The 72089-nt window shown below is 45.5% G+C and overlaps 2 protein-coding genes and 1 pseudogene across 4 annotated transcripts; 2 read left to right on the top strand and 1 right to left on the bottom strand.

Annotated features, from left to right (window-relative positions):
* Window positions 1-14127: 14127 nt before the first annotated feature.
* On the top strand, window positions 14128-17076 carry LOC109767241 (cysteine synthase). 3 transcript variants are annotated; one of them, XM_073504790.1, is made up of 8 exons: window positions 14214-14437; window positions 14505-14768; window positions 15077-15181; window positions 15449-15651; window positions 15816-15941; window positions 16072-16230; window positions 16377-16570; window positions 16656-17076. In XM_073504790.1, exons 4-8 carry the CDS (start codon window positions 15450-15452, stop codon window positions 16779-16781), a joined length of 807 nt encoding a protein of 268 aa, XP_073360891.1. In that variant the 5' UTR covers window positions 14214-14437; window positions 14505-14768; window positions 15077-15181; window position 15449; the 3' UTR covers window positions 16782-17076. The 3 variants fall into 3 exon arrangements, with proteins under 3 accessions (XP_020181595.1, XP_040250114.1, XP_073360891.1); XM_020326006.4 differs by having other exon boundaries at window positions 14128-14768; XM_040394180.3 differs by having other exon boundaries at window positions 14130-14768; window positions 15077-15204.
* Window positions 14195-14332, top strand: LOC120970042 (U2 spliceosomal RNA; annotated as a pseudogene).
* Window positions 17077-17161: 85 nt separating the features above from the next.
* On the bottom strand, window positions 17162-21865 carry LOC109767240 (beta-glucosidase 34). The gene is made up of 13 exons (XM_020326003.3): window positions 21578-21865; window positions 19968-20034; window positions 19773-19831; window positions 19564-19639; window positions 19356-19427; window positions 19140-19227; window positions 18789-19044; window positions 18573-18688; window positions 18231-18454; window positions 18114-18145; window positions 17887-17989; window positions 17610-17718; window positions 17162-17519 (listed from the first exon to the last, which is right to left on the bottom strand). The coding sequence occupies exons 1-13, from the start codon at window positions 21830-21832 to the stop codon at window positions 17345-17347; spliced, it is 1632 nt and encodes a 543-aa protein (XP_020181592.1). The 5' UTR covers window positions 21833-21865; the 3' UTR covers window positions 17162-17344.
* Between the last annotated feature and the right edge of the window lie 50224 nt (window positions 21866-72089).

Raw genomic sequence — 72089 nt, forward strand, 5'->3', positions numbered from 1 at the left:
CCTCCAGCCTCCACGGGCTCCTGTTCATCCAGCCTCCACCGCGCGCTACTCCATCGGCTACTGTTCAACCACCCCTCCACGGGCACCCCTCCACCGTCTACTGTTCATCCAGCCCTCCACACCACGGGGTCCTGTTCAACCACCCCTCCACGGGCACCCCTCCACCGTCTACTGTTCATCCAGCCCTCCACCACACCACGGCGTCCTGTTCATCCAGAGGCAATGCCACCGCTCACTGTTCATCCAAACCCCCCCGCAACGCTCACTGTTCATCCCAGAGGCAGCATCGATCGGCTTCAGTTAGCAGCAGTAGCGAAGGAATCGCTCGATCGGGTTCAGTTAACAGCCATCGATCGATCGCTCGGGTTCAGTAACGCGTAGGCTGCAGTGCAATCGCTCGGGTTCAGTTAGAGCCCAACGCCTCGCTCGGGTTCAGTTAGAGCCAATGCCTCGCACACACGCGCGTACGTGTACAAGAGAAATGCGCATCGCTCGACCCCCGACCTCCCACCGTAACCGGGAACTCCCCGAAATTTTCCTCGCCCTCGCTTCTACCACGGTTTTTTCCGTCATGGACGGCCCAAAGAATGTCATGCAGCTGCGTCTCCGGCCCGCCCAGGACGAAAAGCCCATTTTCTGTCATGATTTTTTGTCATAGAAGTAGGAGCCCACCACATCTATGATGATACCGGGTTTTGTCACAATTATCTTCATAGAAGTGTCATATGTATGACAGAAAAAAATTTCGTTCAGCCCAAAATGTCACAGATGTGTCTTTTTTTGTAGTGACTATTACTCCACACATCAACCGCTATCCAGCATGCATCTAGAGTATTAAGTTCATAAGAACAGAGTAACGCATTAGGCAAGATGACATGATGTAGAGGGATAAACTCAAGCAATATGATATAAAACCCATCTTTTTATCCTCGATGGCAACAATACAATACATGCCTTACTGCCCCTGCTGTCACTGGGAAAGGACACCGCAAGATTGAACCCAAAGCTAAGCACTTCTCCCATTGCAAGAAAGATCAATCTAGTAGGCCAAACTAAACCGATAATTCGAAGAGACTCTTGCAAAGATATCAAATCATGCATATAGGAATTCAGAGAAGAACCAAAAATTGTTCATAGATAATCTTGATCATAAACCCAAAATTCATCGGATCTTGGCAAACACACCACAAAAAGTATTACATCAAATAGATCTCCAAGAACATCGAGGAGAACTTTGTATTGAGAACCAAAGAGAGAGAAGAAGCCATCTAGCTAATAACTATGGACCCGAAGGTCTGTGGTAAACTACTCACACATCATCGGAGAGGCTATGGTGTTGATGTAGAAGCCCTCCATGATCGAACCCCCCTCTGGCAGATCGCCGAAAAAGGCCCCAAGATGGGATCTCACGGGTACAGAAGGTTGCGGCGGTGGAAAAGTGGTTTCGTGGCTCCCCTTGATGTTTTCAGGGTATAAGAGTATGTATAGGTGAAAGAAGTAGGCCGGTGGAGCTATGAGGGGCCCACGAGGGTGGGGGCGCGCCCTCCTCCCTCATGGCTGCCTCGTTGCGTCTCAGACTTCCACTCCAAGTCTCCTGGATTGCATTTGTTCCAAGAAAGATCCTCGCGAAGGTTTCATTCCATTTGGATTCCGTTTGATATTCCTTTTCTGCAAAACAATGAAATAGGCAAAAAACAGCAACTGGCACTGGGCCTCCGGTTAATAGGTTAGTCCCAAAAATAATATAAAAGAGCATATTATAGCCCATTAAACATCCAAAATAGATAATATAATAGCATGGAACGATAAAAAATTATAGATACGTTGGAGACGTATCATGTACCGAGGGAACTCGCTGAGCACACACTTAATACTGATCTGAAGTTTAAGCTGGTCAAGCAATTTCTTCGTCGTTTCAATGAAGAGAGGCGTAAGGCCATTGGTGAAGAAGTGGCCCGGCTCTTGGCGGCTGGGTTTATTGTTGAAGTTTTTCATCCTGAGTGGTTGGCTAACCCTGTGTTGGTGCTTAAGAAGAACGACACTTGGTATATGTGTGTGGATTACACAGACTTAAACAAAGCTTGTCCGGCTGATCCTTTTGCTCTCCCTCGTATTGATCAAATTATTGATGCTACGGCGGGTTGTGAGCGTTTGAGCTTTTTGGATGCTTATTCTGGTTATCATCAGATCAAGATGACAGTTAAGGACCAGGAGAAGACAGCTTTCATCACTCCGTTTGGAGCCTTTTGTTATGTGTCTATGCCTTTTGGGCTCAAGAGCGCCCAGGCGACTTACCAACGGTGTGTGCAAAATTGCCTTCATGATCAGATCGGGCGTAATGTTCATGCCTATGTGGATGACATTGTGGTGAAATCCAGGAAGAAGGAGACCCTGATTGATGATTTGAAGGAGACTTTTCACAATCTCTGGGTTTATAAGATGATGCTTAACCCGGCCAAGTGTGTTTTTGGTGTACCAGCTGGTAAGCTTTTGGATTTCTTGGTTTCAGAACGGGGTATTGAAGCTAACTCGGAGAAGATAAAGGCTATCACCTCTCTGGCTAAGCCGGCGTGTATCAATGATGTTCAGCGGTTGGCGGGTCGTATTGCAGCCTTAAGCCGGTTCATAAGCCGGTTGGGTGAGAAGGCTATCCCTCTGTACCAGATGATGAAGAAGACAGATCAGTTTGTTTGGAGTGATGCTGCTAATCAAGCGTTTGAGGACTTGAAGAAACAGTTGGTTGAGCCGCCCGTTCTTGCTGCTCCCATTGATAAAGATCCTTTGTTGTTATATGTGGCTGCCAATAGCCAAGCTGTCAGTGTAGCCATTGTGGTAGAAAGGAAGGAGCCAGGCAAGGAGTATCCGGTTCAACGAGCGGTTTACTACAACAGTGAGGTACTTATTGAGTCCAAGCAGAGGTATCCGCATTGGCAGAAGCTCGTATATGGGGTATTCATGGCTAGTCAAAAGCTCAAGCAATATTTTCTGGGTCATCCCATCACTGTGGTGAGTTCTGCCCCTTTAGGGGATATCATTCAAAACAGAGAAGCCACAGGTCGGGTAGCCAAGTGGGCCATTGAGCTTGGACCCCATGGTTTGAAGTATGTGCCTCGCACAGCTATCAAGTCGCAAGCACTTGTGGATTTTATCAATGATTAGACAGAGTTGCAGATGCCTGAAGAAAAGCAGAATAACACATATTGGGCTATTCACTTTGATGGGTCCAGACAGTTGGAAGGCTCGGGGGCTGGAGTTGTCTTGACTTCCCCATGAGGTGATAAATTTTCTTATGTCCTCAGGTTGATGTTCCCTTGTACTAACAATGCAGCTGAGTATGAGGCCTTCCTCCACGGTCTTCGGATGGCTAAGGAGATGAACTTAAGCTGGGTGAGGTGCTTCGGCGACTCAGATCTGGTAGCTCAGCAAGTTTCTGGCACTTGGGATTCTAAGGATCCACTCATGGCGGCTTATTGTCGAGAGGTTGATGCTATTGCTGGGCACTTCAAGGGTTATCAAGTTGAACATGTTGATCGCAGGAAAAATGAGGCGGCTGATGCTTTAAGCCGGTTAGGGTCTTAGCGTAAGCCGGTGCCACCTAACACTTTCCTGGATATTTTGCATAACCCTTCTATCAAATTGCCTACAGAGGAGGATCTTGCTATTCCTGACCCGGAAGCACAACTGGTGGCGGCTCATCATGCTATTCCTGATTGGACAGTTCCATATTTGGCTTATATGACCCGGGGCGAGTTACCTGAGGATGAAACTTTGGCCAGGAAGATAACCCGGCGGTCTAGGTCATTGACTATTGTCAATGGAGAGTTGCATCATCGCAGTGTCACGGGGGCGTTTCAACGTTGTGTTTCTCCTCAAGAAGGCTGTGAGATTCTGTGAGAGATTCATGAAGGAGATTGTGGTCATCACGCCGGTTCTAAGTCTCTCGTAGCCAAATCTTTCCGTCATGGATTTTATTGGCTGACGGCTCACGCTGATGCTGAGGATCTAGTCAGTAAATGTGATGGCTATCAGAAGTTTTCACGTCGAGCTCATGTGCCAGCTCAAGAATTCAGGATGATTCCAATTGCTTGGCCGTTTGCAGTCTGGGGGCTTGGTATGGTTGGGCCTTTCAAAAGGTCCAAAGATAAAAAAGACTCACCTTTTGGTGGTAGTTGACAAGTTTACAAAATGGGTTGAAGCAGAGCTGGTCAGTAAGTGTGACGCGGCGACGGTGGTTCAGTTCATCAAAAAGGTGATTTTTCTTTTGGCTTCCCTCATAGCATTATTAGTGATAATGGCACTAATTTATCCAAAGGTGCTATGAAAGAATTTTGTCAACGTGAGCATATCCGGCTTGACGTATCGTCAGTGGCTCACCCTCAGTCTAATGGTTGAGCTGAGAGAGCCAATCAAGAGATCCTGAGGGGCATCAAGCCCCGGCTTATGGTTCCTTTGCAGAGGACGTCGGGTTGTTGGGTGGAGGAGTTACCCTCAGTGTTATGGAGTATCAATACTACCCCCAACAGATCTACGGGTTACACGCCTTTCTTCATGGTTTACGAAGCGGAGGCGGTTCTCCCTAGTGACATCCGTCACGACTCGCCCCATGTGGCGGCTTATGTTGAAGCTGACAATGAAAAAGCACGTCGGGATGCACTTGACCTGTTAGATGAGGAGCGTGACCTTGCGGCGGCTCATTCAACGATTTACCAACAAGATCTGCGCCATTATCACAGCCGCCGGGTTAAGACCAGAACCTTTCAAGAAGGTGACTTGGTGCTCCGGCTTATCTAGGATCAGACTGATATGCACAAGCTATCCCCACCTTGGGAAGGGCCCTTCGTGGTCAGCAAGAATCTGAACAATGGGTCATAATATCTTATCGATGTTCGAGACCACAAGGACTCACGCACGTCGGAGGAGGAGACCCGCCGACCATGGAATATTGCTCATCTTCAGCCTTATTACACCTGAGCTACTGGCTCTTGAGATGTACATATTTATATCAGTGTATCTACTATGAGAAATATAATAAAATCAACACCCCTGATAATTCAGGGCCTCAGTTGTCTTCAAATCTCAGAATCTGAGTCTTTATTGTCATGTCATATGATTGCTTCCATGGCTTGACGCCCGGTTTACCGGGACCAAAGAGAGTTTTGTTGCACAGCACGACTCAAATATAGGTACCCGGCGAGCACAGCTCACAAATATGTCACTTGGGGGCTTCCTGTTCAAACATAGGTGTATTCACCAAAGAGAACATAGCGTTACTACCCTCTTGACTGGGTTATCCTGTTCAAACATAGGTGTATTCACCAAAGAGGACTTAACCCTTCCGGGTCATCATGCCTATATGCCAGATGCTTCTCCATTAGGTAATCCTGATTGACCTGCCGAACTCTTAACAGTCAATCTTTTAAACAAGACCCTGAACTCGTCAAGGTTAAAACGTCGGTTTGTCATGTGAGGGCATGGCTTACGGATAGCGAGGATGAATCCAGGCTATTAAGCCACCTTCATTGGAACTTGGTTAAACCTGCATGTTTGCATGATGCTACTCCGACCTCGTGTACTCTCGATAAGTCAATCTTTAAACAAGACCCTGAACTTATCCAGGTTAAAACATCGATTGGGTCATGTGAGAGATGGCTTACGGAAAGCGAGGATACTCCAGTGGCTATCATGCTAGTTTCATTGAAGTTTTATGTTGAGTTTTGCTTTTGGAGATTTATAACAGCCTCATTTTTTATGGGTTTTATTTATCTTGGATTTATATCACTCCTTTTTCTCACCATATGGCCGGTTTTCACAAATCTGGCCTAGCAGCCCTGACTGTCTCATATTTGAGCATCTTTGGGTTTTTTATAACCCGCCATGATGGCAGACTATAAGTCGCCAGTATATGATGATATTAAATATTTGGAAGCATTGTATTCTAAGTCCTGGGATATTACCCCTTGCCGTATAAGGCGTTGTATGCCGGCAGTATATGACAATTAAACAGGGCATTATGTGTTCAATCTTTGGGTTGTCACCCTTACTGCACTGGTATGATAAGCCGGCAGTGTGATCAAGTACCACAGGTATGATATTCTGTTAACAATTGTATAAAGATTGCGGTTCTACTGGCCCTGGTTATGGACTATTTGTCCCCAGTGGTTCAATACGGGGTATTGTGACCCGCCCCGCGGTAAACCGCCAGGGCACTTGTGATATGTTTGTGTGCAGGGTATTGCTAAATCTGATCTGCATAAATCGACGCTATCATAAGCATAAAGTGGTAGTTTTTCAACTGGCGGATCAGCAGTTTGCGCAAAACAAAACGTGCACGATGGCACGGCAGATCAAAGTTTCACTAGCCTATTACATGACTCAGTGAGCCAAAAAGATCAAGTGTTTTTCAGAAGATCAAATATTTGAACCGCCTAGCGGATCAATCTTCTTGGCCTTGACGACTTGAAGCTTCTAGATCATCCTTCTCCGGTTCTTCGTCCTCCTCCGTCGTCTGGAAGTTTGGTGATGACCAATCAATGCCACACAAGGCTTGGAATTCAGCTTCATCATCTATAAGGTCGGACGGACAACTTCAGGGGCGAAAGTATGCTTACGTATTGGGGGGATCAGATCCATCAATTTATAAGCCGGCATGGGCATCTTCTGATTCGCCATATCATAAGCCAGTTGGTATCTTGAAAGATCCGTTTCATCAGCAATCAGACTGGCCAGGGGACGTATTTCTTTCACGCAGGCAGAGAAGTCTTTCTTATCAAAGGGAGTGCCATCTTCTTTCAAGCTTGGATACCCAGTCGCTAACTCAGCCGGGTCTAGCTCTGCTTGCCATGCCTTAGCCCGGCTTAAAGCCGTAACGGCACCGACTCTTGCAGATGACCGCCTCATCTCTTCAATCCTAGCAGGCAGAGCAGAAAGTTTTTTCAAGACATCACTCAAAAGAGTGGGTGCTTGATTTGTTGGAGAAATCATGGCCAACGCACGCTGAGTTCCAGTATATAGCTGTTCACAAGTGTATATACGGCCTTGAGCTTCACAAGCATTTGTTGACCAAGATTGCTACTCCTGGGACCTGTATAATAATTATGGATTGATCAGAGATGGTTTGTAACATTAAAGATAAGACTCAATTGTGACGCTGGCAAAGTTACTCACCAAAGATAGCAGAAACCATCTAGGATATACGATGTTTTAAACCAGTAAGCTCAGTGGTCACCTCTTGAAGAGCAGCTTCTGCTTTTTCCGCTAGCTGCGTCAGAGCAGTTTTCTCTTCAGCCCAGGCGGTTCTTTCAGCATCAAAACTGGTCTTTAGTTTTTCCGTTTCAGCCAAGGTAAATTGGAATTTTGAGTCGGCTTTCCGGGTCTCAGATTCTTGATTCTCCAGCCGGGTCTTTGCATCAGCCAATTACGCTTGAAGTTGAGCAGTGGCATCCTGTACATGCACAGATTTGCAACCATATTCATATTTGGGTGGCAGTAATAAAAGTCTCAAGCCTTTTGCAAGCAACAACACTTGGCACTTGGGGGCTAATGCGTACCGAAAAAATTCTTCATACAACGGCTCATATGACTAAGTCCCAAGTACTTTGCAAGCAAGAGTACTTGGCACTTGAGGGCTAATGCATATTGTTCCCGTTTCATTACTACTTTATGATGACCCAGTTGTGCTGCAAATTACCACAGCCAACTCATGGGGGCTATACGAGTAAGTTTTGATTTAAAAACAATGTTGAACAAGTACTGGTTCATTCATGCTGATTAAACCGGCCCTTGGGGGCTACGGTTGCAATGTTAATCATTAAAGATCCGGTTTAACTCTGAAGGGGAAAGCCGGCCTTTGAAGGATTCTACCAAAGATGCTTTTTTATACTCATGGCTATTCTAAGTCTACAACATATTCAATCTTATCATACGCAGTACACTTGGGGGCTGACAGGATATGCATAATGTATCAAGCCGGAGATCATACCTCATATTTCTGATGCATCTGCTCCACCATGTCAATTTCAAGATCACGGCTGGTATGCACTTGGTTGAGATAACCAGAGAGTACTTCACTGATGTTTAATTGAGAATAATTGGCGATATCAAATCTCACTTTCCGCCTTTCAATGAACTCCTCTTTGGCGGAGTGCTTGGCCAAGACAGTAGGTTGTCCCGGTTCTTTGAAGCCGGCGTCAGTGATCATAACATCATCGGCATGTGTTCCTGACGGTTTAATTGGGCTTGATGATTCAGTGCTCAAAGGATTGAGGTGTCACTGGAGAGGTCAGGAATTTCTGGTGGAACATCATGGACAGGCTCTTTGGGTTGTGGCACGGAGGTGTCAGATGCTGGATTTGTTGTTCCGGTTCATGGACTTTGGGGTCTTCAGCTGGCTTGATCACCTATGCCTTCTTGCTAGGCTTTGCTTGTCCACTGCATGGGTTATGAGAGGTCAGTACAAGTATAAGAGCATAAGGAGGTAGAGAATAAAAGTAATTGTTGTTACCCAGGGGCAGTTTTGAAAGCCGGTAGCTGGGTCTGTGATGAGTCGCCGAAAGAAGAGCGAGAAGCCTCCTGATAGTTTGAATCGAAAGAATTAAGTGGCTGACGAATGAGACCCGCCAATGGATAAAAAGAGTTTAAATTTGGAAGGACCTTGTTTCGACGTTTCCATGGAGCTGGAGTATTTGGTAAGCCGGAGGATAACTCTTCACCTCCGCTGGTCCGAGTTTGTCGTCGGTTCTCGTGCTGTCATTGCTTCAAAAGAAAGTGAGGATCCAAATGAGATAAGGGGTGTGAAAAGCTTACTTTCCGGGTTACCCGTCGAATTTTCTGTCTTGGCAAAGGCTCTGAGTCGGAGAAAATAATTGTTACCTCTTCTTCGACCGCTTGACTGGCCCCCGTGTCATCCTGATGTTAATCAGTGTCAATAAGATAGTTGAAAACGGAGCCAAGGGAATCAAGGGCTACCTCCGACTCAGAACTGTCGTCCAGTTCAAGCATCTCGGAAGCAGTTAATTTCTTCTTATTCTTCTTGGCGGCTTTCTTGACGGCTTTCGTTTTGGCCCTGGCTTTCTTGGCAGCTTCATGGTCATATTCCTTGTTCCCAAAATCGGATTCAGCATGTGAAAATCATCAAAGTTGAGTTAATGGAACATTTGAGTAATAAGGTGAAGTAAGTGATTTAGAGACTCACATCTGGTGGCGGTTTAAGTTTGCAGAAAGGGTTCAGCCCCACTTTGATGCAGCTTCCTAGGCTCTCATTCAGAAGGGTCTTTGTCATTTCATTGACTGCAACATCAGTGAGGCACACAGAGCTGCGGCGCAGTGGATCTTTTGCACCGCCCGTGTAAGTGCACATTAAGCCGGATCGGCGGCTCAAGGGTATGATTCGCCAAGAAACCCAGCACCGAACCAAGTCAATACCGGTTAACCCATTTCCCAGCAGGGCCTTGACCTTTGGAATAGTGGGAGCAAGCTTTGCACGTTCAGCAGTGGTAAGCTTTTTGGGAAGATGATGCTTTGGGTCGAGCCGCTGGACACGATAACCCGGTAGTGGATTTTCATCAGCCGGAGAAGTATCTTTACAATAGAACCATGTTTGGTTCCAATCTTTGGGGTGACTCGGTAGGCGAGCATAGGGGAAGACATCATTTCTTCTTCGTTGAATTGAGACCCCGCCAAATTCTAAGCTGGGTCCATTAGTAAACTCGTTTTGCCGGTTCAGATAAAAATATTCCCTGAAGAGTTCAACACTGGGTTCTTCTTGAAGGTACACTTCATAGAAAACTTGAAAATTGCAGATGTTGGACACGGAATTGGGTCCGATGTCTTGGGGATGGAGTTGGAAGAAGTGCAGAACGTCTCGGAAAATTTTGGAACCGGGCGGTGAGAAGCCCCGATTCATGTGATCAGTAAAAACAATGACCTCACCATCCTTTGGCTGAGGTCTTTCTTCGCCTGATTTGGGGGCGCGCCAATGCATGACATTTTTTGTTGGTAAATAGCCGATTTTGACAACATCTTTGAGCGTGTCTTCAGTAACAATAGAGGAAACCCAATTACACAAAGTGTCTGTCTTCGGCATGGTGAAGGAAGAAGCCTAAAAGAAAGAAAATATGCCGGTTTAAGTTGATTTGTTAAGTCGGAGGTAAACGCTGAGGCATATGTTCACATTGACGGCTTAAATGGGGCGTAATGATATATGACTAGTTATCACTAGTGATGTAAGCCGCCATGACCATAATGGTATTTGAGATCTATCAAGAGTGAAATCTGCTAAGTGTTGGACAAACAGGTTTTACAGACTGGAGCAGCTAATTTGGATCTAACGCTGTGTGGAAAAAGAAAGTAAATCAACACCTGAATATCGCAGCAGCAGAGGAACTAGCATATTGGCAAGATTTATGCATCTAGGAAGTGTATTCAGTGATTAAGAGAAGGTACAAAAACAGTTTCCGCATATTTCAAAGGTTATTTTGGATTGAAGAAAGGATCAAACCGAGGTATGATGAAGAACGACGACGAACTCCGAAGAACTTCAGAAAACCCTAATGGAGATTTACAGAGGAGAAAGGAGAGGTACTTACTGGATCCACTGAGCAATGGAGAGGTGCCGCAGTTTCTCTGGTCTCGTTCAGGTCGATGCAGCGGCCGGGGTCGAGGAAGCTGACGAGCTCGGCGGCGGCAGTGCTCAGGCATGCAGATGCGATACGAAGAGAGAGAGGGGGAAGACGAGAAGGAAAAGGGGAAAATGAAAAGGCTGCCTGGACCTATTTATAAGGAAAGGGGTAACAGGCGGGCGCGAAAATCGAGGAGGCCAAAGAATGATTATCTAGCTGCTCGGACGCCTCGATTTTCGGGATGGTTATTAAAGATAAAGGATTTATTAAGATATGCTGGATATTGTGCGAAAATAATGACATATGATGTCATGGCGGGTTTCCGTAATTCTAGGAGATGACGTCATGGCGGGTTACAATATCTTGCAGGAACAAATGAAGAAGGATTTTTTCTAAGTGTTGAAGATTGACATGAACAAGTTCGAATCAATCTGGGGCCTAATGTTGGGGATATGACTAGGGTTATCCCAATGGCGATTCATCAAGACGAAGCCCATGAAGATGTTGAAGATGGCGTTTCATGAAGCAGACTTGTTAAAGGGCCCGAAGCCCAAAGGCGGCTTAAAGCCCATAAGTGTAAACCGCCATATATGTATAACTTGTATTGTAAGGCAAGTGTAATTAGTCACCAGGCCGGACACGTTGTTTATGAGCCGGCTGGGACTCTGTAAGCCGCTGGGCGTCAACCTGTGTATATAAAGGGACGACCCGGCGGCAGCTTAGGGCAAGAAACAGCAGATCAAAAGCTAGGTCAAGCGTATTCGCTCCCTGGTAATCGAGACATAAGCAATACCACCTCAAACTAGATTAGGCCTTTACCTTCACCGCAAGGGGCCGAACCAGTATAAAGTCCTTGTGTCCTTTGTCCTGTTTAACCCCTTTAAGCTAACCCTATTGTGATGGCTCCACGACTAAGTCCTTCTGCTAGGACAACTGCCGTGACAATTCCATGACACTAACCTTAAACGATAGGAGCCGTATTTAGATAGATATCCTATAAATCTATTGATTTTCATTAGCTTGTAAATTCCTTGTGTGAAATAACTCAGAAATTCATTGTGCTAAACTTGTATCTACGCAGTACTGTTTAATGTGGAAGAAGTGTTTTTGTTACTAACAACATAGAAACCATGATACTAGTGCATAAGCATGAAAAACTCACTTTGTGATCAGATTGATCAAGGTTGTAGTCATTCGAATTTACTACTTCGTTAAATGATGGTTGTTTAAAGGTGTCTACCATAGTTTGTTTGGAGAATGTCCTTAGTAATCAGGTATGTGACCTTCTTATAACCCACGACATCGGCATGATAGGTGTTAAATACATCCAGTGATGGTGGAGCTAAATCAGCAGGTTTTATATATGGATCCCAAGGTATATACTTATATCAGACAGTACAAAATAACCCTGCGTATACTAGAAAAGCAAAATAACCGTACACATACGACTTAGAATTCTCATCAGAAAATGGTATTACTACCTCAACCAACTTGTTTATGATTTCACGTTTCAAAAGGGTTTTCATACCAAGACCGCTATGTGAGAATCGCTAAATAACGTCAAAAGTATCCCTTAAGTAAATATTATCGATAAAAAACAAACCTAGCGAATCATTTATTTCTTTAAACTTATCAAATATATACATTTATATTGTCGCCACTTGAGCGTGGAACAAATATTTTATATATACATATTCCATAACTAGAGTTCCATAATTGTGAAACGTGGTATATGGTCGTACGCTAACTCCTATTTGAAAGTCATGTGGCTCTCTAACAAACATGGAAAACAAACCTATCCTCGGCATCCAACTGTTATAAAAGAATGGAAGCAAATTGTTGTTGGACCTATAAACCCTATTATTTTGGCAATAAAACCATTTAGACCTCTTTGATCTAAATTGGTAAGTGTTTTCCGACTTTTCACAAATCTATCAATAGGTGATTTCAAGTAGGAAGTCCAACCACTGTTGGAACTATCTCCACCGTTTGAACTACCACCACCGCATATAAAATGGTGGATTATACCATGATCGTCGTGCTTAGGTGCACTAGTTTTCACATTTGGATTTGTTCCATCATTAGTGGAACAAATACCATCATTAGGGTTAGGGGAAGTAGAAGTAGATGCATCATTACTGCCACCAGATGCATCATTATTGATAGGTTCTTTAGCTCCTTCCTCATCCGTTATATCTTTTTTCTTGGATTTCTTATTATTGTGGAGTTTTTTATCATCATCTTTTTCCCCGTATCTATTGTATAAAGAATTAAGTATCTTCTTAATGGATTGAAAGAATTTCTTCATGATAACAGTATTTTCTATTACTCTCTTATTGGTGGATTTCTTCCACTTAATTTCGAAATTTACCCAGCCTTTTGAGTACTAGGATCTCCCCCTTATCCTAGCAGATCGGTACCCAGACCATATCCTTGGGCAGTTCGGATGTACCTATCTTTTCGTTCAGATCACATCATCTCGAGCGCGGAATCTTATTAGTGGATCAGAAGACTATGGTGACCTGTAGATCTTCAGATGTTGATTTGCAAAGCAGGCCCGGAATGCGGGGATTGCATTCTCCAAAAAGTATCATATCTTCTTTCCCTAGGGAGAAAGCAGAAACCAGAAACGAGTGAAGGTTCGATCTCTCACCCAAAGCAATTGGGGCTGGTGGAATCTTCCCCTATAGACTCCGAAAAATCATCGTGTACCTTTCCCCTATAGACTCTGAAAAAGCAGCGTGTACCTTTCCCTAAATCCTTCTCCCGTGCATGCTATTCTCGTGTTCCGTGATTAGAAAAGACATGTTTCTTGTTTTCTTTGAGGTAATAAACGAGCTGTATCCCGCTTTGCCTATCTTGATGTGGAATCTATCGTTGAGCACCCATGAATGTAGGTTATATACCTGGGTTTGGCATACATCTAATCTAGCTGCTCATGTTTTAGCTAAGAGGGGGTTAGCAATGATTTAGAGATAGTTTGGCCTGATGTGCCACCAGACTGCATTTTACATATTGCAGCGAACGAGATTCCTGATGTTGATTAAGTAATAAAGTTGCAAGTATCCCTAAAAAATGCTGGTGTATATACTTGGGTAAGGCACACGAATAGCAACTGAGTTTGTTACTAGATTATTAATGGCAGAGGCAAGCTGGAAATTTACAACATTTAGTCATATGCACCTCACGCAGTGATAGGAAATTGTTTCTCAAAAGAAGGGACAGACCCTGCAAAAAAAAAAGAAGAAGGGACAGGAAATTGGCCGACATACTCGTATTTCTCTCAGCCATGCATTTCAAACTGTTTTTTTTTTATTTATGCATTTCAAACTGTTATAGAAGGCCTGGTATGGGCTTTCAGTTTGGGCCCAAACTGCTACAGAAAAGAAGGGAAGGCACAAGACCTGGTATGGGCTCTCAGTCTGGGCCCAAACTAGCAGCGCTAACGTGTGCCTGCTGGTGGCATCGCGCGACAGTAGAAGAGGAAAGGCTCTCAGTTTAGTACCACATCGCGCACGGAGGAGGAGCGCAGAGGAACGGATGGCTATAAAAGGAGACCTGCCTCAGCGTTCCACCTCATACCTTTCTCGGCCTTTTGGCTAAGATCAAGTGTAGTATATGTTCTTATCAATTTAATATCTGATATGTGGGCCATGTGTTTACAATGATATTAAATTTATTTTTTATAGCCCTGGCCCGGCGCGCCCTAACCAAATCAAGAATTAAACTTTTTAGTTCTCTAAAATGTAAACCTGTTGGGTTTGTCTCCAGTTCATAGAAAAAGATCTTCATCTTCATGTATTCAGAGTTTGCAACTAGAGGTGAAGTAATCCGTCATTTCATTATAATTTTTCCATCTTAAATTCCCTGCATTGAAATCTCCACTAGAGGTTGTTGGGACAATGGAGCGACAGCGAAGACCGGTACAATAATACAAAAGGGATGGTTCCGAGTTAAACCTAACTCGCCAGTTCATCCTGTACGGCGCTGCAAGGTGATTTGGGAGCCACCCTATCCATCTGGCACGCAACGTCCACATAGAAAGAGGGGAGAAAGAGGGAGGGAGCTATGGCAGTGGAGGAAGAGGGAAGGAAAGGGATCCCATCTCTCCTCTCCTCCGGGGAGGAGAACATCGCCTCCAACATCACCCAGGTGACAGATTTTCTCCCCTCCAACTCATCTTTTGCTTCGGAGCAAGGCTTATAGGCGTCTCAGTTTTGGGCTGCTTCTTGGATGTGGATGTGCGTGGAGCCGTGGACTCCATTTATCAGCTTCGGTTAAGATTAGCTTGTCCCACTGTTTTTAGGCACAAGAGGCTTATATTTCTTGGATAAGTAGAGGATTTGGGGGGAGTTCTTGACAGGGAAGAGCTAGTTAAGCACAGGTCTTGCTTGGTATGGATCAGCAGGCCTGCATTTAAATCATTTACTAATGGTGGCCTACTTTATATTTTTGTTCAGCTCATAGGCTGGACTCCACTAATAGAAATGAAGAACATTGCTAAGAAAGACGGCGTCGAAGCGCGGTTGGTTGGAAAGATGGAGGCGTACCAACCCCTTTGCTCAGTTAAGGACAGGAGCGCTCTCCGGTGCGCGCCAATGCAATCCTCTATTGATTTTATGACTCACTTGGTTCATTTCTTGAATTTATAAGTCAAAAGTGTGCAGTTCCTAGATGCATATATCATCTAAGCATAGCTACAGGCTACCCGTGTCTCTGGAATTTAGCCACCTAAATGACTGTGATAATGCTCCTATTTTTGAAGTGAACAGAAAATAGGTAACGAACTGTAAACTATTTCTTTACCAGAGTGCGTGCAATTTTATCTGCAGGATGATTGAAGATGCAGAGGAGAAGGGCTTGATTTCACCTGGTGTTACCACACTAATCGAGCCAACAAGCGGCAATCAAGGAATTGGAATGGTGTTCATCGCTGTTCAGAAAGGCTACCGGTTTATTGCTGTTATGCCTGCAAAATATTCACTTGACAAACAGATGCTACTGAGATTTTTGGGTGCTGAACTGATCTTAACAGGTGAGAACCAGGATTTTTTTGCCTTTTGCCCCTAGAAATGGTTACGAACTCAACAGATACTTTGAGTGTCCCTCTTGTACCGGCGGGGGAATTACTCTTCCGTCATCTAACCAAATAGTAGTATTTAAAGTGTCTTAATATTTTTCGATGAATATTTACTGCAGATCCTGCAAATGGGTTTAAAGGAATGATTGGCAAGGTGGAGGAGCTGATGAAGACTATACCAAATTCTTATTGTCTTAATCAAGTCACCAATCCAGCAAACCCAGATGCACACTTCAAATGGACTGGTACTTATATCTGAAATGTCATCTTTTACAAATTACAACTGTCTTTAGTTACCGGCTATGACTCTTTTATATTTTCAATATACTCTTGGGCAACAGTTTACTCGATTATTATTTTCTGGAACAAATTTAGGACCGGAGATATGGAAGGACACCGCAGGCAAAGTTGATATGTTTGTGGCCGCGGTTGGCTCAGGAGGCACACTGACAGGCGTAGGAAAGTACCTGAAGATGAAAAATCCATCCATAAAACTAGTGTGCGTGGAACCTTCAGAAAGCGCTGTAATTTCAGGTATCCCATAACCATACCATGTGGTGCTAGTTTCAAGTCATGAACTTCCAACCAATCAGAACCATCAATGAATAAGTGCACATGAACAAAAACATTCGGGATGTGCAATAGTAACCAGAGACATTGTTGTTTGATCCTGTGTTCAGGAGGTTCACCGGGGTCACACAAGATTCAGGGCACGGGGCCGGGGTTCATACCGGAGGTTCTCGACACGTCTGTCATCGACGAGGTCGTGACGGTGAGCACAGAGGAGGCCATGACGATGGCAAGGAGGCTAGCGAGGGAGGAGGGCCTGCTGGTCGGCATATCCTCCGGTGCAAACGTAGCTGCTTGCATCAAGGTAACTTTACTGCTGATGTTAGAAGGTTACATGGATTAGCATATTTGCTGGGTATGTCAGTTCTGATTTCGTGAGTCTCTGGCAGATTGCGATGAGAGAAGAGAACCAGGGCAAGATGATCGTTACCATATTCCCCAGCGCCGGCGAGAGATACATGAACTCTGGTCTGTTTGCAGTTGTTAGGGGGGAATGCGAAAATATGACCTTTTGATGTCATGGGAAGCTCTCATTAAGTAGAATGGGTGCTATTTTTCATGTGTTCGTAAGTGTCAGCACAAGGTACAGTGGATCCTCTGTTCTTGCTTTTCGCAAAACAGAGCATGCCTTTGCTTGTTGAATGGAAGAAATTCTATACTGATCTTCATGGGAAGCTCTCATTAAGTAGAATGGGTGCTATTTTTCATGTGTTTGTAAGTGTCAGCACAAGGTACAGTGGATCCTCTGTTCTTGCTTTTCGCAAAACAGAGCATGCCTTTGCTTGTTGAATGGAAGAGATTCTATACTGATCTTCATAAGGGTACTCCTATCTTATCAACGAGGGTCCAGACAGGCCTATTTAATCTAGGGTTTTTTATTTTTGAGAGAACATCATCAATAGTAACTAAGCTCATTTAATCTAGGGAATATGGTATGTCTAAAAAGTCGATTCTCACTATATACAATTAATGTATACATGAGAAGTCACAAATTGCTATTGAACCCTCTGTACAAGTCATAGAAAAGTATTGAAGTGTGTCTGTAATCATGACCTCTACATTAGCTATCAAATTTTGATCAGGAAGATGCCAACAAATTCTTGAACCACTGGACTGAGTTCTTGGGGTATCTCTTGAGGTTATCCTTGTAGTCCACGAAGTACAACCCGAATCTCGAGGTGTATCCAGCAGTCCACTCCCAATTGTCGAGAAGAGACCACACAAAATACCCGCGAACATCGCAACCGTCCTCCCTGCATAAATTGCAGTACCAAAGATTAACCAATCTATGAATAGCAAAAGAAGTTTCGACTGATCAAGGGAAGGTAAAATAGTGTTAGCACCTTATAGAATCAGCTAGATTTGTGAGGTAGTCATTGTGGTAGTTGATCCTTTTTGAGTCCTTGAGGGCCTTCTTGAGGGAGATGAAGGGGCTGTTGCTGTCATCCATCCCTGAAACAACAGAGTTCATTTAATGTTATGTCGAAGGCACATCAATTACACTTGATTGAGAATATGCACATCCTTGTTAAGTTCATAAAACTCTGAAGCGGTTTCTGTTCCATCTCTTTCAGTGTTTTGCTAATCAAATGGAAAAATTCATATTGTGCATGTACTTGCCATTTTCAGTGATGTAGACAGTTGGAGTGTTGTATCTATCTTTGACATAGTTCATGAGCCTCCTCATGCTGCCAGGCACAATGTACAACCATATTGAATTGGCCTGCACGTACGGAGGCGAACAAGAGAAATATTCAGTCATGATGCCTACAGTTAATTTTCAAAAATTCAAATGCAACATTACAACACAAAAATTTCAGTCTGCATGTTGCCAATGTGATGGTTACCTTATCTCCAATTGCCTTCCCATTTCTGAAGGCTGACAATGTACACAAGATGCACACATGAGTATGAAGTTAGATAAAAAAAAGTAAAGATACAAGAGGGGTAGGAACTGAACTTACGGAGGCTGACGGATCCGCTGTCTGCCAAGGTATCATTCAGCAAGTATTTGATGACAGTGGAATGGTCTTCCTTAGTGTAGAATGTGGTGTAGTGATTGATCCCCACGAAGTCCAGCGACCCCTTCACCAGATGGGCCTCTTTGGTCATGAACCTCGGCAGCCTTTCTCCAACCCTCGATCTCATTGTCGCCGGGTAATCGCCGAAGAAGAAGGGGTCGGCAAACCTTTTTTACATATCCATCCATGATTAGATTAATTAGTACTTAGTTCAAAAGTGCGACACTTTTTATGGATCGGAGAGAGTGGAAAATAGTTAATGAAGTTAGCGAGTGAGGCTCTGACCATCCTAGCTGGAACTCTTGTGCTCTCTTCGCGGCCTCAACATTAGCTGTGGAGTTTGAGACAGGCTCGTACCATATCACATCCAACGACATCCCCACCTCTCCATTCTGCTCTGCCTGCATAATATTAATGCATAGAAACTCAATCTTCTATTGTTCATTTCAAACTGTATTGCAACTTCAGGCCCAAGGGGAAATCACATCAAGGGTGGCCGACCTTGTACTTCTTCCTATAGATGTCTGAAACCGTGGCGTGAGCGAGGATGATGTTGTGAGCGACAATGTAGGGCTCGGTGCCGGAGCTCCCTTGTTTGCAGCAGAGGTGGCGGAGCACGGAGCAGCGGCCCGGCGCGTGGATCCCGCTGTCGTAGCCCTGCACCGCCACCGTGTGTGGCTCGTTGAAGGTGATCCAGCGCTTCACCCTGTCCCCAAACGCCTTGAAACACGTCTCCGCATACGCCGCGTAGTCGTTGCTGCATTGGAAATTTGCATGGTTTGGTTGTTAGACCACCATTGCAGCTAGACCCAAGAAAAAGTTGCTCCAAATCAAGGTGCCTACGGTACACACATTATCTGCCTGTCAAGCAACCCATTGTACTTGTCTTCCAGGGCCAGGGGAAGGTCCCAGTGGTAGAGGGTAACATACGGCTCAATCTCTGGAAAAAATTAATTGTAGTTCACCTTGTTAGTGAGCTCATAACTAATTTGGATTCAACAGTTATTTTCGATAAAACTTCAACACTGGTCAATAATGTTTTGATCTTCAGAGTGTACAAAAGTTCACCTTTTGCCAGGAGTGCATCAATGACCTTGTTGTAGTGGACAATGCCTGCCTGGTTGACCTCACCGGTGCCATCTGGACATCAAACAAAACACACAAGGCTATTACTATTAGTGTTCTGATATGTTAATTAATTTCTCAATAGTTTGGCAAGCCTGTTTATCAGTCAAATTATTAAGGGGCGCACAAAATTTGTACTAATAATGCATACTTGGGAGAATCCGAGACCATGCAATTGAGAATCTGTAGGCATCCAATCCCATATCTGCCATGAGCTGAATGTCCTCCTGAAATAGTTAGTTGTTTCAAGGGCCATGAGTATATTTTACAACGAATGCATAATTAAACGCTCATGTTCATATTTGATATGTATCATCTTGATGCGTTAATCTAGTGCCTATATTTCCAAAAAGGAGAAACCTCAAAACGGTGGTAGTGGTCAACAGCAACATCGGCATTGCTGAAGTCAAGGATCTTCCCTACATAGGAGAAAAAGGTATTTGTAAGAAGATTGTATCACTATCTTGAATCATATACTTTCATGTGCCAACAATGTTTCTCTTCCACTGAAAAAACAAATGTTTTATCACAAAACAAAATAATTGTTTATGTTACCAAACGTGTGTGCGAATTTGTCCCAAATTGTAGGGCCTCTTCCATCCACATTGACGGCCCCCTCGTACTACCAACAGAAAAAACATGATTTCAGAAAAAAAAACACATACCATAATATATATGCTTATTACTCTAAGAATATTTACACAAAATTTACTCATAGTTGGATTAATACATTGCGTAAGAAAACTAGAGAAGATCCTGGTGCACACCACAGGTCCCCACCTTTTCGACTATACAAAAGTCATCTTCCCAAAACTGAGAGAGAACCCCCGCCTCTCCATCGAGTGATGCACATCGACCATGTTTAGTCTTTTTTTCTTCAGAATACAATGTTTAGTGTGTTATGTTATTTCTTCTTCGACTGGAGGGAGTAATCCGGCCTCTTCATCATGCAATGCACACAACCATGTTTAGTGTGTTATGTAGTGTACATGTATTGTTGCTGAGTCCATATTGGGTTCAAGACGGATCGATCAAGCTATTATTCAAGTTTTATGGTAGACTGCTTTGTCGAAGCATAAAAAGAAATATGTACTCTAAAATATAAAGATGAGGAGTCAGTGAGTCATGAGTCAGCTTCTTCCAGTTTGTTCATACAAGACAACTTAGCTATGATTTTACCTCAAAGGGGTCACTTTGCAATCAAGTCGCACTCGGGGCCATATGTGGCTTCCAACCTTTTCTTCTATTCTTCTGGAGAACATTCCTTTTCAGTGCACCACGTCAATTATACTATTTGATGGGTACGTTTGGCTAATTATTTTATAGTATTATCAAAGTTTAATTCCTAGGTTCCTGCAAAACATTTGGTCATTTGCGCAAGAGTAATTTACTATGCCTCATAAAGAAATTGCAAATGTTATCTGAGTTCCTGCTTGCTTTGAGCATATAATTCTTGTTTCTAGTCCATGTCGTTAATTAGTGTGTGCAAAATTCTAACTCCTGTTTATGCATTGCCTACAACACTAGTCCTTGCGCGCATGTGACAACGTAGTGACACTGGGAGGTTACTTGCAAAGTAGTGCTAACAATCATGTGTTGCTTATGCACAATCTTCAAATCCAACTCCTATGAGCTTTTATAGAAGTTATCCAGCCTCGGGTGTCAACATCCAAACGGGGTGCAAGTGTAACTACCATTCTTGACACTTGAGGGCGTGCATGGACAATGGAGATTTTGTTTGTTGAGAAGTCATAATGTCTTATTTTTCAAAGGAGGCATCGACTGTAAACTTTACTAAAAAGACAAATATGAGCACGGGCATATACAAGAGGAGGAGAGAAGGGTGCATGAACAGTAGCACATGACCCACAAGTCCACAACAAAAAGATAAAAAAGATCATATGCACCAAAATAGGAACGGATCAACTAGCATGGTAAATAAGATAAACCATATTACAATCGGAGAAGATCAATCGATTTATAACAGATCCGATACCACAGAGAAGACGAGGGAAGCTCCATCGATTATGTGAAAGGAACACACTAGCCAATTAAGTGAAAATATTTTACATATATAGCTTTATTTAGAATCAAGATCAATGCAAGAACTTCACAAAAAATAGAGTTAATCATGCAGAAGTAAATGAATTGAAAATTGTTACTACCTGGTAGGCGGATGCTGCGGTGCCGAAGACGAAGCCCTTGGGGAAGCTCCCTCTGGTCAGATTATCCTTCCCACTCCCCCTCGTCTGCGCGTTGCATTCCTGTTGCGCCGCCGACACGGCCAACCACACCACAAGCACCAGCGTCGGCACACATTGCCGCTTGCATGCCATCCTCTTCTCCGTGAGCGCTCGCTCGCTCGAGAGCGCGCGTGCGACGTAGAGACTTATATATGCATACTGTGAGCTAGATGGCATGTGTGTTGCTTACAGGCAGAGAAGTCTCGTGTTGTTTAGAAGGAGAGAAGAGTCCCCAAGAGTCCGATGTTTGATATAAGCGTGTGTAAAGTTGGTTAGGAGGGCCAAAGCAGCTAGCAAACCGATTAAGCAAAGTGTGGGGGCAACAAACACTCTCCTAATCAAGAGGAATGTTCAGAGAGGATGGGTTGCTGTTGCTGAAATGCATACGATCTAGTTAATGCCAGTTGGTGTAGTTGGACGAGTAGATGGATAGATATATACGTGTTGATATGCACATGTATTTATCCGTTAGTGTACCGTTGGCATCCCTTGCAAGGAAGGATCGCGCTTGAAAGCACGGCGGAGGAACGTACAGTACTGTGTGTGTGTTGCCTCAGCTTGTGCTTTGTTGTTGCTTTCTGAGCTGGTTGGTGGCCAGACAAGAAGAGAACCCAAGAGGATGCATGGAAGTTTAGAGCAACTCTAGCAGACCCCGCATCCCGCCGGCCCGCAAAACGCGTTTGCAGTTCACGCAAAACGGCCTTTATGGGCCGGCGCGGACGGCCACAGATACAAACCCCTCAAACGGACCCGTAAAAAAGCATATTCGCGGAATATGTTTTTTTATGGGTCGACTTTGCGGAGTCTGCTCTTTGCGCTGTTGCATCCCGCATCTCATCGGCCCCTAAATATCAAGTCTAACATAATACAACAATTCAAATCAAACATAATACAAAATCATCCACATTACAAATAATTATTCAAATCACCGTAGCAAACTTAAAGAATGCAATACAAAACTTGTCATGAATACAAATACAAATGAATACAAAAATGAGTCACTGTCCAGCCCCTTGCCAATGGTGCTCAATGAGATCCTCCTAAAGTTGAAGTGGGTGTTTGCATTTTCAATCTCCTTGTATGTTTGAAGAAAAGCTCTAATGCGGTTAGGGTCTCTAGCTGGTTTGACACGACTACCCACATTGTCATAGAAGAATTTCAAGTTCATTCCTCTCTCATCTTCAAGAATCATATTGTGCAGGATAACACAGCATGTCATGATATTTTTCAAGGTTTTCTTATCCCAAAAACGAGCAGGGCCACGGACAATGGCAAACCTAGATTGCAAAACACAGAATGCTCTTTTAATGTCTTTTCGGGCTGCCTCTTGCACCCTTGCAAATTCACATTGCTTTTTAGTTTTTGGTTCTTTGATGCTTTTGACAAATGTGCACCAAGGAGGGTATATACCATCTGCAAGATAGTACCCCTTTGTGTATTCATGCCCATTGATAGTGTAGTTGCAAGCAGGAGCATCACCAGTAGCAAGCCTAGCAAACAAATGAGACCGTTGCAACACATTGATATCATTGAGAGTGCCCGGCATACCCAAAAAACAATGCCAAATCCATAAATCCTCAGATGCTACGGCCTCTAGCACAATTGTTGCATCACGAGACTTGCCACAATACATTCCTAGCCATGCCTTGGGGCAATTTTTTCAAGTCCAATGCATACAATCGATGCTACCTAGCATGCCAGGCCAACCTCCTCTCATTAGTTGCCATCAATTTCTTTGTGTCATCTTCGTTGGGTGCCCGAAGATACTCAGGACCAAAGACACGGATGATCACCTTTGTAAATCTACGCACAAACTCAGTTGTAGTATCTTCACCAATGCGAAGGTACTCATTGGCATAGTCAGCCGGAACACCATATGCAATCACCCGCATTGTCGCGGAGATTTTTTGATATGCGCTAAATCCCTTTAAGCCCGCAACATTTCTTCTTTGAGTAAAATACCGGCAATTTTCCTCGCAAGCTTGCACAATTTTGACAAAGAGGGATCGGCGCATTCGGTACCTTCTCCGGAAGAGGTGCGGTGGATATGTAGGATTCTCCGTGAAGTAGTCTTGCATCAACATCTCGTTCCCAAGATGGCGATTCCGAGGAATGCAAAGACGCCCGACGGTTGATCCTCGCCTCCTCTTCCGGTTCTCGTCTTCGTGCTCCTTCACGGCAAGTGCCATGACCAATGTTTGCTGCCGAAAGTTTGCAAGCATGGCCCCAACATCCGAGTCGTCCGAATCGAACGAATCGGAGAGCAGGAACTTCTCGAACGGGCTCAACTCCATCTACATGCGTACCGGCGCGTCAAATTAACTATACCGCTCGTAAAAATCACAAAAAAACGCACTAACCGGTGGCGGACGCGGCGGGTGATCCCGGGCGGCGACGAGGAGGTGGGCCCGACGGTGGTCGATCCCCGGCGGCGGCAGCGACGAGAGCGGCTCTTCTCGCCGGATCCGGGGGGGGGGGGGGTCGGTGCAGCGTCTCGGCGCGGGAGGGTGTGGGGCGGCACCGTGGACCAATTCTGCCCGTAGATTTGGCCGGAATCGCTGGCGGCGGGCGGGCAGAAGCAAGGGCGGTCGGCGGCGGAAGAAGGGGGGAAGGCGCGCGGGCTGAAATGTCCCTCCCGCCAACTGCTTCTCTGTGATGCAGGGCACCGCGAACGTGAGGGGGAACCCCGCATAATCCCGGGTTGTGGTCGGGATTTTGCCGCGCCCCTCAAAATTTTTTGCGGGCCGGGGCGGGAGGCGGGGTCTGATCGGGCAGATTTTTCCACCCCTACCCGCATTTTGGCAGTTATTTTGCGGGGCGGAGGCGGATGCGGGGTCTGCTAGAGTTGCTCTTAGCTAGACAAGTTGGTAGACTGAACGCAACGCACTCGTACTCGATTTGGCATGCAAAGTACGAGCAAATACTCTCATCATGTTGTGGCCTATATTTACCGAAAAAGGCTTTCGCCCCACTTTATATTATAAAACAAACCGCCCAAGCCAAACATCTAACAAGGTTCACACACACAAGTCTCACACACAAATAGGTAGCCAAGGGTTAGTGCTGAGGGCACAGCTCAACAAGCCCTGAAAACAGAAAAAACTCTCACACAGCAGCCCAAATAGTGGGACTAGTCGGGCCTATATTTAGTGTCCGCGTCTTTTCAATCTGTCGGTAATTCAGCCGTCTAATGACACATCAACAAAACCTCTGGGCTTTCGTTGTTTTCTGATCCATGGCCTACGTCTTTTACTTCTCTCGATTTTCTTTTGCCGTCTCATCAGCCCTGGGTAAACGTGACAACTTTATCATCGCCAACTCTTGTATAATTTGCTATGGTCAACTTTACTTGGTCTTTTTGACGATAAATGTTCCCCCGCTGTTGGTGTAGTAAGAACCAGAGTTCCACTAACCTCCGAGCATGGGCCATGACAGTGCACGGCTACACCAGCAAAGAATCGATCTTCGCCGGCAAGCGCTACATTTATTTTGATAAAGGACTTTTCATTGAATAGATATATCGAGGTGATACGATCGCATTGAAAGAAAGCCCAGTCTCTGCATAGCTAGATGCACACAGCCAAAAAGTCGAGAGTGCCCTAAGAATAATAAAAATAATTCGGTACAAAGCGAAGCAAATAAATCATGTCGAGGCTAAGGTGTGGTAGATCCTATCCGTAGATCACACCGCCATCCATGGGGGTAGAAAACCTCCCTGGCCGAACGCTCCAGCCGTGTAGACGCCATCATAAAAAGGTCCCTGTCCTCCGGCCTCTGCAGGATAGACCAAGTACGGAGCCATCGTGTACAAACATGAATAACCTTCGAAGTCAAGGTTGCGAACCGCCGTCCTACGCATGGCCTTCACCATAGAGTCCTCGTCTGTGTCTGCTGAACCATCAGTCCCGACGTAGTGACGCCCGCTGCGCCTCAGCGGTGAAGGAGAAACACCAGCCGCTGAGCCCATCCCGGCGCCCCCGAGAGTCGGAGTAGTCTGCTGCGGCGATGAATAAGGCATCCCGGCAAGGCTCATTCCATCTTGCCGGCAAGGCCAGATCCAGCAAACCCAAGTGTTGAGCGAGCAAGCTTAGCACCGGCAAGCTCCAAGACGAAAAGTTCCGGGCCGGCAAGGTCCAGGCCGGCAACTTCCCTCCACCGCTCCACCTCGACGGTCAATTAGAGACTTGCCGACAGGTGACGAGCGCACAAGCGGTTAGGTAGAGCTTGACAGGTCACGTGGCGAACCACCGCTTGGAGATCACCTTTATCGACACCTATCTTGGTGCGTGTCAAGTTAATATTCATTCTTTGTATTTACCATTTTGCCACTGTGGTCACCCCTTTCATCTATAACAGGAGGTCCACCGCAACCTTGAGAGGGAATCGACCATTCGGCCAGCCAATTTAGGACCATTACAGGTCAAGACTTTGCTAATTTGTACGTGTAGCTGCACTTCCCGCGCACCTTGCCGGCAAGTTGCGCTTCTTATACTTGAGCTCAAACACATCCAATCTAAAAAGTAGGAGTAGGGTTTTACGCTTCACAGCGGCCCGAACCTGGGTAAAACCTCATGCGTTCTGCTGGTTCTGCTCTTTGTGCTCGTCGATCTTCCTAGTCGAAATGCAAAGGGGCCTTTACTGGTACCATAGATCGTCATACGCACGACATCTTTGGCGCATCATGTAGGGGATCGCTTGCGCGAACCTGAATTAGCAGTCAGCGCGTCAGCTTCATCATCTTCATTGCCATGGCACCCAAGAAGAAGGACGCCGCGGTAGGCGCTCCGTCTACGTCCAAGCTTCTGAACCGACGCACACAGGCGACGGCGGAGGAGGCGGAGGCGGCCAAAATTCTTCACAAACCACGACGTCCTTTTCGCTGACATCATGCTTTGGAGAAAGCTAAGTTCTTAAACTTTAATTGCTTCCTGTTGTTTAGTCTTATTCTTGATGGTATTTTTGTGCATAACCTTTGCACAAAGGAGCATTCTTGAAATATTTTGCGTTCCTGGTTGTTCTGAGTCCACTTAGCAACACCGATGCAGCTGCGTTTGTTTCCAGAATGTTAAACTCCTGAGGAGGCGGCGTTCTTGATAGGCTGCTAGACAGGATCTATAATCCTAAGCGCCATCGACCAGGTCGTGCTCCATCGGGAAGCATTTTGGCAAGGGTAGGGAATAATTGTGCAAAAACATAATCATTTAAGGAAAAGGCTTAGCGAGTTTTCCCTTCCTTAAGATTCTTGTTTATATATAGCTTGCCTATTAAGGAGCATTAGAGGGGCATGATTGCGCTCGCGGTCAGTATTGGTCCGCTCAAGAACGCCAAGCGTAGCTGCACTTACCCTTAGTTGTAAAGCACGCCGGGAAGGCGGTGTTCTCTTTCGGATGCTGCCTAGGACCTGATCCTAAGCGCCATCGACGAGAACGCGCGCGCCTGTGAGCATTTCGACAACATGGAGCATATAATATAAAATGAAATTGCTTAAGGAAGGGGAATATTCAGTAAAACATAAACTTATACACAAGTTAAGTGTAGGGTAACGCGACAGAAAACAAAAATTTTCCGACCTACGCACCAGCCCAGGATCACTATGGAGACTGCATACATGGTTTGATCTTTTTCGTTACCGACTCGTAGCGCAGCGGGAAGTAGAGTCGATGACGATCGGCGGTGCAGATCCCCACAGCTAGGATTTACAACCTCCCAACCGCGAGGATGTATACCCTCATCTGCTCCTCAGACAGCCCTCCGGGAGGCGGTCGAACAGCCCCCCCGGACGGTGTCGCGGACAGCCCTTCGGGAGGACCTTCGAAACTCGAACGGTCACTCGGACAGCCCTTCGGGAGGACCTTCGAAACTCGGACGGTCACATGGACAGCCCTTCGGGAGGCACTCACGAACTAAGACCGAAACTACGATCTCTCTACAGAGTTGCACACATACGGTGTCATCTATCCGGCAGGGCTTCGCCGTCCAGAACTAGTTCCTGCCGGAACCCAGACAGCCTTTCGGCTCTACGAAACTATTTCGCGGGGAGGGAGAGAGAAGCCAGATCATTGCATGGCATTTTTATGTGAGAAGGGATGAGGTTTGGGCTGCCCACTCCTCCTCTATTTATAGGAAAGCCAAGGGGTAGGGATGGCTCACAAAAACCCAAAATGCCCATGCAAATGTCACACATGAAGGGTATAATGGGGAGTGAAGTGGAGCTCCATGGAGCCCCACACATGTGGCCGGCCAACCCCCTTGCGGGACCCCCATGAGGAGCATGCTTGGCCCCCAAGCCCTTCTAGAAGCCTTTTGGAGATATCCCAAAAGGTGACTCACCATAAAATATCCCAAAAAGCACTTTCACTATTCACGACGACATTTTTCAGCGTCTGTTCGAACTGAAAATATTTATGTGGGCTTAGAACATTCCAGTACCCACCAAAATTATTTTCAACGCGTTCCAAAAAAATTCCGGTTTAGTGATTTTCATCCGCGAAAAGCATCTGAAGTGGCTCCGGCAGCTCCGGAACATTTCCGGTTTTTATCTCAGAAAATTCCAAAAAGCTTCCAGAATGATTCTGGCATCCTCCAAGAATTATCAGGCATGTGCCGAAACCAATTTGACTTAATGGTGTATCCCGAAACAACTTTTCGGTATCATCGAAACTTATCCGATGACCTCTCTCTGCGGTACGATTCCGCTGTCCGAAACTTTTCGGTGTCCGAAACTTTTTCGGTGATTTTTTCTCAGACTCCCTGTCTAGTATTCAGCAGATAGATGACCCTTAAGCGTGTGACCCTATAGGTTCGGTGAAGTATAGACATGACCTGGAACCCCTTCCGATCAATGATCAACATCGGAGCCGTGGACACCCATATTGACCCCTATACCCACACAAATGAATATTCGAGTGAACCTCCAGTTGCAGTGAGCTATTCCTGTTGCTTCGCGATATGTCACAAAGACCCGAGGTGAGATTTATTGCATGCCCATGGACGAACAATTTGTCCACCATGCAAGTTACCTCGTTACCGGTTTTGTTCTCTTTTCTCGTTTCCGTGTTCCGGCATCCCAGTGATCAAATCACACTGTGTCTGGCCAGACGATGATGGATACCGTAATACCGAGAGGTCCCGAGAATATCTCTCCATCGTCGGAGGATCAAATCCCAATCTTGAGCTATCAAGTTACTTGACACACTTTTCCATGAACCCGTAAGCCGCCGTAATAGCCACCCATTTACGGATGACATTTAACAAACCCCAAAGTTCATGAAGCAAGCATGAAGAAACTCGATACTCTCATGGTCTAAGGAATCATGCAAACGTTAACCATCTCTGTGTTATGTACCATTAACTTGTGACGAATGAATCTCTTAGCATAACATCATGCCGGGTCAATTCAACACAAATGTTCTCTTAACATTGTGCCCTCAAGGTTGCTGACATAGACATGCCCATGATCAGGAAAACATAACCATCATGCAACACTTGAGCTAGTATTAGAGGCCAGACTAGGAATACATTTTACCGTTTATTATTCCACACCTGCATATGAGTCTTCCTCCGAGCCTCGTGGTTATTGCAGACTCGAGAACCATAGCAGTTATAGCATGGAACATAAACATAATTATGAACTCGGAGATAAATAATATCATTTATTATTGCCTCTAGGGCATATCTCCTACAGACTCCCACTTGCACCAGAGTCAATAATCTAGCTTATGCTAATGCACTTCACACCTGTGGCACACCGGTGTAACTATGCTTCGCTTGTGGTATAGCCTGATGTCCAACGGATCTGACGACTTCAGTTCCGTGTGTATCTTTGCATGTCCTCGCGTTTTCACGTTTTCACAAAATTCATATTTTGTATGGACTTGGCTTTGTATGTATGTGAATCACAGGTCGAACCTGGATTCCTCAGACTGAGTTATGGAGCAACTACCTGCAGTAGTGTCCCATTGTCAAAAGCCATCTTGGAACTATACTAAGTTCATGAATGAACTATATGATTCAACATCTTCTTTGTCGCTTCTAAAGCGTCAACATACTTAGCCCTTGTTATAGAATTTGCCACAGTAACTAGTTTGAACAAATTCCAACTAACTGTGCCACCACATTGTGTGTTACACAAAATCCTTAATTTAAATCGAAAATCGCATAGAGAAAAGATGAAGACTGTATCGATGTAACATTTTACAACGAACTCTTCATGATCTCTGCTTGCGAGAAAACCATGTCATCAGTACTTGCTCTAGTACTCCGTGACATCTTTCACTGTTGTCCCATGATCAGTAATTTGATCACTTTGGTATCCATACTCGCAACACCTTGGGAGTATCGGACATATCTGGTTGTTTTACATACCATGGAATACATGATTAATCCAAACACAAAAGTGTGTGGAATCTACATCATGTATTTTACTCATCAGTGTTTTGGGACACCGAGTCTTGCAAAAACTCTTTCCATGTGACTTTGGCAAGAATCACTCCTTGGCGTTTTAAATGCTAAAAGGTTTTAGCATCTTGTCAATATGTATTCATTGCTTAGCCCCATAAGGTAAATCTATCTCCATAGATCATCATGCCTAATATTGAGGCTATTTAGCCTAAGCACTTCATCGAAAAACTATTTTCAAATGAAGTCCTAATTCGTGTCAAGAAAATTTATTTCCAATTACCAATGTGCCAAGCACATAAGGTTTTTAGAAATATTATTACGCTCCCACTTACTTTCTTGAATTACAAGCATCTTCGTTACCCATTGATGAATTCAAAACCCCTTTGACCATTTCATCAAAACACGAAGATTCCAACTCCATTTTGCTCTCTTCTGTCCATTGCTGGAACTCTGAAGTTTGCATACCTACTAGCATCCTCTGGATCGACAAATTAATTTGGACTGTATCATATACAAGTCCTAGCTTTCATTTCCATCAGATGGAAATCCTTTTATCATCCATGTTTCATATCTCATGATTGAAATATGTATTAATTGCTAGTTCAACCCGAACCGACTTTAAGCATCGCTACGATGAAAACAACCTCATCGTAGTCAACTCTTGAACTTGTTATTTAAACAAGTCGAGCTTTATGGATAAAACATTTTATCCGTATCAGTTTTAAGTTCCATAAATATTCGTTAGACTCTAAGTCTTCCGAAAGGTGTATCAAGGTTTTAATCTTGAATCACTTATATGGAAACTAACTCGGGTTGTATTGGCATTTAGCCAATTCCAGAGTCAGGGCCCATCAACGCTTCCTTGTGTATCGTAGGTATAATGTTGTCTAACAACAATATCTCGTTTGCGCACCTGAGAGGTTTGCACGAGCCTTGCCTACATGGTTCAGCTGCAAGTTCGACCGAAGTTCATACATTTTATTGTAGAGACTTCCGTATCAGTTGCAGTAGGAAACTCTGGAATCACTTCCAAGGTCTCTTTCCTTTGATCTGATGACGTAGATACTGTTTATCTCGTCGAGTTGCACTATTCTCCCACTCACCTTTTTGAAAGAACCATTCTCTTTAAAAGCACACCGTTTCGCGGCAAAACTATTTGCCTCGGTATAGTGAGGGAGGAATACCCAACATTTTGGTATAACCTACAAAGTAGCACTTGTCTGATTTGGAATAGGTTTGTAACCTTTTACACAAGCCCCATATTCCAAATGTTAAGAAAAGATATAACATGGTTGGGCGTACCATACCATGGCTTCATTTCAACAGACCCGATGTAGCTCTTTTCAGTGTAAAAGCCGCAGTCTCTAAAGCATCACTTTAAAAGGATAATGGCAAATTTATTTATGTCATCTTTGACCTTACCATGTCATAAATGGTTTGATTACATCTCCACGGAATTTCCACTTGCAGTGGTGTTCCGGGAGGTGCAAGTTTATGAAACCCCTTTCACAACTCATCAGACATTCGCTAAACATGTAACTCAAATATTCCTTTGTGCAATCAAATTGCAGAAACATAATTTTCTTGTTACAATAACTTCTACTTCATTTTTGAGAACCTTTCGAACGATTTCAAAAGATCCAGACTTACGTCTCAGCAAGTAAATATCCATATATCTACTTGAGTCATTTCTGAAGATAAATAAATCCACCACTAACAACACTTATCGGACTACACACATCAAATGTATGATCACTAATAAGTTTGTTGTTCGTTCCTTATGGCCTGTGAACGGTATTGTAGTCACTTCACTTTTCGGAGGAAAGTTGCAAGTGTCAGATGATTGAAAATCAAAAAGACTTCAAAATCCATCATAATGGAATTTTCCATGCGGGTTTCTCCAATGTGACCAAATGTAGTGCCACACTTGTGTGGTATTCTTTTAGTCTTGCGACATTTAGCGTCAGTGTTATGGATGTATCATATTACCCTCAATATTCATAGCATACGTCCCATCGATGATGGAAGTATGGCCCTTATGTTATTCATAATACTTAACAACAATTGTTGTTTTTATGAACAACTCTTTTGCAACAAACATTGTGCAATGGGCTAGAGTGTATGAAACTCTAAAATGAATTATGAAAGTAAACCCAGAGGTATTGTATTATTCTCAATATTCATAACATACATCTCATTCATAATGAAAGTATGGCCCTTGTGTTATTCATAACATCGAACATAAAAAGTTCTCTTATGAACAACCTTCTTGCAAGATACCTTATGCAATGGGATAGAGTTTGTAAAACTCTAAATGAATTATAAAAATAAATACAGACGGCAATACACCGATGGAAGGTATAGTAACATTTACCATGTTCCCTGTGTATACCTTAACCTCATTTCTAGCTAGTCTTTCAGGCCATAGTAGTTCTTACATCGAGTTGCAACAGAATGCAATCGAGCGGGCATTTTTGTGATGAACTCACAATACCCAAGAATTAGTGGTTAACATGTTTAACCATAATTCGCAAGAACTATATCTTTGACCAGCCTTCTATACATCAAAAACTTGTATGACATTCATACATGAGCTGGATATTCCAGTCTTCTTTCCTTTTGCCTTTATACTTCTAGTAGTTTAACTTTTAGTATTTCTCCTACTCTCAGAAGAAGCACCCAACTTAAGAGTGGCATTAGCCCCGGACTTCCTAGGCGTGTAAGTCATACTAACACCCTTTGGACACTTCCTTTCTCTTTAAGTTGTTGTTTTATTCACCTTTCATTATATGACAGGCGTTCTTCTGGATCCCTTTCCCAACAGTCAAATGCATAGTAAACACTTTTACTAATACTTGCAAACAAACATTGCTTTGTTTGTATCTGAAAATAACTTTCAGTTCCATGAATATCATATAACTATCCCAACTTTCGAAGTTTGGGTTTCATGGAAGCAAACATATTCCACTTGACCGTAACAGAATTCTAGCTTTTGGATCGAAGGACGAGAGTCACATGATCCATAGCATTAGCGGGAGGATACGGAAAGCATGCGATAGGACAAAGTCCTTCTCGGCACTTTTGAGGACAATCCTCATATTACGTTACCAATCGTAAAGTTTTAACCAGATATTTAACAGCTATTCAATTTTAATAGGGAAGGTGGAAATGCGAGCCATTATTCTACAACTATTATGCAAGAAACACTTAAACAGTGTTCATAATTAATTGCACTGAGAATTAAACATGTTAATTCAACAGTGCGCTCCCATTCAAATCAATATCTCTCATAATTGATTTAGAGTGATTCAAGATCCATATTTCTATTCGATGCCATTGACGGGTTCATCACTGATGACACGAATTTCAATCGGTAGGCCAACTTGCCGATCACATCTCTATGTGATTCTTGTTCATCTTTCGATGGGCGTGTTCCGAGCTCAGGACTCTCCTGCCTGAACGTCAAAGACAACCAAGTGATCTTGCTGCGAGGTCTGACCTCACCCGCCTCATTCCTCTCGATTCTTTCGTGCTCATGTGTACATGACGCACCCCGAAAAGATACGAATTTCAGACGGTGCTACACTTGGGTGAACACTAACTACTTTGATATTTTAAGTGAGAGATCACCCTAATAAAAAGCGACTACCGCGCAATAAAGAAGGGTGCATCATAAGGGATAAACATCTCAGGCAATTCATAATAGCATGATATGGTATAGCCCTTTCTGACGGAGAAGTCTTTCATTTCTCCGTCTTCGGCATTCGCGTTAGTGTTCACCTTCACGAAGATTGCCACCACCTTGTCAATGCACCAGATAATATTGCTATCTCTACAGCTAACAAAATAATGCATTACAACAAGGTTGACACGCAGGTCATTAAAGTGCAATCATATGGCTCCAGCCATCATGCCGAATCATGACACGCAGGTCAGGCTAATCAAATTACATCATATAGTCATCTCATACATAATCGAATTAGTATGAGCACTGCTATACCACATCACATGCACATCCTGCAAAACCAAGTTAGACGCCTCTAATCGGTTTATGCAAAATTTATTTTACGTGGCTTCTAAGATTTTGACTTAAACCGCAGCTACCAACATTTTATCATGAAGTATGATTATTCAAGTTGCTAGATTAACATCTCGGGGTGTATGAAACACGAGATAATTAAATCTCGAGCCCCATACTAAACTTCGTCATACGCATGACCCCCGTGCAGATCATATCTGCAATGCCCTTTCATCTGCGAATTTCATCTTTCTTTTGACTACGGCAGAACCCAAAGAACTGATAGCACTTCCATGATCAATCAGGATCACGGATTGCCAGAACTTTGTCAAATTTCACCATGCTGTCTCGAGATTGAGCAAACGCAAATTCTAGGGAAGCAACAAGAACCTCGGGTAATAGATTTCATCTGTCACCCGCATAAATAATTTTCAGCAATAGATCTCATCTACTACCTAATTATATTATGCAATACCCATACATCTCCATGTATTCTAGATCGAAACCTGCATCTACGCATAGCACGGCTCATGATGCCACTGTAGGGTAACGCGACAGAAAACAAAAATTTTCCGACCTACGCACCAGCCCAGGACCACTATGGAGACTGCATACATGGTTTGATCTTTTTCGTTACCGACTCGTAGCGCAGCGGGAAGTAGAGTCGATGACGATCGGCGGTGCAGATCCCCACAGCTAGGATTTACAACCTCCCAACCGCGAGGATGTATACCCTCATCTGCTCCTCAGACAGCCCTCCGGGAGGCGGTCGAACAGCCCCCCGAACGGTGTCGCGGACAGCCCTTCAGGAGGACCTTCGAAACTCGAACGGTCACTCGGACAGCCCTTCGGGAGGACCTTCGAAACTCGGACGGTCACATGGACAGCCCTTCGGGAGGCACTCACGAACTAAGACCGAAACTACGATCTCTCTACAGAGTTGCACACATACGGTGTCATCTATCCGGCAGGGCTTCGCCGTCCAGAACTAGTTCCTGCCGGAACCCAGACAGCCTTTCGGCTCTACGAAACTATTTCATGGGGAGGGAGAGAGAAGCCAGATCATTGCATGGCACTTGTATGTGAGAAGGGATGAGGTTTGGGCTGCCCACTCCTCCTCTATTTATAGGAAAGCCAAGGGGTAGGGATGGCTCACAAAAACCCAAAATGCCCATGCAAATGTCACACATGAAGGGTATAATGGGGAGTGAAGTGGAGCTCCATGGAGCCCCACACATGTGGCCGGCCAACCCCCTTGCGGGACCCCCATGAGGAGCATGCTTGGCCCCCAAGCCCTTCTAGAAGCCTTTTGGAGATATCCCAAAAGGTGACTCACCATAAAATATCCCAAAAAGCACTTTCACTATTCACGACGACATTTTTCAGCGTCTGTTCGAACTGAATATATTTATGTAGGCTTAGAACATTTCCAGTACCCACCAAAATTATTTTCAACACGTTCTGAAACAATTCCGGTTTAGTGATTTTCATCTGCGAAAAGCATCTGAAGTGGCTCCGGCAGCTCCGGAACATTTCCGGTTTTTATCTCAGAAAATTCCAAAAAGCTTCCAGAATGATTCTGGCATCCTCCAAGAATTATCAGGCATGTGCCGAAACCAATTTGACTTAATGGTGTATCCCGAAACAACTTTTCGGTATCATCGAAACTTATCCGATGACCTCTCTCTGCGGTACGATTCCGCTGTCCGAAACTTTTCGGTGTCCGAAACTTTTTCGGTGATTTTTTCTCAGACTCCCTGTCTAGTATTCAGCAGATAGATGACCCTTAAGCGTGTGACCCTATAGGTTCGGTGAAGTATAGACATGACCTGGAACCCCTTCCGATCAATGATCAACATCGGAGCCGTGGACACCCATATTGACCCCTATACCCACACGAATGAATATTCGAGTGAACCTCCAGTTGCAGTGAGCTAATCCTGTTGCTTCGCGATATGTCACAAAGACCCGAGGTGAGATTTATTGCATGCCCATGGACGAACAATTTGTCCACCATGCAAGTTACCTCGTTACCGGTTTTGTTCTCTTTTCTCGTTTCCGTGTTCCGGCATCCCAGTGATCAAATCACACTGTGTCTGGCCAGACGATGATGGATACCGTAATACCGAGAGGGCCCGAGAATATCTCTCCATCGTCGGAGGATCAAATCCCAATCTTGAGCTATCAAGTTACTTGACACACTTTTCCATGAACCCGTAAGCCGCCGTAATAGCCACCCATTTACGGATGATGTTTAACAAACCCCAAAGTTCATGAAGCAAGCATGAAGAAACTCGATACTCTCATGGTCTAAGGAATCATGCAAACGTTAACCATCTCTGTGTTATGTACCATTAACTTGTGACGAATGAATCTCTTAGCATAACATCATGCCGGGTCGATTCAACACAAATGTTCTCTTAACATTGTGCCCTCAAGGTTGCTGACATAGACATGCCCATGATCAGGAAAACATAACCATCATGCAACACTTGAGCTAGTATTAGAGGCCAGACTAGGAATACATTTTACCGTTTATTATTCCACACCTGCATATGAGTCTTCCTCCGAGCCTCGTGGTTATTGCAGACTCGAGAACCATAGCAGTTATAGCATGGAACATAAACATAATTATGAACTCGGAGATAAATAATATCATTTATTATTGCCTCTAGGGCATATCTCCTACATTAAGTGCCAATCAGATGCTGATTAACTTGTTGTGTTAAGACACTATTGTGGCATGTGATGCCCAAAACAGTGTTGCAGGCATATGAGCGAAAGATTGTTCTTACGATCTTCTCGGAATTTATTTTCCGGGAGGCCGAGCCTCAGGGCTCCTACAGTATTGAGAACCTTGAGTTCTCTACTGAAGGGTCGGAAGCGATCTTTCTGTTAAAAGCCTTCCTGGCAACGTCCTTGACGGAAGCCGACATCGAGAATGTTAAAGTTCTCTGCTGAAACCATAAGCCTTCTCGGCAACGCCCTTGCCGAAAGCCTTCCTGGCAATGTCCTTGCCGGAAGCCGGTGTCGAGAACATTGTAGTTCTCCATTGAAACCATAAGCCTTCTCGGCAACGCCCTTGCTGGAAGCCAGTGTCAAGAAAGTTGAAGTTCCCCGCTGAAATCATAAGCCTTCCTGGCAACGCCCTTATCGGAAGCCGGCGTCGAGAACGTTGAAGTTCTCTGCTGAAATCATAAGCCTTCTTGGCAATACCCTTCCCGGAAGCCAGCGTCGAGAACGTCAAAGTTCTTCGCTGAAATCATAAGCCTTCCCGGAGACGCCCTTGCCAGAAGCCGGCGTCGAGTACGTTGAAGTTCCCCGCTAAAATCATAAGCCTTCTCGGCACGCCCTTGCAGGAAGCCGGCGTCGAGAACATTAAAGTTCTCCGCTGAAATCATAAGCCTTCCCGACAACGCCCTTGCCGGAAGAAGGCATCGAGAACTTTGAAGTTCTCCGCTAAAATGATAAGCCTTCCTGGCAATGCCCTTGCCGGAAGCCGGCGTCGAGAAAGTCAAAGTTCTCTGCTAAAATCATAAGCCTTCCCGGCAAAGCCCTTGCCGGAAGCTGGCGTTGAGAACGTTAAAGTTCTTCGCTGAAATCATAAGTCTTCAGTGTTGAGATCGTAGAGTTCTCTGCCGAAGAGTTTCCGTGAAGTAAGCTCGGGGGCTGGCAGCGCCCTTGAGAGCAAATTTCTTGGAAACAACCTTTTTGGAAATGATCTTTTTGAAAAGAACGACATAACAGTCATGACCCATGCCAATTTTGGCCCCATCTACAACGTCGAGTTCTTGGAGTTCTCCGCTAAAGCTAGGCCTGGGGGCTCCTGTCGGTGTAGTAAGAATCAGGGTTCCACTAACCTTCGAGTATGAGCCATGACAATGCACAACTACAGCGGCAAATAATGGATCTTCGCCGACAAGCACTACATTAAGAAGCAAAATCCAAGATGCTGGCAAGCCAATTCTCTGACAAGGCTCATTCCATCTTGCCAGCAAGGTCAGATCCGGCAAACCCAAGTGTTGAGCTAGCAAGCTCCAAGACGAGAAGTTCTGGGCCGACAAGGTCCAGGCCGGCAAGTTCACTCCACCGCTCCACCTCAGTTGTCAATCACAGACTTGCCGACAGGTGGCGAGCGCACAGGTGGTTAGGTAGAGCTTGTCGGGTCACGTGTCGAACCACCGCTTGGAGATCACCTTTATCGACACCTATCTTGATGCGTGTCAAGTTAATATTCATCCAATTTACCATTTTTCTACTATGGTCACCCCTTTCATCTATAACAGGAGGTCCGTGGCAACCTTGGGAGGGGATTGGCCATTCGGCCAGTCAATTTAGGACCATTACAGGTCGAGACTTTGCTCATTTGCACGTGTAGCTACACTTCCCGTGCACCTTGCCGGCAAGTTGTTTTCCTTGTACTTGAGCTCAAACACATCCAATATACAAAGCATGAGTAGGGTTTTGCGCTTCACAGCGGCCCAGACCTGGGTAAAGCCTCATGCGTTTTGCTGGTTCTGCTCTTTGTGCTCGTCGATCTCCCTAGTCGAACTGTAAATGGGCCTTTGCCGGTCCCATAGATCGTCATATGCACAACAACCGCTTTATATTATAAAGCAACCAACACACCGAAGATCGTACGGATACACAAGTCCAGAAAGGAAAACAAACAGAAACAAAAATGACAAGATAGAAGACACTAAAAGAGCCACTGACAAACTCTGAATGCCCAATTGCAGGCTTGAGCATCGACGCCCTCAGCGAACAAGATCCTGCAAATGGCACTACTAAGACAAGGGAGCAGCCCGCCGCCAGAGGAAGACCACGCTCCATCAACTCCAATGAGGTCAACCATAGTTGGTCTGCCATCTGTCTCTACCCCCGAAGAAGGCTCCCCTACCCTCTCGTCCTGGATTGGAGGATGCCACGCCGTTGGCAGGCAAAGCCACTCACTCCTGAGCTCGTATGAACTAGACCAATATGTTTCCGAGGAGAGGATGAAAGCACAACTAGCTCACCATGCACAACAACACCTCATACCTCGCCATGGCCGTCGGCAAGGATCACGTAAACCACAAGCAGCGAAGCGGGAACCCACTGAAGATATCCGGTAATTCACCTCTAGCGCCACAGCCCCGAGCACCACTCCACAATCCCAAGGTGGTGCCTTCAATAGATCAATCGACGCCGGAGCATCGTCACCACCCAATTCAAGGATTTTCGGTTTTCGGATGAAACACTGAGGTATAAGGAGTGGAGGATCTCAATGCCGCCTTCATGGAGGAGAACGACGCTTAGAGCGTCGCTGGCATCGTGGCCGCAGCAGTAGGCCAAAGACTTCCCCCTGATACGTCTCCAACGTATCTATAATTTATGAAGTATTCATGACATGTTTGCAACAATTTTATATGGTTTTGGTATGATTTGAATGGAACTAACTCGGACTGACGCTGTTTTCAGCAAAACTACCGTGGTGTTGTTTTTTGTGCGGAAATGAAAGGTTCTCCAAATGCAACGGAACATTTTGACGATTTTTTTGGAGCAAAAGAGGCACTAGAAGCTTCGTGGGAGGGCCAGAAGAGCCACGAGGTGGGAACAACCCACCTGGGTGCACCAGGCCCCCCAGGCGCACCCTGGTATATCGTGGTCACCTCGAGGCCCATCTTCGCGTGAAACCAACGCCAAAATTCCTATAAATACATAAACCCCCCAGAAATAACCCCAGGTCAGAAGTTCCGCCGCCGCAAGCCCTTGTAGCCACGAAAAACCAATCTAGACCCTGTTCCGGCACCCTGCCGGAGGGGGAAATCATCACCGATGGCCATCTTCATCATCCCTGCAGCCACCATGATGAGGAGGGAGTAGTCCACCCTCGGGGCTGAGGGTTTGTACTAGTAGCTATGTGTTTAATCTCTCTCTCTCTCTCTCTCTCTCTCTCTCTCTCTCTGTCTCTTGTGTTCTTGAGATGTCACGATCTTGATGTATCGTGGGCTTTGTTAATATAGTTGGATCATATGGTGTTTTCCCCTCTCTATCTTGTTGTGAATTGAGTTTTCCTTTTGAGATTTTGTTCTTATCGGATTGAATACTATTAAGAATTTGAGAACACTTTATGTATGTCTTTCTATGAATACCCGTGGTGACAATGGGGTATCATATTGATTCACTTGATATATGTTTTGGCACTCAACTCGCGGATTCCTGAGGTGACATTGGGGTAATCTATGCATAGGGGTTGATGCACGTTCTTGTCTTTGTTTCTCCGGTAGAAATCTTGGGGCACTCTTTGAGGTTCTTTGTGTTGGATTGGGTATTATGAATATGAAATTATTTGGTGTTATCTTAGTACGAACTCTTGATAGATCGACCGGAAAGGATAACTTGGTGTTATTTTAGTACGAACTCTGGATAGATCGATCGGAAAGGATAGCTTCGAGGTGGTTTCGTACCCTACCAACAAACAATTTCTTCTTATGTTCTCCGCTAGATAGGAACTTTGGAGTGATTCTTCATCGCACGTTGAGGGATGGTTATATGATCCAATTATATTAGCATTGTTGAGAGATTGCACTAGCGAAACTACAGACCCTAGGCCTCATTTTAAATCAATGCAATACCGTTTGTGCTCCGTTTTATCAATTGCTACCTTGCTGTTTTTTATTGTTCCTATTACAAAAATCAATATCTACTATCATTACTACACTCATATCACCATCTCTTCGCCGAACTAGTGCACCTATACAATTTACAATTGTATTTGGTGTGTTGGGGACACAAGACACTACTAGGAAAAGGCTAATTAGTGGCGCACCTGTTTTGGCCATTAATGGCGCACTATAGGTGCGCCACTATCACCACGCCACTAGTAACAAATACTAATGGCGCACCTCTGGTGCGCCACGCTTAACTTTGCAATTCTATCCAACCCCAGCACCACCTCACTTAACAGGCACTTGTTGATATATCTATCATATCAATCCTATTAAACCTTGTTGATGTCTAGAACTTTGTTCATGTTCATGAGTGTGATGAAATTTTGAAAAAATATTTCAAACTTCCCGGTCATATTACGTATCATATTTTGAAAAAAAAATTCCAAAAAGGAAAATTTGAAACCAATTTTTTTCTGTTACTAGTGGCGCACCTAGCAAATGGTGCGCCACTACTAAGTTTGATTTTTTTTTCATTTCCCCCCTCTAGATCTTAAAAGCCCCGTATCTTTCATTCTGTTAGGTTTTTGGGGATTATGAAAATCTTCAACGGGGTTCCCCCGTTGAATTCGGATGTAACTTTTCGAGTAGATGATTTTCCATATAAAAAACTTTTTAATCCGAGTTCGTATGCAAAAGTTATGCCCATTTTACTAAATTCCAGAGAGATTTTGCAAATAAAGTCAAAATTCATATTTGTAAATTTTCCCAATAACTAGACCACATATCACATGGGAAACTTATTTTTTTTGACATTTCCATCATTTTCTTTTATTTTTTCTAAAACTGAAAAGGCGGTCCACGGGGGGGGGGGGGGGGCAAAGAAAGTTAGTAATGGCGCACCTTCACAAAGTGCGCCATTACTATGTGTATGACTTTGTCAAACCTTGGTCAAAGTTAGTAATGGCGCACTTTGTGTAGGTGCACCATTACTAAGTTTGACATAGTAATGGCGCACCTATGCAAAGTGCGCCATTACTAAGTTTGACCAAGGTTTGACCCAGTCATACACATAGTAATGGCGCACCTTGTACAGGTGCGTCATTACTATTTCAACTAGTAATGGCGCAATATCCCCTGGTGCGCCACTGCTAACAATTTTTTTTATTTTTTTTCAAAACTAGTAGTGGCGCACCACACACCAGGTGCGCCATTAGTAATATGTCATTAATGGCGCACCTGTATCCGGTGCGCCACTGCTATATAGCAGTGGCACACCACATACATGGTGCGCCGTTAATGTCCATATTAGCTATAGCCCTTTTCCTAGTAGTGAGAGACTTTTTAATTATTTGGTTGCAGGGTTGTTTGAGAGAGACCATCTTCATCCTACGCCTCCCACGGATTGATAGCCCTTAGGTCATCCACTTGAGGGAAAATTGCTACTGTCCTACAAAACTCTGCGCTTGGAGGCCCAACACGAGTCTACAAGAATAAAGTTGCGTAGTAGACATCAAACTCTTTTCTGGCGCCGTTCCCGTGGAGGTGAGTGCTTGAAGGTATATCTTTAGATCTTGCAATTGAATCTTTTAATTTCTTGTTTTATCACTAGTTTGGTTTATAAAAGAAAAGTACAAAAAATGGAATTGAGGTGGCCTCATATTCTTCTTCTTTATAATGTCTTTCTTGAAAATGATGGAAAGGAAAATTATGCTCAATTGATAGAAGAATTCAATAAAATGTTTGGCATAAATGATGAGCATGACTGCAATGTTGTTAGTATGAATTATATGAATATCCAAAATACTAAGGATGATTGCACTAGTCGTGATAAAAATGTTTCTTATAAGCATGCCAATTTTTGTGGAGTGCATAAAGTTTGTGAAGATGTGCCTTATAGGGAAGATAGATTTTGTAAGAAGCATAAACATGATAGAACCAATTTTTTTGCTCAAAGTGATAGATGAATTTGCTACAAAATTATGTTCTCTTTGTCCTATTACTTGTGAACTTTGTAATAAGGTTGGTCATCTTAATTTCCAATGCAAAAATTTTCATGACCGAATCATGGCCAAATATTGTAATGATCTGATCACCCTTGAACTTTATAATGAGCTTTGTCTAATTTTGGGGAGTGAAGAGTTGACACATAAAAATAGTTGGTTTGAAGTATTCATTCTCACGGACAACATTGAAACTAATAAAAAAAATATCTATATGTTTTGCATGGTAATACATTCATCTGATAAGATGGATGTCGGCTCTGCAGTCTTAATGTTGGAGAAGAATTACCGTTTTACGCCTCTGAAACAGAAGCTGGGGCGGCTCAAGCGCGATTGTAACAACATGGGCCAGCTAATGGCGGCTTTGGTCAAGTACGCCGACTCTGATAGTACCAAGGACCCCGAGTCTGATGATGATAAGACAGGGAAGGAAAAGAAGAACGACAATACCAAGGGTCATCAGCATAGCCCGGCGAATCAAGGAGGCAATAAACGTAAGGCTGACGGTAGCCCGGAGTTTGTGGCTAACACCAATGCATAGGGTGGCAATCAATGACGTAAGGGGAGACCACCACCTCGGTCCGGCGGGTCAGGTCCCATTCTCGAGCAGGTGCTAAATGAACCCTGTCCAAGGCACGGTACTCGCGAAAAGCCGGCCACTCACCTATGGAAGGACTGTACGATCATGAAGGCTTTCAAGAACTCTAACATGTTCGACGGCAACCATGGGCCGGGCGGCAGCTCAGGTGGCCGGTTTTCATGGCCCGGGCGGCGGTTCAAATTCCAACTTTCAAGGCTCTCAAGGAAACCAAGGTGGCTATCATCAGCAATCCGGCCAAGGAGGTCAGCAGCAACAACAGTCTGGATATTAGAGCAATCCAAAGCAGTTGAATAGTGGACAGTATCATGTGTTTACCACCTGTTTGTGCAAACAAGACTAGAAGCTTCATAAGAGGGCTGTGAGCGCTGTTGAGCCGGCAGTTCCTCGTTATTTAAGATGGTCTGAGCAGCCTATTATGTGGAGCAGGGAAGATCACCCTCCCCGGGTTGACAATCCGGGTCACTTGGCCTTGGTAGTGGCACCTCAGGTTGGTGGATATAAATTCACTAAGGTGCTCATGGACGGAGGCAGTAGCATCAACATCCTCTATTATGAGACCTTCCATCGCATGGGATTGACTGATAAAAATCTGAAGACGTCCAATACTGTTTTCCATGGAGTGGTGCCTGGTAAGTCGGCATACCCAGTGGGTAAGATTGAACTAGAAGTAGCCTTTGGAGATGAGCATGACTCTAGGGCTGAAAAGTTAACCTTTGAAGTGGTCAAAATCAAGAGCCCATATCACGCCCTGTTTGGACGGCCGGCTTACGCCAAGTTCATGGCACGGCCGTGTTATGTTTATCTGCAGCTCAAGATGCCGGGTCATAAGGGCACCATCACAGTGCATGGGAGTCGAAAGATAGCCTTGGAATGTGAGGAAGGCGATGCTGCTTACGCTGAATCTGTGTGTGTGCAACAGAGGAGTTGAAGTTCTATATGGACAATGTTGGCCCGGCGGACATGACGCCTCTGAAGAAGCCAACCACAGAACATGAGCCGGTGCTGAAGTTTAAGTCAGCTGATCAGACCAAGCTTGTTGATTTTGTCCCAGGCGACTCATCTAAGCAGTTCAGTATCAGCGCTCATCTGGATCCCAAATAGGAAAGCGCGCTCATCGAGTACATCCGTGGGAACCGGGACATCTTTGCATGGAAACCTTCTGACATGCCGGGTGTACCGAGAGAACTCGCTGATCACACTCTCAATATTGATCCAAAGTTTAAACTGGTCAATCAGTTTCTTCGGTGGTTTAACGAGGAGAGGCGTAAGGCCATTGGTGAGGAAGTGGCCCGGCTCTTGGCGGCCGGGTTCATTATTGAGGTTTTCCATCCAGAGTGGTTGGCTAACCCGGTGCTCGTGCTTAAAAAGAACGACACCTGGCGTATGTGTGTGGATTACACGGACTTAAACAAGGCTTGTCCGGCTGACCCTTTCGCTCTCCCTCGTATTGATCAAATCATTGATGCTACGGCGGGTTGTGAGCGTTTGAGCTTTTTGGATGCTTATTCTGGTTATCATCAGATCAAAATGGCAGTTAAGGACCAGGAGAAGACGGCTTTTATTACTCCGTTTGGAGCCTTCTGCTATGTGTCTATGCCTTTTGGGCTTAAGAGTGCCTAGGCGACTTATCAGAGATGTGTGCAGAACTATCTACACAGTCAGATTGGGCGCAATGTTCATGCTTATGTGGACGACATTGTGGTGAAATCTAGAGAGAAGGAGACCTTGATAGATGATCTGAAGGAAACCTTTGATAACCTCCGGGTCTACAAGATGATGCTTAACCCGGCCAAATGTGTTTTTGGAGTGCCAGCGGGCAAGCTTTTGGGTTTTCTGGTTTCCAACAGAGGCATCGAGGCTAACCTAGAGAAGGTCAAGGCAATCACTTCTTTGGCTAAGCCGGCATGTATCAATGATGTCCAGCATTTGGCGGGTCGTATTGCTGCTTTAAGCCAGTTCATAAGCCGGTTAGGTGAGAAGGCCATACCGCTGTATCAGATGATGAAAAAGACAGACGACTTTGTCTGGAGTGATGCTGCTAATGCTGCCTTTGAAGATTTGAAGAGACAGCTCGCTGAGCCACCGGTCCTTGCTGCTCCTATTGATAAGGAGCCATTATTGTTATATGTGGCTGCTAACACACGTGCCGTCAGTGTGGCCATTGTCGTAGAGCGCAAGGAGGCGGGCAAGGAATATCCGGTTCAACGGCCGGTTTACTACGTCGGTGAGGTGCTTATTGAGTCCAAGCAAAGATATCCACATTGGCAGAAGCTCGTCTATGGGGTATTCATGGCAAGCCGGAAGCTTAAGCAATACTTCCAGGGTCATCCCATCACTGTGGTTAGTTCTGCTCCTTTAGGAGATATCATTCAAAATAGAGAAGCCACAGGACGGGTCGCCATGTGGGCCATTGAACTTGGGCCTCATGGTTTGAAGTATGTGCCACACACCACTATCAAGTCTCAAGCATTGGTGGACTTCATCAACGATTGGATTGAGCTGCAGATGCCTGAAGAGAAGCCGGACAACACATATTGGACTATTCATTTTGATGGGTCCAGGCAATTGGAGGGCTCGGGGGCTGGAGTTGTTTTAGCTTCCCCTCGAGGTGAAATTTTTTGTTATGTGCTACAGTTGATGTTTCCCTGTACTAAAAATGCAGCTGAGTATGAGGCCTTGCTTCATGGTCTTCGGATGGCTAAGGAGATGAATTTAAGTCGGGTAAGGTGCTTTGGCGACTCAGATTTGGTGGCTCAACAAGTATCAGGCAAGTGGGATTCCAAGGATCCTCTCATGGCGGCTTATCGCCGTGAAGTTGATTCCATTGCTGGACATTTCAAGGGCTAACAAGTAGAGCACATTGATCGCAGAAAGAATGAGGCGGCTGATGCTTTAAGCCGGCTGGGGTCTCAGCGTAAGCCGGTGCCACCTAACACTTTCTTAGATATTCTGCATAACCCTTCTATCAAGTTACCCACAGAGGAAGACTTGTCTGTTCCAGACCCGAAGGCTCAATTAGTGGCGGCTCTTCACGTCATCCCAGATTGGAGAATGCCATATTTGGCTTATATGACCCAGGGTGAGTTGCCGGAGGATGAAACCTTGGCTAGACAGATAACCCGGAGGTCTAAGTCAATGACAATTGCCAATGGTGAGTTGCATCATCACAGTGTCATTGGGGCGTTTCAACGCTGTGTCTCTCCTGAGGAAGGTCAAGAAATTCTTCGTGAGATCCATGAAGGAGATTGCGGCCATCACGCCTGGTCAAAGTCTCTTGTGACCAAAGCTTTCCGTCATGGTTTTTATTGGCTGACGGCTCACACCGATGCGGAGGATCTAGTCAGTAAATGTGATGGTTGTCAGAAGTTCTCATGACGGCCTCACGTGCCGGCTCAAGAATTGAGGATGATTCCAATTACTTGGCTGTTTGCAGTCTGGGGGCTTGACATGGTTGGGCCTTTCAAAAGGTCCAAAGATAAAAAGACACACCCTCTGGTGGCGGTTGATAAATTCACAAAGTGGGTTGAGGCAGATCCGGTTAGTAAGTGTGACGCAGCCACGGCGGTTCAATTCATGAAAAAGGTGATCTTTCGTTTTGGCTTTCCACACAGCATCATAACTGACAACAGTACTAATCTGTCCAAAGGCGCTATGGAGGAGTTCTGTCAACGTGAGCATATCCGGCTTGATGTTTCATCAGTAGCTCATCCCCAATCCAATGGTCAAGCGGAAAGAGCTAATCAGGAAATCCTGAAAGATTCGCCCCGCGTGGCGGCTTATGTTGAAGCTAATAACAAACAAGCCCGTCAGGATGCACTTGACCTGTTAGATGAAAAGTGTGACTTGGCAGCAGCCCGCTCGGCGATTTACCAACAGGACTTGCGCCGTTATCATAGCCGCCGGGTTAAGTCCAGAACCTTTCAAGAAGGTGATTTGGTACTCTGGCTCATCCAGGATCAAACTGATGCACACAAATTATCCCCACCTTGGGAAGGGCCTTTTGTGGTCAGCAAGAACTTGAACAACGGGTCATACTACCTCATTGATGTTCGAGAGCACAAGGACTCACGTAAATCGGAGGAGGAGAACCGCTAACCGTGGAATATCGCTCATCTTCGACCTTACTATACTTGAGCCACCGGCTCTTATGATGTACATATTTTGACGATGTATATATTATGCTAAGTAATAAAGCAGGACCTTCGTCCATTTCATCCTCAAAGTTCATATGTCTTCATTATAAAAATTTAAAACGACCAAAAGGGGGCTGATCGTGTTCGAATCCGGCTTTCCCTTTGGTCCGGCTCACGATCATATTCGAATCCAGTCGTTAAACCTCATGATCACTAGGGGGCTTCCTGTTCAAACATAGGTCGTATGCGAACCAAAGAGAACATAGCTGTCGGTACCCTCTTGATCGGCACAATGCCAAGCTCACTAGGGGGCTTCTTGATCGTATTTGAATCATAGCTTAACCCCTTTTGGGTCCGACTTGGATCGTATTCAAATCAGGGTCGTTAAAAACCTCTCATGGTCATTTGGGGGCTTCCTGTTCAAACATAGGTCGTATTCGAACCAAAGAGAACACAGCTGTCGGTACCCTCTTGATCGGCGCAACGCCAAAGCCACTGGGGGCTACATGATCGTATTCGAATCCTAGCTTAACCCCTTTGGTCCGGTTTACTGATCGTATTCGAATCAAAAGCCTCAAATATGTCTTTCTATTTTGCTTAAGTTTTTTGGAAACAATCTTTGTTTTTCGCTTGAGACTTTTTGTCCAGATCTAAGTATAAGTATGGTTTAAATTTAACCCGGCTTGGTTTTGGAAGATAAGTCGCCAGCATATGACAATCATCATATGTGGGGAAGTGCTGGCTTCTAAAGGATTGGGTTATTACTCTTATTGTTCAGGTCACATGAACTAGCAGTGCAAATTCAAAATCACAGGTATGATATTATAGTTGTGTTTCAAAGCTATAATTCATAACAGACTCTTTTATGTCCCTTCTTTCGATATTGATGGTTGTATGCAAGATGTTATGACCCGCCCTGCGGTAAGCTGCCAAGGGTTCTTGTGATCTATCTCTGTGTGCAGGACAGTTCAAAGAACTTTCTTATGCATAACAAAAACAGATGTTAAGTTTAAACCAGGAGAATATAAGGCGGCGGTTTAACAGTGTCGAGCATCAAGGCATGCACGATGGCACGATAAGGCAAAGTCATTACTACCTGATACGTCTCCGTCGTATCTACTTTTCCAAACACTTTTGCCCTTGTTTTGGACTCTAACTTGCATGATTTGAATGGAACTAACCCGGACTGATGCTGTTTTCAGCAGAATTGCCATGGTGTTATTTATGTGCAGAAACAAAAGTTCTCGGAATGACCTGAAACTCCACGGAACTTATTTTTGGAAAATAATAAAAATACTGGAAGAAGAATCCACGTCAGGGGGGCCTCCACCTGTCCACGAGGGTGGGGGGCGCGCCCCCTGCCTCGTGGGCCCCCTGACGCTCCACCAACCTCAACTCCAACTCCATATATTCGTGTTCGGGGAGAAAAAAAATCAGAGAGAAGGATTCATCGCGTTTTATGATACGGAGCCGCCGCCAAGCCCTAAAACCTCTCGGGAGGGCTGATCTGGAGTCCGTTCGGGGCTCCGGAGAGGGGAATCCGTCGTCGTCGTCATCATCAACCTTCCTCCATCACCAATTTCATGATACTCACCGCCGTGCGTGAGTAATTCCATCGTAGGCTTGCTGGACGGTGATGGGTTGGATGAGATTTATCATGTAATCGAGTTAGTTTTGTTAGGGTTTGATCCCTAGTATCCACTATGTTTTGAGATTGATGTTGCTATGACTTTGCTATGCTTAATGCTTGTCACTAGGGCCCGAGTGCCATGATTTCAGATCTGAACCTATTATGTTTTCATGAATATATGTGAGTTCTTGATCCTATCTTGCAAGTCTGTAGTCACCTACTATGTGTTATGATCCGGCAACCCCGAAGTGACAATAATCGGGACCACTCCAGGTGATGACCATAGTTTGAGGAGTTCATGTATTCTCTATGTGTTAATGCTTTGGTCCGGTACTTCATTAAAAGGAGGCCTTAATATCCCTTAGTTTCCATTAGGACCCCGCTGCCACGGGAGGGTAGGACAAAAGATGTCATGCAAGTTCTTTTCTATAAGCACGTATGACTATATTCGGAATACATGCCTACATTACATTGATGAATTGGATCTAGTTCTGTGTCACCCTATGTTATGATTGTTACATGATGAACCGCATCCGGCATAATTCTCCATCACCGATCCAATGCCTACGAGCTTTTCACATATTGTTCTCCGCTTATTTACTTTTCCGTTGCTACTGTTACAATCACTACAAAACCCAAAAATATTACTTTTGCTACCGTTACCGTTACTTCCATATTACTTTGCTACTAAATACTTTGCTGTAGATACTAAGTTATCCAGGTGTGGTTGAATTGACAACTCAACTGCTAATACTTGAGAATATTCTTTGGCTCCCCTTGTGTCGAATCAATAAATTTGGGTTGAATACTCTACCCTCGAAAACTGTTGCGATCCCCTATACTTGTGGGTTATCACTACCCTATTACATGACTCGCTGAGTCCAAATGATTAAATTGTTTTCCAGCAAGTTACAAATATGAGCTGCCTGGGAGTCAATTTTCTTGTTGGCCTGAAGCTTCCGGATCAACCCTTTCCGCTCTTCCGTCCTGTTCCCTGTCCTGGAAGGTTGATGATGACCAGTCAATGCCATTCAAAGCTTTAAATTCAGCTTCATCATCAATTAGTCTGTCCGGGTCAACTTCAGGGGCAAAGGTATGCTTATGGATTGGAGGGATCAGTCTGGTCACTTTGTAATGCGGCGTTGGAATTCTCTGATTTTCCATGTCATAACCCGGCTGGTACTTGGTGAGGTCCGCGTCATCAGCAATCAGGGTGGCCACAGGGCGTTTTCCTTCACACAAGCAGTGAAGTCCTCCAGTTCAAATGATGTGCCATCTTCTTTCAGGCTTGGATACCCAATGGCGATGTCGGCCGGGTCTAACTCTGGTAACCACGCTTTTGCCCAGCTTAGAGCAGCTACGGCTCCGGCTCTTGCAGCTGATCGCCTTAGTTGATTGAACCGTTGGGGTAGCACAGAAAGTCGCTTTAGCACATCCGCCAGGAGTGTGGGGACTTCATTTGACAGGGCAACTGTAGCCAAGGCACGCTGGGATCCAGTGTAAAGTTGTTCCACGAGCGTGTAAACCGCCTTCAGCTTCACCGGCATGTCCTGGTTGAGGTTGGAGCTCCTGGGGCCTGCATAGAAATATTAGGTGAGTTAAATGTCAAGTCATATGATCATTCGAAAGATTCAATATTTGACACTTGCAAGGCGATTTACCAAAGATTGCTGGGACCATCTGAGATACATGGCGTTTTAAGCCGAATAATTCGGTGGTCACCTCTTCCAGAGCCTTTTCTGCTGTTTCAGCCCGTTGGGTTAAGGCAATGTTTTCTTCAGCCCAGGCCTTCTTCTCAACTTCAAGCTCGGATTTCAATTTCTCTTGTTCAGCCATGCTGAATTCAAACTTGGAATTGGCTTTTTGAGTTTTATTCTCTTGAGCCTCCAGACGGTTCTTCATATCATGCAGTTCTGATTGAATTTGAGTAGTGGTGGCATGTACAGATACCGGGTCAAAAATCATGAATATTAGCATACAAGGTTAAGTCCCAAGCCTTTTTGCAAGCAATAACACTTGGCACTTGGGGGCTAATGTCTAACGAAGGTGTTCTCTAAGTGGCGGTTCATGAGAGTAAGTCCCAAGCACTTTGCAAGCAAGAGTACTTGACACTTGGGGGCTAATGCATATTGCTGCTAAATCTACACAAGGCCTATATTCTGCACAAGCATGTGAAGGAACGGCTCATTCATGTTGATTAAGCCGGCCCTTAGGGACTACCGGTTTGATCAAAGGATATTACTAAAACTTATACGTCTGTTCTAAGTCTACAACATATTCATCATAAGCAATAGACTTGGGGGCTGGCATGGTAAGGATAATTCAGTGAAGGGAAAGAATTTATACCTCAAATTTCTGATGCATTTTCTTCACCGTATCAACTTCGAGGTCACGGTTGCTGTGCACTTGGCTAAGATATCCAGAAAAAAAATTCCCCAATGCTCATGTGAGTATAATCAGTAATGTCAAATCTGACCTTACGGCGTTCCAGGTGCTCTTCTTTGGCAGAACACTTGGCTAGCACAGTAGGTATCCCCGGCTCAGTGTAGCCAATCTTGGTGATTTCAACATCAGCATCATTTGGGTCATCTGTCTTAGCCGGGTTAGAAACTTCAAGATTTTCAGAGCCATCAACGGCTTGATCGGCAGACGGGTGAGTAATTGATGTTGGCGTGTCATGCGCCGGTTCAAGTGGCGGCTCAGGAACAGAGGCCTCAGGCGCGGTCGTCTGGAGTTCCGGTTATTTGAAGGATGGCTCTTCAGCCGGCTTGCTCTTTTTGACTTTCTTGCTGGGATTTGCTTGTCCGCTACGTAAGATTACAATATCAGTATAAGTAGAAAGAAGTGAAATGAATACATGATAAGTAAATTATCATTACCCTGGAGCGGTCTTAAAAGCCGGCATGTTGGACTGGAGTGAGTCGCCGGAGGAAGGCGAAGTGTCCTGATAATTTGAGTCAGAAGAGTTGAGTGGTTGATGAGTGAGACCCGCCAGAGGATAAAAAGGAGTTAAGTTGGAGGTGACCTTGTTCCGACGCTTCCTTGGTGTATTTGGTAAGCCAGAGGAGAGTTCTGCGTCCTTGCTGGTCCGGGTCTACCTCCGGCTCTCATGAATCTGTCGCTTCAAAAGAAATTGAGGATCTTGATAAGCTAAAGGATGTGAAAATCTTACTTTCCGGGTTACTCTTCAGATTTTCTGTCTCGGCAAAGGCTCGGAGTCGGAGGAAATAATAGTTACCTCTTCATCCACTCCGTGACTCGTTCCCGTGTCCTCCTGATGATAATCAGTGTCAATAAGGTGGTTAAAAAAGGAGCCTAGAGAGTAAAGGGCTACCTCCGACTCAGAGGTGTCTTCTAGTCGAAGTAAGTCTGAAGCGCTGCTCTTGTTTCCTTTCTTTTTGACGGCGGCTTTCCTGGCGGCTCTCTTGGCTTTCCTGGCTCTCTTTGCAGCTTCGTGATCATATTTTGCTTTCCAAAATTTGTCACTAGCCTGTGAAAATTGGCAAAAGTCTGAGTAAAGACAAAACATCATGGATGAAGGTAAAAATGCTCAATTTAGTGGCTTACCGCTGGAGCCGGGTTAGCTTTGCAGAAAGGGCTTAAGCCCACCTTGCCACAGTCAGCTAAGCTTTCGTTCAAAAGCAACTTTGTCATATTATCAATGACGTCGTCAGGTAAATCGTCAGAGCTATGCCGCAAAGGATCATTCTTCTCGCCTGTGTAGGTGCACATCAAACTAGGGCGACGGCTCAATGGGATGATCCGCTAGGCAAGCCAAACCCGGACCAAATCAATACCACTTAAACCATTCCCCAAAAGAGCCCTCACTTTAACCATGGTAGGGGCGAGCTTTTGGCGTTCAGCAGCGGATAACTTGTCTGGTAGAGGATGAGTAGACTCGAGGCGCAGGGCGCGAAAGCCGGGCAGAGGGTTCTCATCAGCCGGAGAAGTGTCTTGGCAGTAGAACCATGTCTGGTTCCAGTCTTTGGGATGACTTGGTGGATTTGCATAAGGGAAAATGGCGTCTCTCCTTCGTTGGATTGAGACCCCACCAAGATCCAAGCTAGGTCAGTTGGCACATTCATTCTGGCGATTCAAATAAAATAACTCTCTGAAGAGTAGCAAGCTGGGTTCTTCTCCAAGATACACCTCACAGAACACTTGAAAGTTGCAAATATTAGACACGGAGTTGGGTCTGATGTCTTGAGGATGGAGGTCAAAGAAGTGTAAGACGTCTCTAAAAAACTTTGAGCCGGGTGGGGAAAAGCCCCGGTTCATGTGGTCAGTGAAGATGATGACTTCCCCCTCTTTGGGTTGAGGCTTTTCCTCGGTTGGATCAGGGGCACGATAGGACATGATTTCCTTCTTTGGCAGACAACCAGTCTTTACAAAATCATCAAGTGTGCTGTCTGTGACGATGGACTTGACCCAATTGCATGTAGTGGGTGGTTTGGGCGGCATTATGAAGACATAAGCCTAACAAAGAGTAAAGTTGCCAGTTCAAATTTAAGCCGGAGAAGAAAAACATTACAGTGCATAATCAAGATGGCGGCTTTGAAAGGGGCCTAATGTTATATGGCTAAATTATGTCAGGTTACGTAAACCGCCAGAAGCAGTGCAAATTTTTTAAGCCGCCATGATAAGATGGATGATGTCTGTTGAGCATTTCAAATTAAGTCGGCAATTTGAGCCGCCATGGCTAGATGGATCTAACAAAAGCAGTTTTTTGCCTAAGTGTTACATAAAGTAAGTTCACAGGCTGCAGCTATTATTTTGGATCAATGGCTGGTCAGGAAAAGAAAAATAAATCTAGACCTAAAAACCAGTACAGATGAGTTCATGAGCTTTCACAAGATTTTGCTTCCAGGAAAGGGGATCTATTGATATCAAAAATAGAAATAAAAACAACTACCGCATTGGTTTAACACCTTTTTCAGATCAAAGGAGCTCGCGGAGCAGCCAAGAAGATGAACTATAATGAACTATGAGGAACACCGAGAAACTCGCAAACCCTAATGCGGATCTGAGGTTTGGAAAGGCAGAAACTTACAGCCGCAGATCTACTGCGGAGGGTCGCCGCCGTTCTCTGGATCGACTCAGGTTGATGCAGCGGCCGAGGTTGAGGAAGACGAGGTGCTCTGCGGCGGCGGCGGAGCTCGAGCGGCAGAAGAGTTGCGAGAGGAAGAAGACGCTAGAAAGGGGGAGCATGAGGAGAGACCGGTCGTGCCTATTTATAAGGAAAGACTCTTAAATGGGCGCGAAAAACGAGGAGGCTGAAAATATGGTTATCCAGCTACCAGGACGCCTCGATTCTTGGGACAGTCATTAAGATAAGGATCCATTGAGATACGTTGGATAAAGTTTTTAGTAATGGCAGATGACGTCATGGTGGGTTATCACAAATCCAGAAGATGACGTCACGGCGGGTTACAAATTCTTGTACCGTGAAGAGCAGAAGATTTTCTATAAGTGTTGAAGATTGACATGAACCAGTTCAAATCAATCTGGGGCCTAATGTTGGGGATATAACTATTGGGTATGACCCGCCCAGGAGGGGCCGGGTTATACCCATGACGATTCATGAAGCCTAAGACAGCTCTGGAGGATGGCGGTTCAGACAAGGGCCCAAAGCCCAAAGGTGATTTAAGGCTCGTAGAGATAAACCGCCATATGTACATAACTTGTCTTGTAAGTCAGGGATAGTTAGAAACAGAGCCAGACACTGTTTATGACCTGGCCGGGATTCTATGAGCCGCTGGGCTTCGACCTCTGTATATAAAGGGACGACTCGGCGGCGATTCAGGGACAAGTAACATCAGATCGAAAGCTAGGTCAAGCGGATTCGCTCCCTGGCAATCGAACCATAAGCAATACCACCTCAAACTGGATTAGGCCTTTACCTTCACCGCAAGGGGCCGAACCAGTATAAACCCTCGTGTCCTTTGTCCCGTTTTAACCCCTTTAAGCTTCCTAGTTGCGATGGCTCCACGACTAAGTCCTTTCACTAGGACATCTGCCGTGACAATTCCACGGATGATGCTCCGGAGACGGATGGTGGTGATGAAGCGATCCTGTCCTTAAGAATCAAGAGATTCTCCAATCGACGGATGACGCTCCGGAGACGGATGATATGCTCTTGATGCAGAATATTTTCGCGAGTAAGATACTTATTTTGTATGTGGAGGTTTCAATGATGCGAAAGGCTTCAATCTCAGTAGGGGTAAGATGAGCAAGGTAAGGCTTAAGGATATCTTCTTCCTACTCCTCGGCCGGTGACGGTGTCCTAGACTAGGGGGTACTCATCACGTCGTCTCTCAACCTGTGGGTCGGGCCGAGGACCCCCATGGCGGTTCACTAATGGGCCACTTTAGGCAGCCCATGCCGCATACAAGGAAGACTCCACAAGACTTGGCGCTCAAGCCAAGGGCTCTCCTAAAACCCTAGGCCTCCGGTGTGTTATATAAACCGAGGCCAGGCTAGTCAGTAGACAGTCTAATATTCATTAGAACAATCTCGTGGTAGATACATGTACTCTGTACTACACCCATATCAATACAATCAAAAGCAGGATGTAGGGTATTATATCTTCGAGAGAGCCCGAACCTGGGTAAAACCCTTTGTCTATGTTACCATCGCTCCAAGACACCTAGCTTAGGACCACTACTACGAGATACGCCGGATATAGAATCGACATTGGTGCTTTCATTGAGAGCCTGCTGGGTGTTTGTCGCGGATCGATGGGATGATCATGTGCTATTTTTTCAGTTAGATATGTTTATCATAAGATAATTTCTTTGAGAATTATTACTGTCGCAATGCAAATTTTATTTGCAGAACTATCCGAGACTGGATCAAAGAAATTTTGGGCGGCGGCGTTTGTACGCGATGTCCGCGGTCAGGCTGATCCTGTCATCGGAGCAGTGAACATCGTCACGCGCGCGGGGCAAAGGACTACAGGATACATCAGGGCGTCCTATAGATAGCGCCGATCAACCTCAAATAACCATGACAGCCTTCTACATGCGTATCTTGTTCCGTGGTGAAGCGCCGCACAAGCACAGGGAATTCAAGTAGTAGTACACATTTGGTTTCCTTTCTTATCCCGACCTGATTTGATAAGGCTCCTACTCATTGATTTCTATTAATGGTAGTAGTGCCCTACTTGCCTATACACAAGATTGGATCAACCAAAGAAGGGCTCAAGCACTAATACAACTCCACGTGATGGTCGTTCAAGCCAGACATAGGGCACGAGACTACACGTAGTACTAATTCAGTTGAATACCAGTGTTGCAGAACGGTGCACGAGCCTCTCGTCGTCACCAGGGCGGACCGACCTGTGTCAAATATCGCCTTGCCACAACGCCGTCACGGCATTGAGCTGACCTCGGCGCCCTGGCCTTGTTTTTTTCCTTTTATTATTTACGTCACTTAAATTAATTAAGTAGAAGAGTTTTTTAATTATATTATTATTACTACTATTATTATTGGCTTGCACTATTTTATGTGTTCAGGTAATCAGCTTCGACTACGCCACAACATGCATGTGAGACTGGCGATAGTTCGGCTCAGCGGAGGAGATGACGCAGTACCATACACCACATGCATGTGAGACCGACGATAGTTCGGCTCAGCTCAGTCACAGGGAGATTTGATCTTTCTTTTTCCCTATTATTTAATTAAGTTTGGAGGCCGTCTACACTTCTCATTAATGGTCTCTCTTTTATGTGCATCCCTGATGCAATTAGCACTACTAGTTGCTGCACGTCCATCAAGATCGGATTGATGCAACAAGCTATCTTACGCGTCCGATAGCCACCGCGCCGACCGGCACCTCCGCGCAATGAGTTCGGATGATGCTAGGTCGTTGTTTTTGCCCCACGCATGCCGACCCACATCAGCATATTCGCGCTGCTACTCCGTCGAACCGACTTCGGTGCCCGAGCAAAACTTACCTGATTATTCGCTTTGCATACATTAATTATGCATTATATTTTTTTCAAATATTATTATTTCTTGCTTGCACTATTTTATGTGTGCAGGTAATCAACTTCGACCGGGTCACACGGTCAACTCTGTGGGCCGATGTCGTCGTCTCGCCTGCATCAATCAAGTTGTGGCATCGCCTCAGCGTGTCCCTGTGTCAGCATCTCCGCGACAACTCTCTCGGGACGACCTTGGTCTTCAGGCCATATTTCTTTAATTATTCACTTTACTTAAATTCATTAAGTAGAGGATTTTTTATATAAAAATATATATTATTATCTCTGGCTTGCACTATTTTATCTGTCCAGGCAATTAACTTAGACCGGGCCGCACTGTCACCTCGGCGTGCTGACGTCCGCAACCTAATTGGGTCGTAGCCTGGGCACGCTGCCCTGTGTTGGCAACCACGCGTCGCCGCTTCATCAACCTACTCGGCTGGAAACTCCGGCGTCACCCGCCGACCTGCTCCATCACCTCAGCTAGATTAGGGGCATCACCTCTTCGGAGTGCCGAGCTCTTCGCTCAGCCACCTCAGGCTTGGGGGCTGGGACCTCGGTCAAGTCGAGGACTACACATCATGTTGAATTTTTTAAAGTTCATTGGTCGTCCTCGTCCCATCACAAGCTAGGATCGCGTCATCAACACCGAGCACATTAACCAACTAAGTTGCTTTCATGCTCACACTTTTTAATTTTTATTCGGTTCAACCAAGTATTAAATTTAACACCTCTTTTATCCAAGTTAATTGGGGGCTCTTAAAATTTATATGAGCCATTTTATAATAAAAGTTTTGTTCTTAGTCGTTGCTAAGTCTTTTCCTACCACTCCTGTCTCGACTTGAGTGTGTGGTCAATAGCCGGATAGCCTGGTTTTCTTTTTAATGCTGCTCAAGTTCAGTTCTCTAAATTGGCCTGAGAAGCACTCCACCTTCGGGATAGGAGGTTGAAGCCAAAGGCTGACCCACTTGAAGCCTCGAGATCGGACGTGTCATGTTAGAGCACGACAGAAGCACAAACTAATTTTAAGACCTATATTCGGATTAGCACCAAATGACTTGATTTAGTTTGGTTGCCAAATTTTTACATAAGCTTTTGCCTTTTTGAGCTTCTAGCTCTTTTAGGCTATCTGTATGTTTTTCTTTCAGGAAGCGGGACATCCTCATGACCGAGGTGCCCTACATAATAATTCAGCTCGGGAGATCTTTTTTGACCCACAGTTCAGCATCTTTCCCGCCAAACTACACCTCGGTGTTGACAAAACACACGCCACATCGGGACTAGTTCCCGAGCAGTGCAATGTCAGACGCCTTTAAAGCATTGGCAATATTAATGGGGGGCTGTGGCAGAAGCCGAACCCACCAAAAGCCAAGGTACTCCATGGACTCCTCGGCAAAACATTCTCGGATATTTCTTTATATGCATCGGTTTCGAATTGTGTCTTCGGTCAATAGTTGGGTTGCCCGGCTCCCGTGCTTGCCTCCTACGTTTCGCTTTGTTCGGCTAGGTGTGCAAAGGGAGAACCACTGTGATTGTGCTTCCAGCTCGAATGGTTAAGCACCTCAGTGGAGAAAGTCGAAAACTAACTGTCACAATGAGCATAAACTGGTCAGTGATCCGATGACTGTGTCAAACTATAGATCGATAAAGGTCACCCCGTGTTAGATGATGAACCTTTCATAAAACTGGCTGAAGTGTTAATGGCTTGTCCTCGGCTGAGGCCGAACACTGACCGGGGGCTACTAACCAGCCTCCCCAGTTTAAAGCTCCTATGACTAAGTGAAAGCCATCAAGGCTGCATATCTGATTGCCTTGTTTCTGCTAACACAACCGCCTCCGAGCACCGAGACGTCGGCTAAGGGTTGTCTTGTCACTGCGGAAACACCCTGCGTAGCATCTACAAAGGGGTGAAAGCCGACGATGGGCCACTTTCAAATGATAATCGGTTGCAACGGAGTCAAAATAAACATATATCATCAGCGTTTGTATTCAATGTATGAGCGCTTCCTTCCATAATTATCGTTATAAAGCCATAAATATACATCAATTTGACTTATGATTTTGGCCAAGCTAGGTTGCCTGGCTCCTGTGCTTACCCCTACATTCTCGATCGTTCGGCTAGGTAGTAAAGGGAGCACCTCTGTGATTGTTACTATCGGGTTATCCGAGTTAGTACTTCAGATTTGGTGAAGCCGAAAGCTAGCCATCTTAAAGGATATAATTGGTCGGCAACGACGGAAGTGAAAATTTAGGTTCGCTAAAGACTACATAGTTCAGGAACTTTCCTCAAACTAAATCCTCAATATTTTCCTCCAACATTGATCGGAGGTGAGGTTTCATGATCATGATCGGTATGACAACCCAAAGAAAGGAACCGATAGCGAGACTATTTTCTTTGGAAGATGTTTCTTACGTGTAATAGCAATATAGCATATCTCTTTGCATACCTTTGTTTATAAAACCGTATGGCCGGATTGCCTTGTTTGTCGTAAATCTTTGCCCTCATAAAGGCTTTATAAAGTAGGACAAACACTCCCCGGCTACTGGCCGAGGAGGTTGAAGCCGATGGTCGGTCAAAAAAGTTTTGTACAATACGAATCCGAGCATTAATGATGTACAGTACTTGGATACATAGAATCATTACACATCATTTGTGATTTTACTCTGGATATCGATCCTTAATGCGGCCACCCGTGCCTGCATTAAGGCTCGGGGGCTACTGGGCTTTGGGCTTATCATTTACTAATATTAAAGGGGCACATCGATCCCCTGATTTGGTGTTGCCACTCGACCAGTGTCTCGGGGGCTACTGCATTGCCTATTCAATACAGAAAATTCAATGTGCTCAGTGTTCGGCTTGACCGAACTATGGGCAAAAGCGTATTCGGACAACAATAGGTACCAACTGGGTCTTAATTATCCGGCATCAAGCTAATATATTATGGTGACTTCTCAAAACCCTCTCTCAAGGGCCCGTCTGCCGATCACTATCTCCTCTAATATGCATCTCAGATTTTAGGCCGACACACACCTTTAGGGCTACTGGCTATATATCTCGTCAGGAAATAAAATAAAATCCGCAAACAAGCAGCCCAAGACCAAGGTGGTACACCACCTCGGATGTTGTCCGGCATAAATCTTGGATACAAGTGGCTGGCTCCATAGAGGGCATTTTTGGCATTAAGCTCGGCATAACTCCTTCAAAATTTTCAAACCAAGGTGATGTATGGCACCTCGGATACAGTCCGGCGTTGGAGCTCGAATACAGTCCGGCGTTGGAGCTCGGATGCAGTCCGGTGTTGGAGTTCGGCTGCAAGAGGATACCTCAGATGCAGTCCGACATTGGAGCTCGGACGCAAGAGGACACTGCCGCACAGGAACAACTTCAAACCCGAGGTGTGGAATAAAAATAACAAGGCATTGATAAAGGCCGAAAACTTAAAGGGGCTCCTCGGATACCCGATGTGTAAACTCTTCGGATTCACTTCCGTGATCCTCAAGATCAAAGATGAGAAGATTTGTTGAACCAGTTTTCAAGACCGACGACCGAAGATGAAGAACAGTTTGGAAGAATCGAGGAGCGTCCCCAACTTGAAGACCAGTTCAGGGGGCTACTGACGGTGTCCTGGACTAGGGGGTACTCATCACGTCGTCTTCCGACCTGTGGGTCGGGCCGAGGACCCCCATGGCGGTTCACTAATGGGCCACTTTAGGCAGCCCTTTCCGCATATAAGGAAGACTCCACAAGACTTGGCGCTCAAGCCAAGGACTCTCCTAAAACCCTAGGCCTCCTGTGTGTTATATAAACTAAGGCCAGGCTAGTCAATAGACAGTCTAATATTCATTAGAGCAATCTCGTGGTAGATACATGTACTCTGTACTACACCCATATCAATACAATCAAAAGCAGGATGTAGGGTATTATCTCTTCGAGAGAGCCAGAACCTGGGTAAAACCCTGTGTCCATGTTACCATCGCTCCAAGATGCCTAGCTTAGGACCCCTACTATGAGATATGCCGGATATAGAACCGACAGCCTGCAGTGCTTCTTCTGCCATCGAGGGTGGATCTACGGTAGCCTCCTTGCTCTTGTCTTCCTTGACGGCGTCCGTAGGCTGCTCCCTCTTCAGCTCGATGTTCATCAACCAAGCATCTTCTTCCATGTTGTTGGAGGAGGAGGAAGACATGCTGCCTGGCTTGATAGATCTGACCGAAAACAACAAGAAACGAGAACAGAGGATTTCCCTGCGATACGGTGGTTAACAGGTTCGGGAAGTATATATAGATTTTTTATCTTGGGGAAGAAGCAAACTATAGAAAAATGGACTCTGGAAGGTGTCCCAGGTGGGCCCTTGTGTCTTGTGCCCACCAGGGTACGCTTCCTGGAAGTTTCTTATTTTCCTATTTTTCTAAATATTCCAAAACTAACAAAAAAATATTTTTGCGGATTTTTCGGAGTCCGTTTACATACTGTATCACGTACCTCCTTATTTTCACGATTCTGGAGTGTTCCGGAAGGACTCTTTTATGTGTTCTTCTGGTGTCAAAGTTTGGATAATATTACTTTCAACATTATTGGGCGTACCTGAGATATAATGTTTTATTTGTTGCCCATTAACAACCTTCGGGTTAGTACCTCCGGCATTATTTATTTTGATGGCTCCAGACCGATAAACCTCCTCGATAACATAGGGGCCTTCCCATTTTGAGAGGAGTTTTCCTGTAAAGAATCTAAAATGAGAGTTGTACAAAAGAACATATTCTCCGACTTTAAACTGTCATGCCATCTTTTAAATTTTTCTTTGAATAATTTATCATTTTCATTAGCTTGGGTTCTCCATTCATCTAAAGAGCTAATATCAAACAACCTCTTTTTACCAGCAAGTTTGAAATCATAGTTGAGCTCTTTGATGGCCCAATAAGCTTTATGTTCTAACTGAAGAGGCAAATGACAAGCTTTTCCATAAACCATTTTATAAGGAGACATACCCATAGGATTTTTATATGCTATACTGTAAGCCCAAAGTGCATCATCTAATTTTTTAGACCAATTCTTCCTGGACCTATTGCCAGTCTTTTGCAAAATTAATTTTATTTCTCTATTTCTAAGTTCAACTTGACCAAGCCTGAGGATGATAAGGTGATGCAATTCTATGGTTAACATCATTCCTGGCAATCATTTTATGAAAAGCACCATGAATAAACTGTGAACCACCATCAGTCATTAAATATCTAGGGACTCCAAACCTTGGGAAAATAACTTCCTTAAGCATTTTAGTAGAGGTGTTGTGATCAACACTACTGGTTGTAATAGCTTCTACCCATTTAGTAACATAATCCACAACAACCCAAATATGTGTATACCCATTAGAGGAAGCAAAAGGTCCCATGTAATCAAATCCCCAAACATCAAATGGTTCAATAGCAAGTGAATAATTCATAGGCATTTCATGACACTTACCGATATTACCTATTCTTTGACATTCATCACAAGATAAGACGAACCTACGAGCATCCTTGAAGAGAGTAGGCCAATAAAATCTAGATTGGAATACCTTGTGAGCAGTTCTATCTCCAGCATGATGCCCTCCATAAGCTTCGGAGTGACATTTCCGTAGGATTTGTCCCCATTCATGCTCAGGTACATAACGTCTAATAATACCATCTACTCCTTCTTTATAAAGATGTGGGTCATCCCAAAAGTAATGTCTTAAATCATAGAAGAATTTTTCTTTTGTTGGTAAGTGCTACCTCTTGAGCACTGCGTTGGTTTTCCCTTGAAGAGGAAAGGGTGATGCAGCAAAGTAGCATAAGTATTTCCCTCAGTTTTTGAGAACCAACGTATCAATCCAGTAGGAGGCCACGCACGAGTCCCTCGCACCTACACAAACAAATAAATCCTCGCAACCAACGCGATAAGGGGTTGTCAATCCCTACAAGGTCACTTACGAGAGTGAGATCTGATAGATATGATAAGATAATATTTTTGGTATTTTTATGATAAAGATGCAAAGTAAAATAGAAGCAAAATAAAAGGCAACTGAAATAACTTGTTGAAGGGAGATTAATATGATGGAAAATAGACCCGGGGGCCATGGGTTTCACTAGTGGCTTCTCTCGAGAGCATAAGTATTTACGGTGGGTAAACAAATTACTGTTGAGCAATTGATAGAATTGAGCATAGTTATGAGAATATCTAGGTATGATCATGTATATAGGCATCATGTCCGAGAGAAGTAGACCGACTCCTACCTGTATCTACTACTATTACTCCACACATCGACCGCTATCCAGCATGCATCTAGAGTATTAAGTTCATAAGAACAGAGTAAGGCTTTAAGCAAGATGACATGATGTAGAGGGATAAACTGATGCAATATGATATAAACCCCATCTTGTTATCCTCGATGGCAACAATACAATAGGTGCCTTGCTGCCCCTACTGTCACTAGGAAAGGACACCGCAAGATTGAACCCAAAGCTAAGAACTTCTCCCATTGCAAGAAAGATCAATCTAGTAGGCCAAACCAAACTGATAATTCGAAGAGACTTGCAAAGATAACCAATCATGCGTAAAAGAATTCAGAGGATTCAAATATTGTTCATAGATAAATTGATCATAAACCCACAATTCATCGGTCTCAACAAACACACCACAAAAGAAGATTACATCGAATAGATCTCCACGAGAGAGGGGGAGAACATTGTATTGAGATCCAAAAAGAGAGAAGAAGCCATCTAGCTAATAACTATGGACCCGAAGGTCTGAGGTAAACTACTCACACATCATCGGAGAGGCTATGGTGTTGATGTAGAAGCCCTCTGTGATCGATGCCCCCTCCGGCGGAGCTCCGGAACAGGCCCCAAGATGGGATCTCACGGGTACATAAGGTTGCGACGGTGGAATTAGGTTTTTGGCTCCGTATCTGGTAGTTTGGGGGTACGTAGGTATATATAGGAGGAAGAAGTACGTCGGTGGAGCAACAGGGGGCCGACGAGGGTGGAGGGCGCGCCCAGGGGGGTAGGCGCGCCCCCTACCTCGTGGCCTCCTGGTTGATGTCTTGACGTAGGGTCCAAGTCCTCTAGATCACGTTCCTGATGGTTTCATTCCGTTTGGACTCCATTTGATATTCTTTTTCTGCGAAACTCTGAAATAGGCAAAAAACAACAATTCTGGGCTGGGCCTCCGGTTAATAGGTTAGTCCCAAAAATAATATAAAAGTGTATAATAAAGCCCAATAATGTCCAAAACAGAATATAATATAGCATGGAACAATAAAAAATTATAGATACGTTGGAGACGTATCAAGCATCCCCAAGCTTAATTCCTGCTCGTCCTCGAGTAGGTAAATGAAAAACAGAATTTTTGATGTGGAATGCAACTTGGCATAATTTCAATGTAATTCTTCTTAATGGTGGTATGAATATTGAGATCCGAAAGATTCAAGATAAAAGTTCAATATTGACATAAAAAATAATAATACTTCAAGCATACTAACTAAGCAATTATGTCCTCTCAAAATAACATGGCCAAAGAAAGTTCATCCCTACAAAATCATATAGTTTAGTCATGCTCCATTTTCGTCACACAAAAATGCTGTCATCATGCACAACCCCGATGACAAGCCAAGCAATTGTTTCATAATTTAGTAATCTAAAACTTTTTCAACCTTCACGCAATACATGAGCGTGAGCCATGGATATAGCACTATGGGTGGAATAGAATATAATGATGGGGGTTATGTGGAGAAGACAAAAAAGGAGAAATTCTCACATCAACGAGGCTAATCAATGAGCTATGGAGATGCCCATCAATTGATGTTATTGCAAGGAGTAGGGATTGCCATGCAATGGATACACTAGAGCTATAAATATATGAAAGCTCAACAAAAGAAACTAAGTAGGTGTGCATCCAACTTGCTTGCTCACAAAGACCTAGGGCATTTGAGGAAGCCCATCATTGGAATATACAAGCCAAGTTCTATAATGAAAAGTTCCCACTAGTATATGAAAGTGAGAAAACAAGAGACTCTCTATCATGAAGATTATGGTGCTACTTTGAAGCACAAGTGTGGTAAAAAGGATAGTAACATTGTCCCTTCTCTCTTTTTCTCTCAATTTTTTTCTTTTTTTGGGCCTTCTCTTTTTTATGGCCTTTCTCTTTTTTTACCTCACTTGGGACAATGCTCTAGAAAACGATGATCATCACACTTCTATTTATTTACAACTCAATGATTACAACTTGATACTAGAACAAAGTATGACTCCATATGAATGGCTCCAGCGGTGTACCGGGATATGCAATGAACCAAGAGTGACATGTATGAAAGAATTATGAATGGTGGCTTTGCCACAAATACGATGTCAACTACATGATCATGCAAAGCAATATGACAATGATGAACGTGTCATGATAAACGGAACGGTGGAAAGTTGCATGGCAATATATCTCGGAATGGCTATGGAAATGCCATAATAGGTAGGTATGGTGGCTGTTTTGAGGAAGATATAAGGAGGTTTATGTGTGAAAGAGCATATCATATCACGGGGTTTGGATGCACCGGCGAAGTTTGCACCAACTCTCAATGTGAGAAAGGGCAATGCACGGTACCGAAGAGGCTAGCAATGATGGAAAGGTGAGAGTGCGTATAATCCATGGACTCAACATTAGTCATAAAGAACTCACATACTTATTGCAAAAATCTACAAGTCATCAAAAACCAAGCACTACGTGCATGCTCCTAGGGGGATAGATTGGTAGGAAAAGACCATCGCTCGTCCCCGACCGCCACTCATAAGGAGAACAATCAAAGGACACCTCATGTTTCAAATTTGTTACATAACGTTTACCATACGTGCATGCTATGGGACTTGCAAACTTCAACACAAGTATTTTTCAAATTCACAACTACTCAACTAGCACAACTTTGATATCACTACCTCCATGTCTCAAAGCAATCATCAAGCATCAAACTTTTCTTAGTATTCAACACACTCATAAGAAAGTTTTTACTAGTCTTGAATACCTAGAATATTAGGAGTATTTAAGCAAATTACCATGCTATTTAAGACTCTCAAAATAATCTAAGTGAAGCATGAGAGAATAATAGTTTCTCTAAAACAAAACCACCACCGTGCTCTAAAAGATATAAGTGAAGTACTAGAGCAAAAACTATATAACTCAAAAGATATAAGTGAAGCACATAGAGTATTCTAGTAATTTCCAAATCATGTGTGACTCTCTCAAAAGGTGTGTCCAGCAAGGATGATTCTGGTAAACTAAAAAGCAGAGAATTAAATCATACAAGACGCTCCAAGCAAAACACATATCATGTGGTGAATAAAAATATAGCTCCAAGTAAAGTTACCGATGGAAGTAGACGAAAGAGGGGATGCCTTCCGGGGCATCCCCAAGCTTTGGCTTTTAGGTGTCCATAGATTATCTTGGGGTGCCATGGGCATCCCCAAGCTTAGGCTCTTGCCACTCCTTGTTCCATAATCCATCAAATCTTTCACCCAAAACTTGAAAACTTCACAACACAAAACTTAACAGAAAATCTCGTGAGCTCCGTTAGCGAAAGAAAACAAAACACCACTTCAAGGTACTGTAATGAACTCATTCTTTATTTAAATTGGTGTTAAACATAATGTATTCCAAATTCTCTATGGTTTATAAACTATGTTACTAGCCATAGATTCATCAAAATAAGCAAACCACACGAAAAACAGAATCTGTTAAAAACAGAACAGTCTGTAGTAATCTGTAACTAACGCAAACTTCTGGTACTCCAAAAATTAAGAAAAAATAGGAAGACCTAGACAATTTTTTTATTGATCAGCAGCAATTGGAATCAATATTTTATCACGTTCTGGTGATTTTTAACAATTATTTTTGTGAACAGAAAGTTTCTGGAATTTTCAGCAAGATCAAATAATTATCATCCAAGAAGATCCTATAGGGTTAACTTGGCACAAACACTAAATAAAACATAAAAATACATCTAACCAGAGGCTAGATCAAAGATTTATTCCTAAACAGAAGCAAAACGCAAAAAAAACTAAAAATAAAATTGGGTTGCCTCCCAACAAGCGCTATCGTTTAACGCCCCTAGCTAGGCATAATAACAAGGATAGATCTAGGTATTGCCATCTTTGGTAGGCAATCCATAAATGGCTCTGATGATAGATTCATATGGTAATTTTATTTTCTTTCTAGGACAGTGTTCCATGCCTTTCCTTAACGGAAATTGGAATCTAATATTTCCTTCCTTCATATCAATAATTTCACCGATCGTTCTAAGGAAAGGCCTACCAAGAATAATAGGACATGAAGGATTGCAATCTATATCAAGAACAATAAAATCTACGGGCACATAGTTCCTATTTGCAACAATAAGAACATCATTAATTCTTCCCATAGGTTTCTTAATGGTGGAATCCGCAAGGTGCAAGTTTAAAGAGCAATCATCAAAATCACGGAAAGCTAACAAATCACACAAAGTTTTTGGAATCGTGGAAACACTAGCACCCAAATCACACAAAGCATAGAATTCATGATCTTTAATTTTAATTTTAATAGTAGGTTCCCACTCATCATAGAGTTTTCTAGGGATAGAAACTTCCAACTCAAGTTTTTCTTCATAAGATTGCATCAAAGCATCAACGATATGTTTAGTAAAAGCTTTATTTTGACTATAAGCATGAGGAGAATTTATCACGGATTACAACAAGGAAATACAATATATCAAAGAGCAATTATCATAATTAAATTCCTTGAAATCCAAAATAGTGGGTTCATTAATATCTAAAGTTTTGATCTCTTCAATCCCACTTGTCGGGTGGTAGGTGCGACATATGCCAACGGGTGGCTTATCATGGTGGGTGCCAGTAAGACGTCGCCGGTGCCTGGAAACGGGATGAGGCGAAGACATGCACGCCGGCGAATCTTACCCAGGTTCGGGGCTCTCCGTGGAGATAACACCCCTAGTCCTGCTCTGCGGGGTCTCCGCATGATCACTAGATCAGAAAGAGTAGCTACAAATGCTCCTAGAGCTATTGGGTTCAAGGGAGAAGAAGAGCAAGGCTAGCTCTTGCTTCCCTCTCTCTATGGTGTGTGTGTAACTCTCAGAAGCCAACCCTTTGCATGGGTGCCCCGGGGGGTTTATATAGGCCTACCCCCCGGGGGTACAATTGTAATTCGGCTGGGCGCGGGTCCCAGTCGTCAGTGTCTGCGCTCGCCGGCTTCTCCGCCGGCCGTTGGGGCCCACCGACTGGTGGGTCCCGCAGGCTGCCGGCCACTTGGTCGACAGGCCGGCCCCACCGCCTAGGGTCTTGTCGGCGGCTGCTTACTGTAGCCTCGCCCCTGATGACGAGGGCTCCGTCGAGGTAAGCGTGGCTACAGTGTGCCGCCTCGAGGGCTCTCACTGTAGCCTTACCTAGTCTTGTCTCCTTAATGTGGCACATGCTTCGAGGGAAGGGGGTAGCCGGCTTCTGGGGGCCGGCTACGCCCTTGGCCGACTGGGGGAGGCCGGGCCGCCTTCGCCTCTCTCTCTGGCTAAAGGGGCCCGCCGCCCGTGGGCCGTACTGGCGCTGGTCGTGGATGACGTTGAGGCCGGTATGGCTACAGTGCCGAGCCGGACGGGAGATGGCTGACCCGTACGGCGTCCTGTGGCCATGCCTGCCTCGGGCTTTGGGGGTAGTGGGCAGCACTGTGGCCACACCCCGTCTTGTCACCGTTATGCGGGTGTAGTTTTTGGTGGGTGCGGTCTTGGCCGGCTTCATGGAGTCGGCGCGCTTCATGGCTGGCTCTTGGAAGTCGGTCCTCTTGGCGCTGACTTCCTAGAGTCGGCCATCTCGCAACCATCTTGGGGGAGGTTACCGGGGCCGGGTCGCCTTTGGAGAGCCGGCCCCTGCGGTAGTCCGCCAGGGGAAGTCGGCCCAATGCTTCGAACGCTTGGAGGCTCAATCGGCCTGATAATTTTTGAAGAACCATGGGTAGTCGGTTAGGCTACCCGTGGCCATTTACTCCGACAGTAGTCCCCGAAGCTGATTGGGCTTCGAGGTTGGGTGGGAGTCGAGAAACTCGAACAGCTTCCTATCTTGACGAGCCGGCAGCTGGGAGCCGACTTTGGTTGGGGGTGCCGTCTCGGCGAAATTTTTTTGGGAGTCGGAGGGCGGGAGCTGGCCAGCGCACGCACCGGGCCGCGGGCCGGCCACTTGCCGCCTGCGAACCACGTGGCCAAAAAGCCTGCCAGCCCACGCACGCGACGGAACGTCGCCACAGGTCGGGGGCCCGCCACGCCCACGCCCGGGCCCAGGCGTGGATTCTCTGCGGCACGAAGCCGCCCGCACGTCTTCCTGCGGCGGTTTCGGCATGCTTTTAGGGCGTAATAATCGCGAGGCGTGGGGGGAGTGGGTGCAGTTAATCCCATGTCTCACCCCACGCCCTGCCTCACCAGCTTCACCTTGCGAAGCTATAAGTAGGGGGAGGGGGGAGAGCGGCAGGCTCTCGCACGCTCCTCCTCTCTCCACCATCTTCTTCCTCCTGCCGTTTCTTGCAACAGCGCCTCGCCGCCGCGCTGTTCCACCACTCGCTCCTCCACCGCCGCGCTCGTTCTCGCCAGCCCCATGCCACGATGCAGTACGGCAGGGATTGGGACGGCTCCAACGTCCACGAGGATCACGTCGAATTCCTCCGCAAGACGCGGCGGCTGCCCGGCGCGGACAAGGTGGAGGTCCGTCTTGCGCCGGCGAAGGAGATTACGCCGGAGCCGCGGGAAGGCGAGCGAGTAGTCTTCCGCTCGCATTTCTTGCGCGGCATCGGCCTGCCCGTGAGCGCCTTCTTCCGCTCTTGGCTCGAGTTCTACCAACTCCAGCCGCACCACCTCCCCCCGAACATGGTGGTGTTGCTGTCCGCCTTCGTCACCTTGTGCGAAGGCTACCTCGGCGTCCTCCCTACCCTCGAGCTCTGGGGGGAGTTCTTCCAGTCCAAGCTGGGCACGCGCATGCAAGGCGTGCCGGCTCAGAGTGGCGCCTTCATCGCGATGCGGAGGGTGGCTGCCGACAACCCCTTCCCCGTCATCACGCTGATCCAGTCGGTGAAGCTATGGCAAAAGTCATACTTCTACGTGAAGAACGTCGCCCCGCAGGGCGACTACGTCAATCTGCCAGCTTACGTAGCCGGCCCACCGGCGGGCAAGCGGCCCCAGTGGTCCTACCGGGCCGTGACGCTGACGCCGGCTGGAACCGCAGCCGTCGCCCGAGTGCGAGCGATGACCCAGTCGGAGGGCTTGTCGGGGCCCGACCTGCTGGCCTCCTTCGTCACGCGCCGGGTACTCCTGCTCCAGAGCCGCCCATATCTGATCTGTCAGATGAGTGGCCAGCTTGATCCGAGCCGGATGTGTACCAAAGACATGCCGCACGACGAGGTGGCCTATATGGTGAACTACCTTGCGAACTGCAAACTCTCCGCAGAGTGGCAGTTTGGCGAGGAGCCATATTGCCGAGCCAATCCGCCGCCTACAGTATGTTCTCCTTGTCTCTTCTTCTTCTCTTAGTTTTGTCGCCGAGTTCCTTTTGGCCGACTCTGACTAGTCGGCTTGTCTTCGACAGAGCCCTCTTCTTCGGCCTGCAGGCGGGTCGGACGCGGAGCGCCGATTCGTCCCCGATCGGACGGAGCACGATCTGGAGGACCCCGACTTGGGGGCGGCCGCTATGGACGACAACACCGAGGCGGGCGGTGGCCAAGCCGGCGGCAATGCAGGCGGCTCCGGGCTTGGAGTCAGCTTCGACGACTGGCCGGACGATGACGAGGCCGAAGTCGTCCCGCGCCGTCAGCCGGCGTCTGGCCGTGGCGCGGGTTCCTCCGCTGCGCCGCCTGCTCGGGGCGGCAGGCAAAAGCGTCGTGCCGCGCAGGGTTTGTTCGGCAGTCGGTCGAAGAAGCCCCGAGGCCTGGCAGCGGCGACTAGGCGGGAGGAGGCGGCCGCGAAGGCGGCTCGCTTTCGCAAGGAGGGGAAGCAGCCGCAGACGGTGTCGGCGTAAGTACACTCTCCTTAGTGCATTCTCCTTTCTTTTCTCTGGTAGCTCCTGAATCCTTGTCTTTTTTTCCAAACAACCAGAGCTCCATTGTCGCTTGAGCGGGCTGCAGCCGCCTCCATTGTTGGGTCGCCGGGAGGATCTGGGAGCACCACTCGCCGCGTGGACCCCCGCGCCGATCTTCTTGCGGCGACGGAGCGGAACGTGCGGGAGGCGCGGGAAGCGGAGGCGTTGAAGGCGGCCGCCGCCAAGGCGGCGCAGGAGGAGGAGACGGCAAAGGTGCGTGCTGACGCCGCAGCCAAGGCCCAAGCAGAGGCTGCGACTGCGGCGATGGCGGAGGGGGCCTTGTTGGTCACCCCACTGCGCGTCGCGGCGCCTGGGGCCCCGGAGCCCTCGCCAGAAGAAGCCGACGGTGACCAGCCGGGGCTGGAGAGAGATGACGACGTCGTCATCCTAGAGAGGGCGCCGGTACCGACCCCGCCGACTGGGGCGGCTCAAGGCGGCCGGCCTGATCTGCCGCCTGCGCAGTCGGCTGGGGGCGAGCCGGCCGCAAGGACTGAGCTGGTGGTCCGGACGCCGCTTAGCCGGCGCGCGGGGAAGGCTGCGTCAGAGCCGCAGCCGGCCGCGGGCTCCAGCTCGTCGGCCCAGGATGTGGAGGTGGCCAGCGCCACCTCGGGGTGGATGCCGGGCGGAGGGACGGCCGTGATGAACGTGGCCGCGCAGGACGTCCGGACCCGGCTCCAGGCCCAGGCCACGGCGCTGAGGCGATACACCGACGAGTTCCTTGCGACGCGGGCGGCCATCCGGGTTAGTCTTCTTATCTTGCTTCTTCTTGATTTTGGTTTCTTCCGTGGGGGCGCGCCAGCGCACCCACTGGGTGTAGTCCCCGAGTTCCGAGTCGGCTGCTGAGCAGGCGGCTTGGAACTTCTTAGTGGATTTAGCTTTGCTATTCTTGTTCTTACTTCGATCTTCTGCCTGTCTTG

The sequence above is a fragment of the Aegilops tauschii genome, chromosome 7, assembly GCF_002575655.3.
Source record: "Aegilops tauschii subsp. strangulata cultivar AL8/78 chromosome 7, Aet v6.0, whole genome shotgun sequence".
NCBI classification, from domain to species: domain Eukaryota; kingdom Viridiplantae; phylum Streptophyta; class Magnoliopsida; order Poales; family Poaceae; genus Aegilops; species Aegilops tauschii.

Coding starts and splice junctions, on each gene's coding strand:
- LOC109767241 (XM_040394180.3), top strand. CDS start 14,685: ATGGCAGTGGAGGAAGAGGGAAGGAAAGGGATCCCATCTCTCCTCTCC. Junction 15,942..16,071: donor TGCACACTTCAAATGGACTG/GTACTTATATCT, acceptor GAACAAATTTAG/GACCGGAGATATGGAAGGAC. Junction 16,571..16,655: donor ACGTAGCTGCTTGCATCAAG/GTAACTTTACTG, acceptor AGTCTCTGGCAG/ATTGCGATGAGAGAAGAGAA.
- LOC109767240 (XM_020326003.3), bottom strand. CDS start 21,832: ATGCCATCTAGCTCACAGTATGCATATATAAGTCTCTACGTCGCACGC. Junction 19,228..19,355: donor TGATGCACTCCTGGCAAAAG/GTGAACTTTTGT, acceptor AATTTTTTCCAG/AGATTGAGCCGTATGTTACC. Junction 17,990..18,113: donor GGAAGGCAATTGGAGATAAG/GTAACCATCACA, acceptor CCGTACGTGCAG/GCCAATTCAATATGGTTGTA.